The sequence below is a fragment of the Nycticebus coucang genome, chromosome Y, assembly GCF_027406575.1.
Source record: "Nycticebus coucang isolate mNycCou1 chromosome Y, mNycCou1.pri, whole genome shotgun sequence".
Classification (NCBI taxonomy): Eukaryota; Metazoa; Chordata; class Mammalia; order Primates; family Lorisidae; genus Nycticebus; species Nycticebus coucang.
Genome location: NC_069805.1, coordinates 18,511,762 through 18,583,850, shown reverse-complemented (window position 1 = coordinate 18,583,850; position 72,089 = coordinate 18,511,762).

Here is a 72,089-nt window from a genome sequence, read left to right as displayed (position 1 = left end):
ATTGTAGGAGATCAAACTTGCACTCTTCGCAGATTATATGATGGTATATCTGTAGAACACTGCAATTCAACTACAAAACTCCTATAAGTGATGAAGGAATAAAGCAATGTCTCAGATTACAAAACAAATAATCATACATATGTAGTTTTTATACATACCAACAATAGTCAAGCTGAAAAAACAGTCGAGGACTCTATTCCACTTATAGTAGTACCATAGAAAATTAGATATTTGGGAGTTTACCTAACAAAGGATGTGAAAGATCTGTATAAAGAAAACTTTGAAACTCTAAGAAAAGAGGGCTGCGCCTGTGGCTCAGTGAGTAGGGCTCTGGTCCCATATGCCGAGGGTGGCGGGTTCAAACCCAGCCCCTGGCAAACTGCAACAAAAATATAGCCGGACGTTGTGGCGGGCGACTGTAGTCCCAGCTGCTCGGGAGGCTGAGGCAAGACAATCGTGTAAGCCCAAGAGTTAGAGGTTGCTGTGAGCCATGTGACTCCACGGCACTCTACCCGAGGGCGGTACAGTGACACTCTGTCTCTACAAAAAAAAAAAAAAAAGAAATTCTAAGAAAAGAAATAGCTGAAGACATTAAGAAATGGAAAACCATTTAGTGAGTTTTGCCTGTACTCATTCATGCAGAATACAAATATCTTCATACAATAACTAAGAAAATGCCATGAAGGCTATATTAAAAATTTTGATGAAAACATTTAAGATTGTATATGAAACCAGTACATTGTACCCCTTGATTGCAGTAATGTACACAGCTATGATTTAATTAAAAAAAAAAAGATACATCACCAAATAAAAAAAAGAAGTAGGTTATCTTTGGGTAACAAAGTATTTGTCTAAATTGGACATGCATTTTTAATATCCCTGAAAGAATACTCAATAAACAAAGTAGAAACATCTGGAAGTGGAATGGAATCCTGGATGTTGGTGATAATATTTTCAGTGAATTTTTGTATTGTTTGATAAGAAAATAATGATGATTTTTATCTATTTAAACAGTAAATAAAGTTAAATGTCAAATAAAAAAGGAAAGGAAAGGAAAGGAAAGAAAGAAAGAAAGAAAGAAAGAAAGAAAGAAAGAAAGAAAGAAAGAAAGAAAGAAAGAAAGAAAGAAAGAAAGAAAGAAAGAAAGAGAGAGAGAAAGAAAGAAAGAAATTAGGGAAATTAGGCACAGTTTCCAGGAGAAAACATTCAAGGATAGTTCAGTAGGCAGATAATATAGGGGACTACATAAAGGAAAATCTTTATTGTGGCCTCTGTGGGGGAAGACAAATGAGTCAGGATAAGCAGGTTTGGGATCAGTTCCTTGGGATATTATCAATTGATGTGAAGGGTAGGGCTTGTCCAGAGATTTCTGGTCTCTGGACTTGGAATGACTGGGGTAAAGAAATATTGGCCCAGATTGAGAGAGCCCTACATTGGGCAGTGCCTGTGGCTCAAAGGATAGGGAAATGGCCCCATATGCCAGAGGAGGTGGGTTCAAACCCAGACCAGGCAAAAACTGCAAAAAAAAAAAAAAAGGATGAAGAGCCTTACAGTGGAACTGGAGGGCATACCCTGAATTTTTTAGTGTGCATATGAAAAGTCTGGTTTTAGGCAAGAATTGACTGTAGGGGCAGTTTCCAGAGGACTATAAAAATGGATCAGAGGGGTCAAAGTTACATAAAATCCAAGGCTTGATTAGTACAGGTTTTAGGAAAACATTTTCCTTATGAGGTAATAATGTCTCTAATTGACAACTGATCTAGAGGTAAAATTTCGAAACTACACCTGTGCTAAAGTAAAAATGAGGGGTAAGTCACTTAAGAACAGTTTTCTCCATTTATGTATTGAGACAGAGTCTCATTTTGTTGCCCTCAGGAGAGTGACCAGGTATCATAGCTCACAGCAATCTTCAAGTGTTGTCATCAAGTAAAACTATTCCCTCAGCTGGGACTCCAGGCACCCACACAATGTCCAGTCGTATTTTTAGCCTTCACAGGTGGGGCTTTTACTCTCTCTCAGGCTGGTTTCCAATTCAGAAGCTCAGACAATCCACCTGACTGTTCCTCCCAAGTGCCAAGATGACAGGCATGAGGCACCACCAATGACCACAAACCATACTTTTAAAATATACCAACTTCAAGGTGTGGAGTGGTGGCTCACATTTGTAATCCTAACACTCTGGGAGGCAGAGGAGGGTGTTTCAAAGTAACTGGGCACTATGGTGGAGCACCTGTCCTCCCAGGTGTTCAGGAGGCTAAGGCGATAGGATCTGTTGAGCCAAGGAATTTGAGATTGCAGTTAGCTATTATGACATCAGGGCACTCTACCTAGGGGGAAGGAGTCAGATTCTGTCTCAAAGAAAAATAAAATGACAACTTCTGTATGATGGAACAATGTGCCTTCACAAGTCAATTCATGGTAGCCTGTGTTTGAGTAGGGAGATAGAGTTGACTGTCTCTCAGGCACTGTCACTACCTGGGTACTTCTTATGCTGTGAGCCTTTTGAGAACCTCAAGTTTTGGAAAACATAGTTAAGTAGCTTCATTGAAATAAGTAGTTCAACCTTTGGAAGTGTACAATTCTGTGTTTCTTAGTTTATTCACATAATAGTACAGCTAACATCACAATATAATTATAGAACTTTTGCTTCTTCCCTACCTAAAGAAAGTAAACCCTATAGTGGTCACTTTCATATTTCTCTTCACCCTCTCCCACGTCCCCTACTCCTAGCAAACAATTAGCCTTGTTTTGATGTTTTCTTCTAAGTATAGTCACACTCTATGTGGCACTTTGTAACTGGCCTTGTTCCCTTACCATAATGTTTTTAAGATTATATCTGGGTTGTGCCTGTGGCTCAAAGGGGTAGGGCACTAGCCCAGTATACCAGAGGTGGCTGGTTCAAAACCAGGCCCTGCTAAAAAAAAAAACTGCAAAAAAAATAATAATAGTAAGATTCATTTCTATTGTAAGATCTATGAGCACGTCATTCTTTTTGATTGTTGAAAAATATGCCATCTTGTGAATATGTTATATATATATATATATATATATATATATATATATATATATATATTTTTTTTTTTTTTTTTTTGGTAGAGACAGAGTCTCACTTTCTGGCCCTCGATAGAGTGCTGTGGCCTCACACAGCTCACAGCAAACTCCAACTCCTGGGCTTAAGCGATTCTTTTGCCTCAGCCTCCCTAGTAGCTGGGATTACAGGCGCCCGCCACAACGCCTGGCTATTTTTTGGTTGCAGTTTGCCAAGCCGGGTTTTAACCCACCACCCTCGGTATATGGGGCCAGCGCCTTACCGACTGAGCCACAAGCGCTGCCCATAACACGTTATATTTATCCCATTATCTGTAGATTCCATTAATAGTACTGAAGACATTCCCTTCTCATCTAACATTTTTAAAAGATTTTATCAAAAAGATATGTTGCCTCTGTAAAAGCCTTTTCTGAGTCTGCTGAGGTGACCATGTGGTTTTTCTTATTGATTCTATTAATTTAGTGTATTCTGTTCATTTATTTTCCCATAGTGAGCTAGACTGGCATTCCTGAACAGAAAAACCATTTGGGATACATGTATGAACTTTTTTATATACTACTGGAATATTCCGCACCTATACAGTATATCTCTTATAGATTTGAGACTGCGTTTCCCTCTTTCTCCCAGAAAAGTACAGTGGCATCATCATAGCTCAAGGCAATGCAAAGTCCTGACATCCAATGATCTCCCTGACTTTATCCTTCTCAGCAGCTGAGAGTACAGGCTTATGCCAGCACTGCTTGTTACCTTTTGCACTTCTTTCATAGATAGGTGGGGTCACATTATGTTGCTCAGTCTGGGAAGAAATCTCTAACATCCAGTGATCTTTCTGTCTCGGCTCTGAAAGTGCTAGGATTATACATGTGATCTATGGTGTTCGACCATCCTAACATTTTGTTGAAGTTTTTTCTCTATTTGCATCATAGGTAATAGCCTGTACATTAAAAAATAACAACTCAATTCAGATATAATTCACACATTCCTCAATTCGCCCAGTTCAAGTATGGAGTTCATTAAGACACATTCAGGGATCACTTGTATAGTTTGTTTGTTTGTTTGTTATGAGAGAAGTTTCTTTGAAGGAATAGAAGAGAGAAAGTGAGAGAGAGTGGAAATAGAGGGATCAGGAAATTAAAAGAATAAAGAGAATGAGTAAATGAGAAAGAGAGAATTGGGAAAAGAAAGAGAAAGTGGGGGAGGGACAAATGGAAGAATGGAAGGAGGGAAAGAAAGAAAGAGAAAATGACCAGATTTTCTGGCACACGCCTATAAGCCTAGCCATCTGGCAGGCTTATATGAGTGGAGTTCTTGAAAAAGGGGGAGCTCAGAATGGACTGAGAAAGTGTCAGACCCTGTCTCTACAAAAAAGTGGAAAATTATTTAGGAATTGAGACAGCCAACTTCAGTCCTAACCACATGGGTGTCTCGGGTAAGAGGATTTCCTGAATCCTCGAATTTGAGGTTACTATGATATAGTCTGAGGCTATGAAAGACTTGCCTAGGACATATATGGAAACCGCACCTCAAAAATACACATACACACACACACATGCACATAAAAACCAATCAACCACCCCACATATATTTTCATCATCTGAAAAGACCAGAATTACCTTGATGATTCAAGCAAAGTAAACATGCTTAAGACCTGTGAAGCTTTGACCAAATTGACCAAATTTTGGGAAGGTGTCAAAACAGATCCTTGAAACAGAGTCCCATTTAAGTGACTCCATCCAGTTTTGTCAGCTGTGGTGAAGCTTGAGTCACACTGCTGTTCAAAATCCCAACTGTTCTGTCAGCCTAGTGCCATGAAACTCAACTGTCATTAGAATCAATGAGGCGCAAATGTGAGAACACTTCTCTGTCTGTGGATGTAGGGCTAAGAAGCATCTTGGTCCAAACATTTGAGGGACACCAGCTGAAGTGAGCAGAAAAGGCCAGTTAGTATCTTTGACCAGAATCCCAGGACATTACAGGATGAAGTCACTACATGTTCACCGTGGATGAGATCACAATGTGTGTTGCCCTGGGTTACCATCTCCAAACTTAACCTTATTCCCTCTAAGCATATGTAGTGACTATCCATGTTTGTTGTTGTTAATGTTGTTGTTGCTGTGTCTTAAGCTTTTACAAAAGATTGGGGTTATTTTATCTACACTTAATTCCTGCTTTCTAAAGTTTCTTTGTATCTGTGGCCAGGGGATTCAACAACTCTTCCTTTCCTTTTCAAGTCATGGATTTGTAAACGAATGGAAGAGTGTGGATTATAACTACTGCTGACCTAGGATGAATGCTGCCCTAAGTACCCAAGTCCACAGTTCAGACAGTGATTTCACAGACCTGATAGTTATGTCACAAAATTCTCAATTCTACTTTCATGGTGTTTATCATCTTTATCTAGAATGACCTTGATTTAAAAGTACGTGTCTCTCTGAACATCCTATCTTACCCTGGGGATAGGCACTGTGTCCACTTATGTACTCAAAGCTACAGTTATTTATGAAGACAATGGGAAATATCAGACTGTCTGGAAACTTGTAACGTTTCTGACCTCATTGCCAGGCGTGTCCAACCTTTTGGCTTCTCTTGGCCAAATAGGAAGTAGAAGAGTTATGTTGGGGTATACATTGAATACACCAACAATAATGAAAAGTGAAAAGCAAAAAAAATAAAAGATAAGTGCATAATTTTTTTAAATTCTTTTTCGTGTATTCATTGAGGGTACAATAAGCCAGGTTATACTGATTACATTTGTTAGGTAAAGTCCCTCTTGCAATTGTGTCTTGTCCCCAAAATGTGTGGAACACACCAAGGCCCCACCCCCTCCCTCCTTCCCTATCTCTACTCTTCTTTCCCCACACCCCCTCCTTCTTTCACTCTCTGCTCTCTTTTTCTCCAACCCCCACTGTGACCTTGTCATTAATTGTCCTCATATCAAAATTGAGGACATAGGATTCATGCTTCTCCATTCTTGTGATGCTTTAATAAGAACAATGGCTTCCACTTCCATCCAGGTTAATATGAAGGATGTAAAGTCTCCATGTTTTTTAATGGCTAAATAGATTTCCATGGTGTAATATACCACAGATTAATCCATTCCTGTGTTGGGGGGCATTTAGGCTGTTTCCACGTTTTGGTGATTACAAATTGAGCTGTAATAAAGAGTCTAGTACAAGTGTCCTTATTATAAAAAGATTTTTTTTCCTTCTGGGTAGATGCTCAGTAATGGGATTGCAGAATCAAATGAGAGGTCTAGCATGAGTACCTTGAGGTTCCTTCATACCTCCTTCCAAAAAGTTTGTACTAATTTACAGTCCAACTAGCAGTGTAAAAGTGTTCCCTTCTCTCCACATCCATGCCAGCATCTGCAGTTTTGAGATTTTGTGATGTGGGCCATTCTTGCTGGGGTTAGATGGTATCTCAGGGTGGTTTTGATTTGCATTTATCTAATTGATAGGGATGATGAGCATTTTTTCATACATTTTTAGCCATTCATCTGTCTTCTTTAGAGAAGGATATATTAATGTCTCTTGCCCATTGATATATGGGATTGTTGGCATTTTTTCATGTGTATTAATTTGAGTTCTCAACAGATCCTAGTTATCAAGCATTTGTCTGATTCAAAATATGCAAATATCCTTTCAAATTCTGTATGTTGTTTAATTGCTTTGGTTGTTGTCTCCTTAGCTGTACAGAAACTTTTCAGTTTAATGAAGATAAATTCATTTATTTGTGTTGTTGCAATGGCCATAGAGTTTTTGTCATGAAGTCTTTCCCAAGGCCAATATCTTTCTGTGTTTTTCCTATGCTTTCTTTGAGCATTTTTATTGTTTAATGCCTTAAATTTAAATCCATCCATTTTGAATCAATTTTTGTGAGTGGGAAAAGGTGCGGGTCCAGTTTCAGTCTTTTACGTGTGACTATCCATTCCTCTGAGCACCATTTATTGAATAGGGAGTCTTTCCTCCAAGGTATGTTGGTTTATCAAAGATTAGATGGTTGTAAGATGTTAGTTTCATTTTTTGGTTTTCTATTCAATTCCATGTGTCTATGTCTCTATTTCCATGCCAGTACCATGCTGTCTTGACCACTATGGCTTTATAGTACAGCCTAAAATCTGATATGCTGATGCCCCCAGCTTTATTTTTATTACTAAGCACTGCCTTATCTATACGGGTTCTTTTACTGGTTCCAGACAAAATGCAGAATCATTTTTTCCAAATCTTAGAAGTACAATGTTGGTACTTTGTACCAACCTAATCCATGTACACCAATGGCATTGAATAGTAGATTGCTTTGGGAGTATAAACATTTTAACAATGTTGATTCTGCCCAGTCATGAGCATGGTATGTTCTTCCATTTGTTAAAATCCTCTGCTATTTCCTTTCTGAGGATTTCATAATTTTCTTTATAGAGGTCCTTCACTTCCTTCGTTAGGTATATTCCTAGGGTTTCATTTTTTTGAAACAATGGTTAAATGAGTTGTGTCCTTAATTAGCTTCTCATCTTGACTGTTATTGCCATATACAAAGGCTACTGAATTGTGGACATAGATTTTATATCCTGAGACATTACTGTATTTTTTGATGACTCCCAGGAGTCTTGTGGTTGAAGTTTGGGATTCTCTAATTATAAGATCATGTTGTCAGCAAAAGAGAGAGTTTGACCTCTTCTGCTCCCGTTTGGGTTCCCTTTCTTTCCTTGTCTTGCCTAATTGTATTGGCTAGAACTTCCAGCACTATGTTGAATAGCAAAGGTGACAGAGGACAACCTTGTGTGGTTCCAATTCTAAGTGGAAAAGCTTTCAGTTTTAGCCCATTCAGTAAAATATTAGCTGTGGCTTTGTCATAGATAGCTTCAATCAGTTTTAGAAATGTGCCACCTATGCCTATACTGTCCAGTGTTCCAATTAGAAAAAGATGCTGGATTTTATCAAATGCTTTTTCTGTATTATTGTGTGACTGGAGACGCTAATGACCAGCAGCTTTGCCGTGGGTGTAAACTCGCTCCTGTAATATTAAATCAAGAAACAGACTGTACACTGTAGGATGGCATATAGCAAAATTCTTTGTTCCAAGTTGTAGCCTTATACTCTTAGAGTCATATACACACCTAATCCATTATCTATTAATTTCATCATGTTATCTTCTTTTTTACATATCTGTAATTTAACTTGAAAGGGAATATTTATCATATCCATGCAATCACTTGTGTAGTAAATCTCTTCCTCAAAACAGTGACAAGTTTAAAGCAGCTCACAAAGATGAAAGTAGCCATAAGGGAACAGAGTTGATAGAAGAATATCCTAAAGTTTTCACTCAGTTTTCTCAGTATGAAGTAATGACTGTGTCCATCCCTCAGGGCAAAGTACCTATATACCTCTGACAATATGTTGTTAACATATGTCAAACCTCTGGCCTGTATCTCTGAGGAAGGGTGGCATGCCTTTGGATCTCAGGCTTCATGGGTTGTACTGCTTCAGAGAAAAGGCCTAAGGAATTTTTACAACTCCAAAAAAGCCTAACTCTGTGAGTACACAGGGGGGTCCATATCTCTTAACCCTCTGGAAGAAAAGCAAGTCATTTTAAACTCACACTGAATTTACTTTGTGTGCTCGATGTAGGATAAGTTTATTTCTAAATATTATCCTACATTTTCCCCTTTTGTTTTTTATGAATATTATTCATATCTGTCATCATTAAAGCAAACACTTACACATAACATTCATTTTCGCTTTGAACATGCTTCATTCTTTTACAAATCAAATATAAAATGAATCTAATAATTAATAACAATGCTAATGATCCTATGGAACTTCAATTCTTGTATTTTTGGAATAGTATTCATTTGTTCAATTCCATCAGCTATGCCTTGTAAAATCTGATCTCCATCTATTTTTTGTAACTTATTTTCAAAAGTGGAATATACCTCATGTTGTAAATTTACAACATTCTTAGTCAAATTATCATGGTTTAACAAATGCTTTTTAACATTCTCCCAAGGAAATTTACTCTCATTATATTTAACAGTGATTATACAAAAAGTAGTTATATTCCAATCACATTTCGAATTCATTTGTTTCTTTAAGCTAAATAACTCATCCCCCAATATAACAAAAGCTTGTTCTAAGTCAGCAATTTCATTATATAATTCAGTGTCAATTTGTTTTTGAGTAGTCCATATTGTTCAGAGTCTTTATGGCAATCAGTAATCAAATGTCTAATAAATTTCTTTATTCTTCTCAACACTCGATCAGCCAGAAGTTGAAGAACTGTCAGGGCAGGAGATTCTTGCCATGGTTTGGTCAAATTCATTGGCATCCACACGCCTGTCATGGGTCTCAACAAATACAGCTGTTCCTTTTGAGGTTTGAAACTTAGAGAACTATTAATACAAGTAAACAGTTGACACACAGGACATAATAATTCTCCTGTTTTTTCATTACACTTTATGTTGCCCTTAAGCCACACAAAGGGTAATTGAACACAAGCTTGAATGTATCTTTCACCATGAACAGTAAATTCCATACCATAAGTATGAGGTGTTGTGGTTTGATGATAAAACAATTTACCAGTCCAATCCATCATGGGTTTTAGGGCTGCTGCTACTTTCCACAATTAATTTTGTTTAGGAAAGCCATAAATTCCAGGTGCAGGGGGTCCAAACCCAACATCTGTCCAACTCATAGGTGTTGTCATATTAATATTAATTTTATTTTTATTTATAAGTTAGGCAAACTCATCTCTTGGCAACTCAATATTAATAGGTCTCTTATTGCTGTCAAGTTAAGTTGCCTTTGGACAGTAGTCCATTATAGGACGTTTAGAAGTATTAGTTAAGAAAAAAGTTTGATTTCCTTTACATCAAGTCCAATGCACCCATTCCCTTGGCAATGTAAAACTGTGCTCCTTACAAGGAGAAGCTTCCATGTCTATAGGAGTAAAACCAGAAATAAAACGAGAGATGGAATTAGCACATTGCATAAACATCTCATGTTTGACATCATTCCCAGAGGCTGGCCCATCATAATGACTTAGCCAGTACTGCACAGTCATATTTAAACAATGATATTGTTGACCAAAGCAAATAGGGGTCAAGTGACCCCAGAAGTATAATTAACAAGCTTCATTTAAATGCTGGAGTTTCATTTTCATCATTCAAATTTAAAAAGTTTAAAGTAAATAGAGCTGAAGATAATCTGTTTTTTGGAGAGGTATACTGTTCTCCATGTTTATGTTTTAAAATTATATTTTTTAATGTTTTATTTTGTCTTATCAAATTCTGGAAATTGAGTTACATTCATTTGCCATAGTTGATTAGATTTCAATCCTTAAGGATTAACTCCCTTGGGTAAAGGAGGTGGTATTTAAGGTTGGTAAGTGGGGAAAGATCGGACTATGGCTCTGGTAGAGTGCCAAGTGATGCCATGTCTCTGTTTTAATGATCTTGCATTAGAATGATGAATATTATGTTCTTCTTGGGTAGTAAGTACTGACCCTATTAATTGTTTTACCATATAATTACTTTCTGATAAAGGTCTGGGTAATCCTGTATGGGCTCTAATATATGTAATATAAATACCTTTTACTCAGGCTCTTACTAAATTTTGTAGTTTGTGAAACAAAAAATTTAATTCTGAATTATTTTCAGTTAAAGTAACAGTCTCAATGTTTTGTACTACAATTGTACAAAAGATTGAGTCACTAATAATATTTATCTCTCGATGTCGATAATCACTTTGTAGCATTACTATAGCAAATAATTCAGCTTTCTGAACAGATTGATAAGGAGATTGTTCGATCTTTTGTATTTTGTCTCCAGAAATTAGAAGTCCAAACTGCTGGCAGTTTTCCTTTACAGCTTCAAACATCTGTTGCAAATTTTCCTTATCAGGGTGTGGTATTAAGACATCATCCATATAATGTAAGCACATACCCTCCAGGAAAAGTGTCCTTACTTTCTCTAAAGGCTGATTTACAAAAAGTTGACATAATGTGGGGCTATTCAACATGCGTGGAAGGAGGACATTCCAATGGAAGCGTCTTGCAGGTTTTTCTCAGTTCAAAGCAGGAATAGTGAAAGGAAATCTTTCGGCATCTTCAGGATGAAGGAAAATTGTAAAGAAACAGTCTTTTAAATCAATTATAATGATAGAATAAGTTTTAGGAATTAGAGATGAGTTAGGTATTCTAGATTGTGAGTTTCCCATTGGAGAAATAATTGCATTCATTCCTCTTAAATCAGTCATCATCTCCATTTTCCAGATTTCTTTTTTACTTGAAATACTGGGCTACTTCATTGATGGGTCCTGGGAATTATATGGTCTGCTTTTAACTGGTCTTGAACTATATTATGAAGGGCTTCTAATTTTTCATAAGGGAGTGGCCACTGTTCAATCCATATTGGTTTATCTGTTAACCATTTTAATGGCAGGGCGAAGCGCTGAACAGCAGCCTCTATATAAAATATTCATGAAGAGCAGGAAAGCCTAGTCCAGTTTTGTCAATTCCAATTCTTACAATTTCATGTTTTAAACTAGGAATGGGGTCAATGGGATTATAACCCATATTCATTATTATAGTCTTGGCTGGTTTGGAAATAGTTGGAATAGTAATCATAGCTCCCCATTGTTGTAAAAGATCTCTGCCTCATATAGATAATGTTATAGGAGCTACATATGGGCGCAGTTGAGCTTTCTGACCCTTAGGGCCAAAGCAGTTTAAAACATTTGTACTTTGTTCAATATCCATTAAAGTTCCCATACCAACAAAAGTAGCCTCGATTTTCTTTTTTTGGCCAGCCCTTAGGCCACATGTAGGAAGCAATTATCGAAACATCAGCTCCTGAATCTACTAGTCCAGTAATTGTTATTTTGTCAGCAAAAGTTACTGTACACTGAGGTCTGGAGTCATTAAGGAAAGTATGCCAAAAAACCTGTTTTCCTGTGCTGCCAAAGCCACCTTCCCGCTTTACGGGAGCGGCCTGTCCTTTATGATAGGGCAGTATTAAAATTTGTGTAATTCTTTGACCAGCTTTTAATTTTATATTCTGAGTAGAAGAAGCCATAAGCATAATTTCCCCCTTGAAAATCAGAATTAATCAGTCCAGGATGTATGTTTAAACCTTCCATTGTTAAACTGCTTCTACCTAAAATAAGTCCCACAGAGTCTGGTCGAATAGGGCCATACATTTCAGTCTGAAGTTTTCTCAGCTTTTGTCCACCTAAGATTTCTTCCTCATATAGTATTGGCATGTCTAATGCTGCACTTCCTTGAGTTGCATGAAAGAGATCTTGAACATGTAATTTCACAGGCTCTATTTCAATTAGTTGTTCTTATTTGCCTGTGCATGTGTTACCCCATTGTCTACTGGTAATGGACCTTGATTGCTCGAATTTATTTTCAGGCCTTGAGCGGGGCCTGATATTCCATTTTTTTGATTTCTGAGCTGGAAAAAATTCTGCTTTGGGTGGCAGGAGTTTGCCATCCCTAACAAATCTACATTCATTAGTCCAGTGTTTACCTTATCCACAGCGGCAGCATAGGCCAGGTGCTTGCAGCTTAACATCCTGAGCTAGCTCAGCTGAAGTACTCTCAATTTCTCAATTTTAGCCTTACGACATTCAGAATGCAGATGCCCTATTTTCCCACAATTAAAATATTTTGCCTTCTTTTTAGTCCCATTAAGTGCCTCCGCCAAGGCGGCAGCGTTAAGCTTTGCCTGAAATGCTCCAGAACTAATATCCCTACAAGTGCGACATATTGTTTAATGGAAACATTGTCCTGATTATTGACGGGGGTCAGGGCTAACTTACAATCTGAATTGGCATTATCAAATGCTAATTGTAATAGAAGCATCTGTCTGACCTGTTCTCAAGGAACAGACCTTTCAATTGCTGTCTGAAGTCTAGCTACAAATTCAGAATATGGTTTATTGTTTGCTTGCATGATTTTTGTAAAATATTGTTTAGCCCCATCTTTTTCCTCTAGTCTTTGTCAAGATCTAATACAAACATCTTTAACCTACATGAATAAATCTTGTGTTAATTGCAGCTGTTGGTGAATGTCAGCCACAGGGCCAGTACCCATTAGAGTTAACTGGAGTTCCCTGAGCTCTGTTTTGCAAAGTTGCCTCTTCCAGCCACTAAGCCTTTAATTGTAAAAATTGACCAGAGCTTAAGGTAGTATGAGCTAAAGTTTCCCAGTCAGCAGGAATAAAAATATTATTTGTGCAATATGAATTTAAAATGCAAATTACGAAGGGTGACGTGGGTCCATGGGCGAAAACAGCATTTTTCACTGTTCTTAAAAATTTATTTGTATAGGAGCATGCTGATCAGCTCCTGATTGACCATTCTCTTGAATTTCCCTGAAAACAGGATATGATTGTATAACAGGCCCTTTATTATTACCTAATTCTGAAATTTGAACTGAATTTTCATTACATATAGCCAATTCAGAAATATCTAAGGGAAAGTGATAGTGTGCTGTGAAGCGTGTATCTGGAGGATTAGGTCACACAGGATAGATTCCTTGTGGAATATTATGATGTAAGGGGCCTTCCCTCCAGACTATAGGACCTGCTGTTGCAGAAGGAGTTAGACGCTTGTAAGGTGGAAGCACATCTTTACAAGAACCTGCTTTAGAGCTTGCTCTCGAGGAGAGTATTGTAGCTCCCTTCTTTTCTAAGAAGGCAATTCTTTGATTCATTGTTTGAAAATTTTCAGCCATAACCTTTTTAAGGTGTTCAAATTTAGACTCTTTTTGAGCTGATTCATCAGCCATTTCCACTAATTCTGGACAGCTCTCTGCATCACTTTCAAGACTTTTTAAGTGACCCACATATTTCTTTTGAGGCTCATTAGATCGGGATTTAGAATGGGAATCTGACATGTCATATACATGTTCCTTTTCTGAGATTTTCCACAACCTGTTCTGGCTGGTCTAACTGATCCATCTCGGACAAAGTAGGCGGGGTGGCCACTCATCAGCACCAATGTCCTCAGTCTCAGAATCTTACTCAGAACATGTCTGAAACAGATGATATGTTACCCATATTATCCTAATTATAAAATTGCTTTTTTGGAGGGCACGATGCAGAGCCTGACCCACTTTCTTCCAGACTTTTAAATTAAGCTGCACTTTCTGGTCAGGTGTAAACCAGCGACAATGCTTAACAACCACATGGAAAAGTTCCCTCAGGTTACTGGTTTTTACCGGAAATTTAGTGGTAGAACTCAGAGTTTTTAAGATGGCCATATGCTGGTCCTCCAAAGAGGAAGAGATCTGAAGACTCATATTATTCCCTCCCATGTTTCTTGTTATGCTGGAGACGTCCCATGCAGTCTACATGGCAATTGCATTGTCCCAGTTACAGGGTTCTCAAGCTTACTTTAAATGACTTCAGTGAAGATAACTCTGAGGAGTCCTGGTGGATGTGGCCATCCTCCAGCCTGGCGTCCAGAAAGTCTTTCTGCTCCTTCGCAATCCCCTGATCCTGCCAACTACACCACTTACCATCACAATTGATCAGTAGCAATGTAAGAAATCAGAAACTAAAGGAAAAAACATAACTTTGACACTGATGCAAAAGATAAAATTAAGCAATAAGGGAGGTGCTTGTTTCTCAACATAGTAGGGGCATCAGTCCCATATGCTGGAATGGTGGGTTCAAACCCAGCCATGGCTAAAAACTGCAAAAAAAAAAAAAAAAAGAAAAAAAAGAAAAGAAAGAAAGAAAAAGAACTAAGCAATGAACTTTCACAAAATAAGATGAATAGAACAGTGCCACCCTTATCAATTATCTCAATAAATGTTAATGGTTTGAATTACCCACTGAAGAGACATAGATTGGCTGATTGGATTAAAAAAACATAAGCCATCCATTTGCTGTCTGCAAGAAATACACCTGGATTCAAAAGACAAATTAAAACTTCGAGTCTGGGGTTGGAAGATAATTTTTCAGGAAAATGGAATTCAGAAGAAAAGAGGAATTGCAATCTTATTTTCAGATACATGTGGATTTAAAGCAACTAAAATCAAAAAAGACAAAGATGGTCACTTTATATTTGTCAAGGGAAAAATATAAGAAGAAAATGTTTCAATTCTAAATATTTATGCACCCAATTTAAATGTTCCCATATTCTTGAAACAGACCTTACTCAGTCTGACCAATATATCTCAGAATACCATAATAACAGAAGACTTTAAATCTTCTTACAGAGCTGAACGGATCCTCCAAACAGAAATTAAACAAGGACATAAGAGACTTAAATGAGACCCTAGAACAACTGTGCTTGGTAGACACATGAACAACACTCCATCCCACCGGTAAAAATTATACATTTTTCCCATCACACCATGGAAAATTCTCCAAAATTGATCATATCCTGGGACACAAAACAAATACCAAGAGAATCCTAAAAATTGAAATTTGACCTTGTATTTTCTCAGACAATAAAGCACTAAATGTGGAATTCAACTCTAACAAAAATATTTGACCCCACACTAAGGCATGGAAATTAAACAACCTTCTGTTGAATGACAGATGGGTGCAGGAAGAAATAAAACAGGAAATCATTAACTTCCTTGAGCATAACAACAATGAAGAAACAAGTTACCAAAGCTTATGAAATATGGCAAAAGTAGGTTTGAGAGGAAAATTTATCACTTTAGATGCCTACATTCAAAAAATATAAAGAGAGCACATCAACAAACCTACAAGGCATCTTATGAAATTGGAAAAAGAAGAAAAATCTAAGCCTAAACCCAGTAGAAGAAAATAAATATCGAAAATTAAAGCAAAGATCAATGAAATTGAAAACAAAAAAATCATTCAGAAAATTGATGAAATAAGGAGTTGGTTTTTTGAAAAAATAAATAAAATAGGTAAACCACTGTCCAGAATAAGTAGAAATTGAAAAGTAAAATCTGTAGTAACCTCAATCAGAAATGATAAAGGGGAAATAACAACTGATTGCACAGAGATACAAGAGATCATCTCTGCGTACTATCAAAAACTCTATGCCCATATATTTGACAATGTGAAGGAAATGGATCAATATTTGAAATCACAGCCTCTCCCTAGACTTACCCAGGAAGGAATAGAGCTCCTGAACAGACCAATTTCAAGCACTGATACTGAAAAAACAAAAAAGCTTCCAACAAAAAAATGCCCTCATAATTTGCACTGCAGGTGTGATCCCACCTGTCTTCCTCCCTCTACCAACCTCTCCCCTCCATTCCCTCCCTTTTCCCCTTCCCCCTATTCTTAGGTTGTAACTCCGATATAGCTTTCATGTGAAAACCCTAAATTAGTTTCATATTAGGGGTGAGTACATTGGGTAATTTTTTTTTCCATTCTTGAGATACTTTACTAAGAAGAATATTTTCCAGTTCTATCCATGTAAACCTAGAAGAGGTAAAGTGTCAATCTTTCTTTAAGGCTGCATATTCCATGGTGTGGAATTATGAATATATTTCAATTATGAATATAAATGCACCCAACCAGAATGCCCCTAAATTTATAAGAGAAATTCTAACATACATGAGCAATTTGATTTCCTCAAGCTCCATAACAGTCTGAGAATTCAACACTCTATTGGCTGTGTTGGATAGATCCTCCAATAAAAAGCTGAGCAATGAAATGTTAGATTTAAAAATAACCATTCAGCATTTGGATTCAGCAGACATCTACAGAAATTTCACCCCAACAAAACTGAATACACATATTTCTCATAAGCCCATGAAACATACGCCAAAATTAATCACATCTTAGGTTACAAGTCTAACCTTAGTAAAATTGAAGAAATAGAAATTATTCCTTGCATCCTCCTGGACAACAATGGAATGAAAGTCTAACTTAGTAACAACAGGAATGTGCATACTCATACAAAAATATGGAAGTTAAATAACCTTTTGCTGAATGATAGCAGGGTCAGAGACAAGATTAAGTAGGAAATTGATAAATTTCTGGAACAAAACGACAATGAAGACATGAATTATCACAATCTGTGAGATACCACAAAGACTGTCCTAAGAAGAAAATTTATAGCACTGCAAGGCTTCCTCAAGAGGACAGAAAGAGAGGAAGTTAACAATTTAATGGGACATCTCAAGGAACTACAAAAGAAAGAACATTCCAACCCAAACCAAATAGAAGAAAAGAAATAACTAAAATTAGAGTAGAATAAAATGAAATTGAAAACAATAATTATACAACAGATCAATAAATAAAAAAATTGTTTTTTTGAAAAGGTCAAAAAAATAGATGAAACTCTGGATAACCTAACAAAAAAAAAAAAAAAAAAGAGTAAAATCTCTAACATCATCAGTAAGAAAAGAAGACAAAGATGAAATAATCGACTTCTCAGAAATTCAAAAAATTCTTAATGAATATTACAAAAAACTTTATTCTCAGATATATGAAAATTTGAAGGAAATTGACCAATACTTGGAAGCACGTCACCTTCCAAGACTTAGCCAGAATCAAGTGGAAATGTTGAACAGGCCAATATCAAGTTCTGAAATAGCATCATCCATACCAAATCTCCCTAAAAATGAAAGCACGGGACAAGATGGCTTTATGTTAGAATTCTACCAAACCTTTAAAGAGGAAGTAGTACCTATGTTACTCGACCTGTTCCACAATGCAGAAAAAGAAGGAAGACTACCACAGGTTGTCTGAAGCAAACATTACCCTGAACCCCAAACCAAGAAAAGAAGCAACAAGAAAATAAAAATATAGACCAATATAACTAATGCATATAGATGCAAAAATATTCAACAAGATCCTAACAAACAGAATCCAGCAACACATCAAACAACTTATAAAACAATTCCGTTTTATTTCAGGGTGTGAAGGCTGGGTCAATGTACACAAATCTATAAATATAATTCAGCACATTAACAAGTTAAAAAACAAAGACCATATGATTCTCTTCATTGATAATATCCATCATTTCTTCATTATCAGAACACTTAAGAAAATTGTTATAGAAGGGACATTTCTTAAACGGATAGAGGCCATCTACAGCAAACCCACACCCGATATCGTATTGAAAGGAGTTAAGTTGAAATCATTTCCACTCAGATCAGGAACCAGACAAGGCTACCCATTGTTTCCACTGATCTTCAACATTGTAAATGAAGTTTTAGCGATCACAATTAGGGAGAAAAGGCGATCGAGTGCATTAATATAGGGTCAGATGAGATCAAACTTTTGCTCTTCGTAGATGATATGATTGTATATCTGGAAAACACTAGGAATTCTACTACAAAACTTTTAGATGTGATCAAGGAATACCGCAGCATCCCATGTTACAAAATCAACATTTATCTATTGGTATTCTTTATATATATCAAGAATAATTAAGTTTTAAAATTGTTAAGAACTCTATTCAATTCACAGTAGTGACAAAGAAGATGAAATATTTCAGAGTATATCTAACCAAGGACGTGAAAGATCTCTATAAAGAGAACTATAAAACTCTAAGAAAAGAAATAGCTGAAAATGTTAACAAATTGAAAAACATACCATGCTCATGGCTGGGAAGAATCATTATTAAAATGTCCATACTACCCAAAGCAATGTACAGTTTTAGTACAATCCCTATTAAAGCTCCACTGTCATACTTTAAAGATCTGAAAAAAAAAATACATCATTTTATATAGAATCAGAAAAAAACCTCGAATAGCAAAGACATTACTCAGAAATAAAAACAAAGCAGAAGGAATCATGCTACCTCACCTCATACTATACCATAAATTTACAATAATCCAAACAGCATGATATTGGCACAAAAACAGAGAAGTAGATTTCTGTAAAAAAATAGAGGACAAAGAAATTAGTCCAGCTACTTACGGTTATTTGATCTTTTACAAGCCATTTAAAAACATTCAGTGGAGAAAATATTCTCTATTTAACAAATGGTGCTGTCTGTCCTGGCTGGCAAGCTGTAGAATACTGGAACTGGACCCACACCTTTCACTTTTAACTAAGATAGACACTCACTGGATTAAAGGTTTAAACTTAAGACATGAAACTATAAAAATACTATAAGAGAGGGCAGAAAAACCTTTGAAGAAATGGGTCTGAGCAAGTATTTATTAAGGATGACCACCCAGGCAATAGAAGCAGCTTCAAAAATACACTACTGGGACCTGATGAAAATAAAACTTCTGTACATCCAAGAACACAGTAACTAAAGCAAGCAGATAACCCTCCGAATGGAAGAATATATTTGCAGGATATGTCTTTAACAAAGGTTTAATAATCAGATCCCACAGAGAACACACACTTATAAGCAAAAAAAGAACAAGTGATCCCATCTCAGGATGGACAAAGGACTCGAAGAGAAACATCTCTGTAGAAGACAGGAGCACGTCGTACAGACTTATGAAAAATTGCTCATGATCTTTAATCATCATAGAAGTGCAAATCAAAACTACCTTGAGATACCATCTAACTTCATACGATTAGCCCAAATCACTAAATGGGAAGACCAGAGGTATTGGCGTGAATGTGGAGAAAAGGGAACACTTCTACACTTCTCATGGGAATGCAAATAAATGCATTCCTTTTGGAAAGATGTATGGAGAACACTTGGAGATCTAATAATAGATTTGCCATTCAATCCTATAATTCCTCTACTAGGTATACACCAAGAAAACCAAAAATCACATTATAACAAAAATATTTGTACCAGATTGTTTTTTGCAGCTCAATTCATAATTTCTAAGTCATGGAGAAAGCCCAAGTGTCCATCTATCCATGAATGTATTAACAAACTGGTATATGCACACCACGGAATATTATGCATCCTTAAAGAAAGATGGAGACTTTACCTCTTTCATGTTTACATGTATTGAGCTGGAGCATATTCTTCTTGGTAAAGTATCTCAAGAATGGAAGAAAATATATACCATGTACTCAGCCCTAATATGAATCTAATTTATGGCTTTCATATAAAAGGTATAATCCAGTTATAACCTAAGAATATGAGGAAAGAGGAGAGCAAGGGGAGGGAGGGGAGAGAATGGGCAGAGGAAGGGTGATTGTTGGGATTACACCTGTGTTGCATCTCACAAATGGACATGTGAAATTTAGTAAATGTAGAATATAAATGTCTTAACAAAATAGGTAAGAAAATGCCAGGACTGCTATGTTACCAGTGTGATAAAAATGTGTCAAACTGTTTATAAAACCAGTGTATAGTGCCACATGATCGCATTAATGTACACAGCTATGATTTAAAAAAAAAAAAAAAACCTTAGATGTGTACATTAATGCAATTATGAGGTACTATGTCATGGTTCCCTACACAATTTGAAATATTTACATCAATCTCATTAAAATATCCTTCACCACAGCTTCTTCATTCTTGTGATATGGTATGCATATTTTAAAATCACGTATTTAATATGTAGCCTTGTAAAATGCACAATTGGTACTGAGAAAAAAATTATTGTCCCTTCACCCATCATCATCTTCTCGCTTCCCTTTCTCCATTTCATTGAGCTTTTGCTGTTTTGTAGCGTTCATATTGAAGCGTACTGGTTCTATATAGGTTTGACAGTACAACTCAGTACATTGGATATTTTTCTTCCATTTCTGATACACACTGTTAAGAATATGCTCCACATACTTGTCGTTTTCTTTTTTTTATTTTTATTTTTTTTTATTTTTTATTTTTTATTAAATCATAACTGTATACAATGATATGATTATGGGGCATCATACACTCACTTCATAAGCCATTTGACACATTTTTATCACAGTGGTTAACATAGCCTTTCCGGCGTTATCTCAGTTACTGTGCCAAAACATTTACATTCTACATTTACCAAGTTTCGCAAATACCCCTGTAATATGCACCACAGGTGTGATCCCTCCGATTCCCCTCCCTCTACCCACCCCCCCCTTTCCCACTTCCCCCTATTGTTAAGTTGTAGCTGGGTTATAGCTTTCATGTGAGAGTCCCAAATTAGTTTCATAGTAGGGCTGTGTACATTGGGTATTTTTTCTTCCATTCTTGGGATACTTTACTAAGAAGAATATGTTCCAGCTCCATCCATGTAAACATGAAAGAGGTAAAGTCTCCATCTTTCTTTAAGGCTGCATAGTATTCCATGGTATACATATACCACAATTTATTAATCCATTCGTGGATCGATGGGCACTTGGGCTTTTTCCATGACTTAGCTATTATGAATTGGGCTGCAATAAACATTCTGGTACAAATATCTTTGTTATGTTGTGATTTTTGGTCTTCTGGGTATATGCCCAGCAGAGGGATTACAGGATTGAATGGCAGATCTATTTGTAGATCTCTGAGTGTTCTCCATATATCTTTCCAAAAGGAATGTATTAATTTGCATTCCCACCAGCAGTGCAGAAGTGTTCCCTTTTCTCCGCATCCACGCCAACATCTCTGGTCTTGAGATTTTGTGATATAGGCTAGTCTCATTTTCTTTCTCTTTCCCTTTTTCCTTTCTTTCTCTCATACCTTGAGTCTTCTTTTTTTCACTTTTCCCTTCCCTTCCCATCTCTTCCCTTTCATTGAATTACCTTTCCTTACCTTACCTTTTTTTTCATTCCTTTGCTTTCCCTTTTCCTTTATTTTCTTCCTTTCCCTTCCTTCCAAACTTCCTTTCTTTCTCATTTCTTTCTTTACTTTTTATTTTATTAAGTCTTAGATGTGTACATTAATGCAATTACGGAGTAGGATGTCATGGTTCCATACACAATTTGAAATATTTACATCAATCTCTTTAACATATCCTTCTTCTCAGTTTCTTCATTCCTGTGATTTCATATTCATATTTCACACTTCACATATTTAACATATAGCCTTGTAAAATTCACAATTGGTATGCAGCAAACAATTATCATCCCTTCACCTGTCCTCCCCTATACCCTTTCACTCCTTGTTCTTTATTAACTTGTTCTGTTTCTGAGTTGTAGCATTCCTATTGAAGTGTAGTGATTATATATAATTTTGACAATACTACTGAGTACCTTGGATATTTTTCTTCAATTATTGATACACATTGTTAAGAAGAATATGCTTTACCTCCTTGTCATTTTCTTTATTTCTGTTCCTATCTCTTATCTTCCCTTCCCTTCCCTTCCATGTCATTTTCTTTATTTCTTTCTGTTTCTTTCCTTGTGCCTTTCCCGTCCTTTCCCATGTCTTTCATTCCCTTTCATTCACTTACCTTACCTTTCGTTTTTGTTTCCTTCCTTTTCTTTACTTTTCTTTTCTTTTCTTTCTTCCTTTCCCTTCACTCCAACCTTCCATCTCTTTCTTTCTTTCTTTCTTTCTTTCTTTCTTTCTTTCTTTCTTTCTTTCTTTCTTTCTTTCTTTCTTTCTTTCTTTCTTTCTTTCTTTCTTTTTCTTTCTTTCTTTCTCCTTTTGTCTTCTTTTTTCTCTTTTTCTTTATTATTAAATCATAGTTGTGTACATTAATGCGAACATGGGTCACCATACACTTTTTTTATGCGCTATTTGACATATTTTCTTCACAATGGTTAACATAACCTTCCTGGCATTTTTTTAGTTATTGTGTTAAGACATTTATATTCTACATTTACTAAGTTTCACATTTATTCTTATAAGATGCACCAAAGGTGTAATTCCACCAATCACCCTCTCTGCACCCATCCTCCCCCTCCCTCTCACTCTTCTTCATATTCTTAAGTTATAGCTTGGTTATAGCTTTCATATGAAAGCCATAAATTAGTTTCATAGTATGGCTGAGTACATTGGATACTTTTTCTTTCATTTGTGAGATACTTTAATATGAAGAATATGTTCCTGCTCCATCCATGTAACATGAAAAAGGTCACGTTTCCATCTTTCTTTAAGGCTGCATAATATTCCATGGTGTACATATATGACAATTTATTAATCCATTAATTGATCAATGGGCACTTGGGCTTTATCCATGACTTAGCAATTATGAATTGGGCTGCAATAATCATTCTGGTACAAATAAATTGTTATAATGTGATTTTTGGTCTTCTGGGAACATACCTAAGAGGAATTATGGAATTGAATGACATATCTATTTTTAGATCTCTAAGTGTTCTCCAAACACCTTTCCAAAAGGAATGTATTAATTTGCATTCCCACCAGCAGTGTAGGAGTGTTCCCTTTGCTCACATCCACGTCAACATCTCTGGTTTTGGGATTTTGTGATATGGTTTATTGTTACTGGAGTTAGATGATATCTCAAAGTAGTTTTGATTTGCATTTCTCTGATGATTAAGAATGATGAGCATTTTTTCATATGTCTAAAGGCCATGCACCCATCTTCTTCAGAGAAGTTTTTCCTCAAGTCCCTTGCCCAGCCTGTGAAGGGATCAGTTGTTCTTTTCTTGCTTATACGTTTGATTTTTCTGTGGATTCTAGTTATTAATTTTTTGTAGGAGTAATAACCTGCGAATATCTTCTTCCATACTGAGAGCTGTCTGCTTGTTTTACTTACTGTGTTTGAGGTTTTTGATCAGGTTCCAGTACTGTATTTTTCAAGCTGCTTCAATTGCCCGGGGCAGTCCTACTCATAAAATATTCACCCAGTCCTATTACTTCAAGAGTTTTCCCTGCACTCTCTTCTAGTATATGTATAGTTTCATGTCTTAAGTTTAAATCTTAATTTATTGAGTGTCTATCTTAGTTATTGGTGAAAGGTGTGGGTCCAGTTTCAGTCTTCTAAATGTAGCCAGCCAGGTCACCCAGCACCATTTGTTAAATAGGGAATATATATACCAGTGTTTTTAATTGTGTTTTCAAAATCAAATTATGGTAAGTAGTTGGGTTCATCTCTTGTTTTTTTATTGTTCCATACATTCTTGTGTTTTTGTCTTCTTTTCCCTTCTTTTCCCATCCCTTCCTTTTTCTTATCTTGTCTTCCTTAACCTTTCATTGACTTACATTGCTTACTTTAATTTGTTTTTCTTTTCATACCTTTGCTTTACTTTTTCATTTTGTTTCTTCCTTTCCCTTCATTCCAACTTTTCTTCCTTTCTTCGTTCTGTCTTTCTTCCTCTCTTTTATTCTTTATTTCTTTCTTTACTTTTTATATTAAATCTTAGATGTGTAAATTAATGCAGTTATGGGGTACAATGTCATGGTTCCATGCACAATTTTAAATTTTTACATCAATATCATTAACATATTCTTCCCCACATTTTCTTCATTTTTGTGATATGATATTCATATTTTACAATTCACATATTTAACATGTAGCCTTGTAAAATGCACAATTGTTATGGAGCAAACAATATTGTCCCTTCAAATTCCTTCCCTATACCCTGTCCATCCTCTTTCTTCATTATCTTGGGCTGTTGCTGGGTTGTAGTGTTCATATTTAAGTGTTGTGGTTGTATATAGGTTTGATGGTAGTACTGAGTACATTAAATATTTTTCTTCAAATCCTGATACACGTTCCTTAGAATACTATGTTCTACCTTCTTGTTGTATTCTTCTTTCACTTTCTTTCTTTCTCTCTCTCTTTCTTTCTTTCCTTCCTTTTTTCTCTTTATTTCTCTTTCCTTGTGTCTTATTTCTTCCTTCCCCTTCCTTTTCCATTTCTTCCCCTTGCTTCCTTGTCTTCCCTTCTCTTTCATTGACCTACTTTGTCTTACATTACCTTTCTGTTTTCTTTTCATTCCTTTACTTTTCCTTTTATTTCTTTTCCTTCCTTCCTTGTTTCTCTTTTTTTCTTTTTTCTTTCCTTCTCTTGCCTTCTGTCTTTTTCTTTCTTTTCCAACCCTTCCCATCCTTTTGCTTTGCATCCCTAGACTTCCCTTTCTTTACATTGACTACCTTCCTTTTGTTTTCCTTTTTATTCCTTTACTTTTATTTTTTCTTTCTTTTTGTTCATTATCTTCCATCCAACCTTACATCCTTTCTTTTTTTTCTTGCATTTTTTCTTCATTTTTCTTTACTTTTTTTTTATTACATCTTAGTCATGTACACTAATGTAGTTATGGATTACAATGTCATGGTTCAATACACAATTTGTAATTTACATCAATCTCGTTAACAAGTCCTTCTCCAGTTTCTTCATTCTTGTGACATGATATTCATATTCTGCAATTCACATATTTTACATGTATCCTTGCCTGAGTATATTGGATTTCTTTTTCATTCCTGATAACAGTTGTTAATACAAATATGCTCTGCCTCTTTGTCACTTTCTATCTTTCTTTCTCTTTGATTTTTTTCTTGCATTCTGTCTTTTACCTTGTGTCTTTTTTCTTCCTTTCCCTTCTGTTCCCATCCTATTCCTTTGCTTCCCTTGTCTTCCCTTTTCTTTCATTGACTTACCTTGCCTTTCATTTTTCTTTTCATTCATTTGCTTCCCTTTTTCCTTTCTTTTCTTCTTTTCCACCTTACATGCTTTTACTTTCTTCATTCTTTCCTTCCTTCCTTCCTTGTTTTCTTTCTTTGTCTTTCTTCATGTCTTTTTTCTTCCTTCCCATCCCTTTGCTTTGCATGTCTTCCCTTCTTTCATTGAATTATCTTGCCATATTTTACCTTTCACATTTCTCTTCATTCTTTTGCTTTCTTTTCTTCCTTCTAATCTTTCATCTTATTTTTTCTTTCTGCCTGTCTTTATATCTTCATTTCTTTTTAAATTTTTTTAAATTAAATTTTATATGTGTATATTAATTCAATTATGGTGTACAATGTAATGGTTCCATACACAATTTGAAATATTTACATTAATCTCCTTAACAAGTCTTTCCCCACAGTTCTTTCATTCCTGTGATATGATATTCATATTTTAAAATTCATATATTTAACATGTAACTTAAAAGCACAATTGGTACAAAGCAAACGATTATCGTCCCTTCACCCGTCCTCCCATATACCCTCTTGCTCGTCTTTCTTCATTACTTTGGGCTGTTGCTGGGTTGTGCCATTTATATTGAAGTGTAGTAAATCTATAATACGTTTGACAGAAGTAGTGGGTACATGGATATTTTTCTTCCATTCCTGATACATGTTGCTAAGAAGAATATGTTCCACCTCCTTGTCATTTTCTTTCTTTCTTTTTTCTTTTTTTTTCTTTCCTTCCATTGTTCCTTCATTCCTTACTTCCATCATTCCTTTTTTTTAATACTTTCTCTTTCCTTTGTCTGTTTTCTTTTTTCCCTTCTCTTCCCATTTCTTCCATTTTCTTCGCTTGTCTTCCCTATCCTTTTATTGACTTAACTAGCCTAACCTTACTTTTCATTTTTCTTATCATTTCTTTAATTTTCTTTTTCCTTTCTTTTCTTTCTTTACCTTCCTTCCATCCTTTCTTCTTTCTTTCTCTTTCTTTCCTTGTCTTTTTTAATCATTTCTCTTCATATCCTGTCTACTCCATTTGCTTTCCTTGTCTTCTCTTCCCTTTCATTGACTTACATTGCCTTCTTTTACCTTTAATTTTTCAATTCATTTCTGTTCCTTTTCATTTCTTGTCTTCCTTTCCCATTTTTCCAACCTTTTCTACTTTCTTCTTTATATTTCTTTTTTCCTTCCTTCCTTCCCTCTTTCCTTCCCTCCTTCCCCTTCCTTGCTCTTTTCCATTCTTTTTTTCTTCCATTTGCTACCCTTTAAGTCCTCATCTGCAATATCCTTCCCTAAACTTTTCTTCCCTTCCCTTGCCTTCCCTTGCACTATTTAACCTTCCATTTATTCTATTCTTTCCTCTGCTTTCCTTTTTCCTTTATTTTCCTTTTCCTACCTTCTGACCTGCCATTCTTTTTTTTTTTTTTTTTAATTTGGCCGGGGCTGGGTTTGAACCCGCCACCTCTGGCATATGGGACCGGCGCCCTACCCGCTGAGCCACAGGCACCGCCCTGACCTGCCATTCTTTTTTCTTTCCTTCTTTTTTCTTTTAATTTTTTTCTTTCTTTTCTCTTTTTTTATCGTTGGGGATTCATTCAGGGTACAATAAGCCAGTTTGCACTGATTGCTATTTTTAGGTAAAGACCCTCTTGCAATCATGTCTTGCCTCCATAAACTGTCTGTGACACACACCAAGGCCCCACCCCTTCCCTCCATCCCTCTTTCTGATTTTCATCCACCCCTCATAACCTTAATTGTCATTAATTGTCCTCATATCAAAATTGAGTACATAGGATTCATGCTTCTCCATTCTTGTGATGCTTTAGTAAGAATAATGTCTTCCATTTCCATCCAGGTTAATACAAAGGATGTAAAGTCTCCATTTTTTTAATATATGAGTAGTATTTTACGGTATATATATACAATAGCTTGTAAATCCATTCCTGTATTCATGGGCATTTAGGCAGTTTCCACATTTTGGTGATTGTAAATTGAGCTGCAATAAACAGTCTATTACAAGTGTCCTTTAGAGAAAAGGATTTTTTTTTCTTTTTGGGTAGAAGCCCAGTAATGGGATTGCAGGATGAAATGGGAGGTCTAGATTGAGTGCTTTGAGGTTTCTCCATACTTCCTTCCAGAAAGGTTGTACTAGTTTGAATTCCCACCAGCAGTGTAAAATGTTGCCTTCTCGCCACATCCTTGCCAGCATCTGCAGTTTTGAGATTTTGTGATGTGGGCCATTCTCACTGGGGTTAGATGTTATCTCAGGGTTGTTTTGATTAGCAATTTCTCTAATATATAGAGATGATGAACATTTTTTCATGTGTTTGTTAGCCATTTGTCTGTCATCTTTAGAGAAAATTCTATTCATGTCTCTTGCCCATTGATATATGGGATTGTTGGCTTTTTTCATGTGGATTAATTTGAGTTCTCTATAGATCCTAGTTATCAAGCTTTTGTCTGATTGAAAATATGCAAATATCCATTCCCATTGCGTCGGTTGTCTCTTTGCTTTGGTTGTTGTCTCCTTAACTATACAGAAGCTTTTCAGTTTAATGAAGTCCCATTGTTTATTTTTGTTGTTGCAAATGCCATGGCACTCTTCTCCATGAAGTCTTTCCCCAAGGCAATATCTTTCACTGTTTTTCATATGCTTTCTTTGAGGATTTTTATTGTTTCATGCCTTAAATTTAAGTCCTTTATCCATCTTGAATCAATTTTTGTGAGTGGGGAAATGTGTAGGTCCCATTTCAGTCTTTTACATGTAGACATCCAGTTTTCCTTACAACATTTAGTGAATAGGGAGTTTTTTCCCCAAGGTATGTTCTTGTTTGGTTTATCGAAGATTAGGTGGTTGTAAGATGTTAGTTTCATTTCTTGGTTTTCAATTCAAATCCAAGTGTCTATGTCTCTATTTTTGTGTCAGTACCATACTGTCTTGACCACTATGGCTTTGTATACAGACTAAAATCTGTTATGTTGATGCCCACGGCTTTATTTTTATTACTAAGAATTGCCTTACCTATACGGGTTATTTTCCAGTTCCATACAAAATGCAGAATCATTTTCTCCAAATCTTGAAAGTACGATGTTGGTAGTTTGATAGGAATGGCTTTGAATAGTTTGATTCCTTTGGGAAGTATGGACATTTTAACAATGTTGATTCTTCCCATCCATGAGCATGGTATTTTCTTCCATTTGTTAATATCCTCTGCTATTTCCTTTCTGAAGATTTCATAATTTTGTTTATAGAGGTACTTCCCTTCATTTGTTAGGTATATTCCTAGATATTTCATTTTCTTTGAAACTATGGTGAAAGGATTTGTGTCCTTAATTAGCTTCTCATCTTTACTGTTATTGGTGTATACAAAGGCTACTGACTGTTGATATCGATTTAATATAGTGTAACATTACTGTACTTTTGATGACTTCTAGGAGTATTGTGGTTGAATCTTTGGGGTTCTCTAAGTATAAAATGATGTCATCAGCAAAGAGGGAAAGTTTGACTAAATCTGCTCCCATTTGGATTCCCTTTAGTTCCTTGTCTTGCCTAATTGTATTTGCTAGAACTTCCAGCACTATGTTGAATAATAAAAGTGACAGAGGACAACCTTTTCTGGTACGAGTTCTTATTTTTTTTTTTACAAGTGATTATGAATTTTTATTACGTTCGAAAATAGGAATTTTTTTTTTTATTTTCATTAAATCATAGCTGTGTACATTAGTATGATCAAGGGGCACCATACACTTGGTTCATAGATCATTTGACAGATTTTCATCACACAAGTTAACATAGTTTTGTAGCATTTTCTTAGTTATTTTGCTAAGAACTTTACATTCCACATTCACTAGGATTCACATATCACCTTGTAAGATGCACCACAGGTGTAATCCCATTAATCCCTCTTCCTCAACACCTTCCCCCTCCCTCCCCTCCCTTTTTCCCTTCTCCCTATTCTTAGGTTGTAACTGGGAGATAGCTTTCATGTGAAGGTCCTACATTAGTTTCTTAATAAGGGTCAGTATATTGGGAACTTTTTATTCCATTCTTGAGACACTTTACTAAGAAGAATATGTTCCAGCTCCATCCATGTAAATATGAAAGAGATAAAGTCTACATCTTTTTTTAAGGCTGCATAATATTCCATAGTTAACATATACCACTATTTTTTAATCCATTCGTTGATCGATGGGCACTTGGGATTTTTCCATGACTTAGCAATTATAAATAGGGCTGCAATAAATATTCTGATACAAATATCTTTGTTACGGTCTGATTTTTGTTCTTCTGAGTATATGCCCAGTAGAGGGATTACAGGATTGAATGGCATATCAATTTTTAGAACTCTAAGTGTTTTCCATATCTCTTTCCAAAAGGAATGTATTAATTTGCATTGCCACCAGCAATGCAAAAGTGTTCCCATTTCTCCACATCCATGCCAACATCTCTGGTCTTGGGATTTTGTAATATAGGCCAGTCTCACTGGAGTTAGATGATATCTCAAAGTAGTTTTGATTTCCATTTCTCTGATGATTAAAGATGATGAGCACTTTTTCATATGTCTGAAGGCTGCGCGCCTGTCTACTTCAGAGAAGTTTCTCTTCAAGTCCCTTGCCCAGCCTGCGATGGGATCCCTTGTTCTTTTCTTGCTAATGTGTTTGAGTTCTCTGTGGATTGTGGTTATTAAACCTTTATCAGAGACATAACCTGCAAATATATTTTCCAATTTTGAGGACTGTTTGCTTTCTTTATTTACTGTGTTCTTGGCTGTGCAGAAAGTTTTTAGTTTGATCAAGTCCCAGTAGTGTATTTTTGAAGCAGCTTCAATTGCCCGGCGAGTCCTTCTCATAAAAAACTCGCCCAAACCAATTTCTTCAAGGTTTTCTCTGCACTCTCTTCTAATATTTATATATTTTCATGTCTTAGGTTTAAATCTTTAATCCAGGAAGTCTCTATCTTGGTTAATTGTGAGAGGTGTGGGTCCAGTTTCAGTGTTCTACAGGTTGCCAGCCAGTTCACCCAGCACCATTTGTTAAATAGGTAATCTTTTCCCTATTGAATGTTTTTAATTGGCTTGTCTGTGTTATTTTTCTGCCTTGTTTTTCTTTCTTTCTTTCTTTCCCTTGACATACCTCCTCTTCCTTTTCTTTGTCATCCTTTCCCTTCACTTTCCTTTCTTAAACTTTTGTTTTTCTCCACCTTTCATTATCTGATTTTTCATTTCTTTTCTTTCTTTTCATTCATTTTTCACCTAACTTCCTTCTGTCTTTCCTTAATTTCATCTTCTTTTTTTTATTAAATTATGTCTCTGTACATTATTGCAAGTAGATGTACAATGTGCTGTTTATATATGAAATTTAAAATACTTATATCGAATTTGTTATCATATCCTTCAGTGCTGTGTCTTAATTCTTGTTGTACTATATTTATAATCTACAATTTGCATATTTAATTGTACCCTTATTCAATGCACAATTGGTGAGGTGTCACAAATTAACCATCTTCTCTCTTCCCCTCCCGCTCCTCTTTCTCTTTTACTTTGAACTCTCTGTTTTGTTATTGATTTTATTTTTAACTTTGAGTGCTTGTTTATAGGTTTGTCTGTGTACTCTGGATATTTTTCTTCTATTATTGAGATACGTTCTTGAGAAGAATATGTTCCAACTTCATGTCTTTTTTTTTTCTGTCTTCTTTCCTTCCTTTCTTCCTTCCTTCATTTCTTCTTTCCTTCTTTTCATTTCTATCTTTCTTTCTCTTCTTTCTTTTTTTTCTATATTTTTTATTCTCTCTCTTCTTCCTTCTTTCTTTCTTCCTTTCTTTCTTGCATTGTCTCTTGCTTTTTCTCTCCTTCCTTTCTTTTTTTAAAACATCATAACTGTGTACATTTATGCAATTTTGGGGTACAAAGTTCTGATTCTATATACAATTTGAAATACTTGCATCAAGTTCGTTAACATAGCCTTAACAAGTGCTTCTTATTTATTTTGTAAAGACATTTATATTCCACACTTTGCAGATTTAACATGTACCCTTGTAAAATGCACCTTTGGTGTGATTCCACCAAGTACCATTCCTCTACAAATCCACTCCACTCCCTGTCCTCTTTCCCCTTCACCTTTGTTTTTTCTTGGGTTATAGCTTTCATACTGAATTGTGGGTGTTTACATATTTTTTTTTGACAGTAGGACTGTGTAAATTGAATATTTTTCTTCCATTCCTAGCACACTTTGCCAAAGAGAATATATTCCAACTGCCTTTCCTTTCCTTTTCTTTCCTTTCTTTTCTGTTCATTTCCTTTCCTTTTTTCTCTTTCTTTCTTTTTTCTTTTCTTCTCTCTTATCTTCTTTCTTCCTTTTCTTTTCCTTCCCTTCCCTTGACTTTTTTCCCCTTCCTTTCCTTTTCTTTCCTTTTTCTACTCTCTCCTTTTCTTTCTCCTGTCATTGGTTTATTCTTTATTTTCTTTGCCTTATTTCCTTTCCTCTTTCCTTCTTTCTTCCTTTCTTTCTCTTATTCTCTCATTCCCTCTTTCTCTCTTTTGATCTTTATCACTGTCTTCTATTTTCCTTTCCCTTCTCTTCCCTTTACTTACTTTCTTTTCCTTTTTCTTACCTTTCCTTTCTTTTTTCTTCATTTTTCTTTTCTTCCTTTCATTTATTTTCTTTATTCCCCCACTTCTGTGTCTTTTTTTTTTTTTTTTCATTTTATTTTCATGGAACAGATTCTTACTCTTTTGCCCAGGATAGAATGTCATGGCCTCAGCTTACCACACAGCAACTTCCATCTGTTAGCTTGAAGCAATCCTGTTGCCTCAGCCTCTGAATTATCTAGAACTGTAGTTAAGTGGCACAACATGTTGCTACCCTGTTCAATTTAGTATAAACCAGGTAAGAGATTAGGCTTGATTGTGCCTTGTTTTTGCTCAGCCTTGTCACGAACTCCTGAGATCAGATGATCAGCCCACCTTGGTCTGTAAGAGTCTCTAAATATTCTAGTCACATGTGGCAAAAGGCATTGAGCTCTAATTAAGAAATAATCTTACCAGGAGATTTGAGTAATGTCCTATATTCAGGCCACTATGTCAAATAGCGAGTGTGTCAGGACTGTTTTGGGTATCTATGTTGGCAAATATCACCACAATTATGCACAGATTTGTTTTTTGCTTATCAGGTTTCATTATTGTTTGTGTATTGAATGTGTGGCCCAACATAATTATTCCATTACCTATGTGGCATAAGAAACCAAAAGGTTCGACACCCCTAGCCCTGTGGTCAGAAATATCGGAATATTCCAGATACTCTAATATTTCCCATGATCATAATAAATAACTGAAGGTATAGAGTACACTAATGAACATATTGCCTAAATAGATGTTGATAGAGGACCTTCACTAAGACATGTACCTTCCCAAACAAGTCTATGCTAGGAAATAAGTAAAACATCATAAATGTATAACTGAGAATTGTATGATATACCTGTCAGGTGGATGAAATCACGTTCTGATCGATTGGCTATGGTTCTTGTTCTACAACTGCTCAGTTAAGGAGTAGGTGTTAACTACACTCTTCCATGTCCTCAAGTTATCCATGACTTGAAAAGAAAACGAAGGGTTGTTAATTCCTTGGCCACATATACAAAGAAACTTATAATGAAAGAATTGAGTGTGAAGAAAATAAACCCACTCTTTTGTAACAGTTTTAACCCAACTACAAACCCAGAAAGCCACTACAGATGCCTAGAAATAAGGCTAAGCTTGAAAATGGTAACACAAGGCAACACCCATTTTGAAGTCACCCACAGTGACCATGTTGTGACTTCATCCAGTAATGTCCTGGGTTACATGCTTGTAGTCATAGATACTAAGTTGCCTTTTCTGCTCACTTCAGCTGCTATTCCTCAAGTGTTTGTACGTGGACACTTCATAGTCCTCCATCCACAGGTAGAGCAGTGTTTTCCCCTTTGCACCTTATTGACTCTATTGACAGTTGAGTTTACTGGCACTAAGTTGACATTACAGCTGAAATTTTGTACAGCAGCATGACTCAAGCTGCATCATAGCAGACAAAACAGGATGGAGTCATTTTAGTATGACCTCTTTTGCCACCTACCCCAAAACATCCATAGCAGACAAAACTGGATGGAGTCATTTTTGTGGGACCTCTTTGGCCAGCCACCCCAAAACATCCATTTGAGAGAAGCTTACAAATTTACTTTGCCTGTTATAGCCTCAATCTGTTCAAAGATTCACGGGTCTTAACATGTCTTCTTTGCTTGAACCATCAAGGCAATTCTGGTCTTTTTAGAAGATGAAGCTATTTGTTGGTTGAGTTGGTTTATCTGTTCATTTATGTGTATGGGTATTTTTGAGATACAATTGCCATATGTTGCCAAGACCAGTATTTCATTTCCTAAGCCTAGATCATAGAAATTCAAACTCCAGGATTCAGGCAATCCACCTACCTGAGACTTCCTTGGGGCTAGAACTACTAGAACTACAAGTGCCTGTATCAATGTTTAATTATTTTTTCACATTTTTGTAGTGACAGGGTCTGACCCTTGGTCAGTCCTTTCTCAGCACCCACTCATTCAAGAACTTCACTCATTGCAGCCTGCCACAGGGATAGGAAAACAGGTGTCTGCCACCAAGTTTGGTCATTTTCTGTTTCTTTGTTTCCCTTCTTCCCTTCCTTTCTTTACCCATCCTTCACTTTATTCTTCCTTCTTCCAATTTCCTATCATTTGCTTGCTGTCTTTATTATTTCCTTTCCTTCATCCCTTGCTTTCCTCTATTTCTCTCTCTTCTACACCTTCAGGGAAAATTCTCTAGTAAAATTCTCAAATAGTGAGACTTTGATTTAATTATTAATAAGATGTAATTTGTGAATAATGTGTGAAATTTGGTGCCAGTGTCTTGTTTTTTATTGTAAAGACTCCAGATTAAAAAAAGAAAACCTATCCTTACAAATAATTAGCAATTTGAATTTCAGATAGATACCTTAGAATGTTTCTATATTTTTGTGAGAGACTTTATAGAATAACTGTTACTTGGATCTGATCGTTCTCTATTTTCTCACCATCAGTTTCAATCTTATGGTAATTGGCATCTTTATATTATCCATGTTTCCTAGCAATAGGTTGGTGGATACTAGATTATGGTACATCATTACTTCCTTTTGAAATGAGTAGATGTTTTTTAATATTACACTTTACTCATTTAGTCACCAAGATCCTGTTACATGCTCTTTCTCCCACTCTTAATAGCAGACAAGTAGATTTTTGTATTTTCATATTTATATCAAACTAAACTACAAGCACAGAGAATAAAATGTGTCCCCACATACCCATGTCTACTTAAATTCTTTCATCACAGCCATGCTAGTTTCTTTTACCCATACTCATCCCCACTGACTTTGCCTCAACTCCCAATGATACTAAAGCTAACTGTAGATAACATATTTCATTTTTAATATTTCAGCGTGTGATTTTATTGAACGATATGGACATTCCTATTTTATTTCATTTTTTTTTACTTTGAAACTAATATATATTTTATTTTATTTTTTTAATTTTTTTTATTAAATCATAACTTTATACATTGATATGATCATGGGGCATCATACACTTGCCTCATAGACCATTTGACACATTTTTATCACAGTGGTTAACATAGCCTTTCTGATGTTATCTCAGTCACTGTGCCAAAAACTTTACATTCTACATCTACCAAGTTTTGCAAATACCCCTGTAAGATGCACCACAGGTGTGATCCCACCGATCCCCCTCCCTCTACCTAGCCCCCCTTTCTCACTTCCCCCATTGTTAAGTTGTAACTGGGTTATAGCTTTCATGTGAGAGTCCCAAAATAGTTTCACAGTAGGGCTGAGTATATTGGGTACTTTTTCTTCCATTCTTGAGATACTTTACTAAGAATAATATGTTCCAGCTCCATCCATGTAAACATGAAAGAGGTAAAGTCTCCATCTTTCTTTAAGGCTGCATAGTATTCCATGGTATACATATACCACAATTTATTAATCCATTCGTGGATCGATGGGCACTTGGGCTTTTTCAATGACTTAGCTATTATAAATTGGGCTGCAATAAACATTCTGGTACAAATATCTTTGTTATGTTGTGATTTTTGGTCTTCTGGGTATATGCCCAGCAGAGGAATTACAGGATAAAATGGCAGATCTATTTTTAGATCTCTGAGTGTTCTCCATTTATCTTTCCAAAAGGAATATATTAATTTACATTCCCACCAGCAGTGCAGAAGTGTTCCCTTTTCTCCGCATCCACGCCAACATCTCTGGTCTTGAGATTTTGTGATATAGGCTAGTCTCATTGGAGTTAGATGATATCTCAAAGTAGTTTTGATTTGCATTTCTCTGATGATTAAAGATGATGAGCATTTTGTCATATGTCTGAAGGCCATGCGTCTGTCTTCTTCAGAGAAGTTTCTCTTCAAAACCCTTGCCCAGCCTGCGATGGGATCCCTTGTTTTTTTTCTTGCTGATGCGTTTGAGTTCTCTGTGGATTCTGGTTATTAAACCTTTGTCAGAGATATACCCTGCAAATATATTCTACCATTCTGAGGGCTGTCTGCTTGCTTTGCTTACTGTGTTCTTAGATGTGCTGAAGCTTTTTAGTTTGATCAAGTCCCAGTAGTGTATTTTTGAAGCTGCTTCAATTGCCCGGGGGGTTCTCCTCATGAAATACTCACCCAGATCAATTTCTTCCAGGGTTTTCCCTGCATTCTCCTCTGGTATTTTTATAGTTTCATGTTTTAAGTTTAAATCTTTAATCCATGAGAGGCTATCTTAGTTAATGGTGAAAGGTGTGGGTCCAATTTCAGTCTTCTGCAGGTTGCCAGCCAGTTCACCCAGCACCATTGGTTAAATAGGGAGTCTTTTCCCCACTGAATGTTTTTAATTGGCTTGTCAAAAATCAAATAGAGGTGGTCGGCACCTGTGGCTCAGTGAGTAGGGCGCCAGTCCCATATGCCTAGGGTGGCGGGTTCAAACCCAGCCCCGGCTAAACTGCAATCATAAAATAGCCGGGCTTTATGGCAGGCGCCTGTAGTCCCAGCTGCTCGGGAGGCTGAGGCAAGAGAATCGCGTAAGCCCAAGAGTTAGAGGTTGCTGTGAGCCGTGTGACGCCACAGCACTCTACACGAGGGCGGTACAGTGAGACTCTGTCTCTACAAAAAAAAAAAAAAAAAAATCAAATAGCGGTAAGAAGCTAGATTCATCTCTTGGTTCTCTATTCTGTTCCAGATATCTACTTCTCTGTTTTTGTGCCAATACCATGCTGTTTTGATCACTACCGATTTGTAGTAAAGTCTGAGGTCTGATACTGTGATTCCTCCTGTTTTGTTTTTATTTCTGAGTAATGTCTTGGCTATTCGAGGTTTTTTCTGATTCCATATAAAACGAAGTAATGTTTTTTTCAAGATCTTTAAAATATGACAGTGGAGCTTTAATAGGGAGTGTGTTGAAATTATATATTGCTTTCGGTAGTATGGACATTTTGATAATGTTGATTCTTCCTAGCCATGAGCATGGTATGCTTTTCAATTTGTTAACATTTTCAGCTATTTCTTTTCTTAGAGTTTCATAGTTCTCTTTATAGAGATCTTTCACTTCTTTTGTTAGGTAAATTCCCAAATATTTCATCTTCTTTGGCACTACTGTGAATGGGATAGAGTCCTTAACTACTTTTTCAACATGACTGTTGTTGGTGTATATAAAGGCCACCAATTTATGAATGTTGATTTTGTAACCTGAGACGCTGCTGTATTCCTTGATCACTTCTAGGAGTTTTGTAGTAGAGTCCCTAGTGTTTTCCAGATACAAAATCATATCATCTGTGAAGAGCAAAAGTTTGATCTCTTCTGACCCTCTATAGATACCCTTGAACGCCTTTTCTTCCCTAATTGCCGTGGTTAAAATTTCCATTACAAATTTGAAAAGCAATGGAGACAATGGGCAGCCTTGTCTGGTTCCTGATCTGAGTGTAAATGATTCCAATTTAACTCCATTTTATATGATATTGGCTGTGGGTTTGCTGTAGATGGCCTCTATCAGTTTAAGAAAAGTCCCTTCAAGACCAATTTTCTTGAGTGTTCTGATCATGAAGGGATGCTGGATACTATCAAAAGCTTTTTCTGCATTAATTGAGAGAATCATATGGTCTTTGTTTTTTACTTTGTTTATGTGCTGAATTACATTTATAGATTTACGTATATTGAACCAGCCTTGACACATTGTGATAAAACCACCTTGGTCATGATGTATAATTTGTTTGATGTGTTGCTGGATTCTGTTTGTTAGGATCTTTCATGTTGAATATATTAGCATCTATATTCATTAGTGTATTTGTCTATAATTTTCTTTTCTTGTTGGGTCTTTTCCTGGTTTGGGGATCAGGGTGATGTTTGCTTCATAGAACGTGTTGGGTAGTCTTCCTTCTTTTTCTACCTTTTGGAACAGGTTGAGTAATATAGGTACTAATTCCTCTTTAAAGGTTCGGTAGAAGTCTGACTTGAAACCGTCTGGTCCCGGGCTTTTATTTATAGGGAGGTTTTGTATACTTGATGCTATTTCTGAACTTGATATGGGTCTGTTCAACATTTCCACTTGATTCTGGTTAAGTCTTGGAAGGTGGCGTGCTTCCAAGTATCCGTCAATTTCCTTCAGATTTTCATATTTCTGAGAATAAAGTTTCTTGTAATATTCATTAAGGATTTTTTTGATTTCTGATGAGTCTGTTGTTATTTTTCTTTGTTGTTTCTGATTGTTGAGATTAGAGCTTTTAGTCTTAATTTCCTTATTAGGTTTGCCAGAGGTTTATCTATTTTATTGACCTTTTCAAAAAACCAACTTTTTGATTTATTGATCTGTTGTATTATTCTTTTGTTTTCAGTTTCATTTAATTCTGCTATAATTTTGGTTATTTCTTTTCTTCTACTGGGTTTGAGGTTGGAATGTTCTTCCTTTTCCAGTTGCTTGAGATGTCCTATTAAGTTGTTAACTTCCTCTCTTTCCGTTCTCTTGAGGAAGGCTTTCAGTGCTATAAATTTCCCTCTTTGAACTGCCTTTGCGGTGTTGCAGAGGTTCTGATAGTTTGTGTCTTCATTGTCGTTTTGTTCCAAAATATTGGTTATTTCTTTCTTAACCTCTTCTCTGACCCAACTATCATTCAGCATAAGGTTATTTAACTTCCATGTTTTTGTATGGGTATGCAGATTCATGTTGTTACTCAATTCAAGTTTTATTCCATGATGGTCCGAGAAGATGCATGGAATAATTTCTATTCCTTTAAATTTACTGAGGTTAGACTTGTGACCTAAAATGTGGTCAATTTTGGAGTAAGTTCCATGGGCTGGTGAGAAGTATGTGTATTCAGTTTTGTTGGGATGAAATGTTCTGTAGATGTCTGCTAAATCTAAATATTCGATGGTTAGGTTTAAATCTAAGATTTCTTTGCTCAGCTTCTTGCTGGAGGATCGATCCAACACTACCAAAGGAGTGTTGAAATCTCCGATGATTATGGAGCTTGAGGAAATCAAGTTACTCATGTCTGTTAGAGTGTCTTTTATAAATTGAGGTGCATTCTGGTAGGGTGCATAGATATTAATAATTGAGATCTCATCATATTGAGTATTACCCTTAACAAATATGAAGTGACAATTCTTGTCCTTCATTACTTTTAATGATTTAAAGCCTACTGTATCTGCAAATAAAATTGCAACACCTGCTTTTCTCTGATTACCATTTGCTTGAAATATGGATGACCATCCTTTCACCGTGAGTCTGTATTTGTCTTTTAAGTTGAGATGTGACTCTTGTATGCAACAAATATCTGGCTTGAGTTTTTGTATCCAATCAGCTAACCTATGCCACTTTAGGTGACAGTTTAAGCCACTCACATTGATGGAGAGTATTTATAAGTCTGGGGGAATTTTGGGTAAAGAGTTTTTCAAAGGTCCAGTGGACATTTTTAATCCTTTCTCCAGTGTTGAAGTTGGAGTTTGATCCGTAGTTTCTGAGTGAGTTTACTTTTATGTATAGGATTGGGTAGGTCATTGTGGAGGATAGGTCTGAGAATATCCTGAAGAGCTTGTTTACTTATGGCAAATTTTTTCAACATATTAATGTCATTGAAGTATTTAATTTCTCCATCATAGATGAAACTCAGTTTAGCTGGATACAAGATCCTGTGTTGAAAGTTATTTTGCTTTAGGAGATTAAAAGTTGATGACCAGCCTCTTCTGGCTTGAAAAGTTTCAGCAGAGAGATCTGCAGTTATTCTAATATTCTTACCTTTGTACGTAATAGTTTTCTTTCGCCGGACTGCTTTGAGAATCTTCTCTTTCATGTTAAGTTTAGTGAAGCTAATTATGATATGTCTGGGGGATGACTTATTGGGGTTGAATCGTGCTGGGTTTCTGAAACTGTCTGCTATCTGAATTTCAGATTCTATAGGCATGTCTGGAAAATTTTCTTTCATAATTTCATGCAGAAGGGCCTCTGTGCCCTTCGAGGCCACTTCATCGTTCTCAGAAATCCCTATAATTCTTATATTGCTTTTTTTCGAATTATCTGACAGTTCTCTGAGTGAGTGATCCGTTTTTGGTCTCCATTTCTCTTCCTCTTTGAGAGATTGGGAGCGTTTGAAGACTTTATCTTCAATGTCAGAAATCCTTTCTTCTGCTTGCTCCATTCTGATGCTGAGGGATTCTTCTGTATTTTTCATATCTTTGAGGGCTGTAAATTCTTGCTTCAGTGTGTCTAAGTCTTTGGTGGTTTTGTCTTTAAATTCATTAAATTCTTGAGACAACTTTTGAATTTATCCTCGAATTCCTAATTCCATTTTATTAATCTTGTCTGCAATCCAAATTCTGAATTCGATTTCTGACATCTCAGCCAGTTGTTTATGAATGGTATCTTCAATCACATCTGCCGTATCTTTTCTTGGGGGGGTTGATCTATTCTGGTTATTCATGTTACCAGAGTTTTTCCACTCTTTCCGCCCCATGGTTATTTTACTCCCTTTGGTTTTTCCCCTGGGGCTTTATTGAAGGGCCATACATTGTTGTGGCCTGAGAAACTGGGGCCTGTCTGGTGTGGTGGAGCAAAGTGGTTCTGTCTTGTTTTCAGCTGGTTTCTGTTCGATCCTATTGCAACTTCTACTCTGGCTTGATGTCTCAGCTGTGTGGAAAAATCAGCAATTAAGTCACCCCGCCCACCCACCTCTGGCCCCAGTTGGAAAAGGAGAATCAAACCTTCCTACAACCGCACACCCAAGGCACCACCTAAAAAGTCCTCAGTCTATTAGCCCAGTTCAAAAGGTCCAAATCAACTGTCTCAATCGGCACCTGTCATGGGTGGGAGAGTTCAAGAGGTCTCTGGGAACTGGATCACAGTTGCTTGGTGACTCCTCTGACACAGCTCCCCCCAGTGCAGCGTGGAGTCAGGAGGAGCCACCCAGCAAACAGAGCAGTCTGGGAAGGTTGACGTCTCCTTCCCCACTTTGCCCCTCCATCGGACCCAGTCACTGGTATCTCTGCAGATGGCTAACCCAGTTGCCTGCAGTGAACAGACACTCCAGGGGTTTGCACCTGCCTGAATCACAAGGAAGTCTGCCAATCCCCCGCAGACTGCCGCTATCTAGCAGGAGGAGATGGGGCCTAACATCTTTGAGTGCTTGATGCAGGTGATGGGAAGGAGGTGTTCACTCAGGCTTAGCCCCATCCCTGATGGATGCTGCTAACAGAACAGAACAGAACAGAACAGACAACTTTGTGGGGTTCTGTCTCTGTTCCTGCCGAAATCCCCTACAGAAGATGGGCTGTTCTGAGTTCAAACGTCTTTGCTGTTGGAGGTTTGTGTCCTCTTTGCTACTGGAGGTTTGTGTACGATCACCTGTCTATGTCGGCCCCGCCCTGGAAGCTTCCCGGATTTGTGAGCAGTGTCAGGAAATCCCCTGCTCACCAGTGGCCTCCTCTGGTTGCCCAGGGAGACAGGAGGTGTGGCCTCAGAATATCCAGAATTGAGCGTTCTTCCGTTAAAGAAAAAACGGCTGTTGATCTACCTCCAGGGAACTGCTGCTCTGGTGTGGGCACTCAGCTGAACCTTTTCTCCTCTGTCTCGCTAACCAGAGTCAGCACTGAGCAGCCTCAGTTTATGCTGGGTCCACACCCCTCAAGAGATCCCCCAAGATTCCGAACTGTTGGGGGATAGGCCCCTAGACCCCAATTGTGATTGGAGGGAAAGCTAGAGTTTCATTCAGTTTTACGCCCACCTGGTGAGGGTTGTTGCACCGCACCACAGGGAAGTGCCGCCAAGGCTTGATTTCCCCTCAGCAGAGTGCCCTCTCCTTGCTCACGTGTCTCAGAATCAGCGCTGACCTTACGCAGCTCGGGCACTGTGCATTCCCCTCGAGAAATCACCCAAGGATCCGAACTCCTGGTGGATAGGCCTGCATACCCCGAGTGAGAGTAGGGGCTCTCAGCTCTCAGCAGGGAAGCTGGAGTTTTATTCAGTTTTGTGCACAGCCCCGTAATGTTGCCCGATGAGGGCTGCTGCACCTAATCAGCAGGGAAGTGCCGTAGAGGCGTGACTCCCCTTCAGTAGAGTGCTTTCTCCTTGCCCGCGTGTCTCAGAGTCAGCGCTGACCAGTCGCGGCTCGGGCACTGTGCGCTCCCCTCGAGAAATCACCCAAGGATCCAAACTCCTGGGGGACAGGTCCCCAGACCCCAAGTAAGAGTGGGGGCGAAGCTAGAGTTTCATTCAGTTTTATGTCTGGCTGTACTGATGCACCGGGAGGGCTGCTGCACTGCACCACAGGGAAGTGCCGACGAGGCGTGACTCCCCCTCAGCCCAGTGCCCTCTCCTCACTCGCGTTCCTCAGAGTCAATGCTGACCAGTCGCAGCTCGGGGACTGTCCACTCCCCTTGAGAAATCACTCAAGGATCCGAACTCCTGGGGACAGGCCTCCAGACTTCAGTGGGCGTGAGGGGAGTGTTGGGAATTCAGGGTTGCCAGCAAAGGATTTTTAAAGTTTTATTCAGTTTTATGCCCGGCAGGAGAACGCCATGGCACCCCATTAGGGGAGGTAGGTCCAGTTTTTAGAAGGTCTCTCCCGTGGAGTGTAGTGGGAGGGCCTTTAATTTCTGCCCACTTGTTTAATTGTGGGGCTCTTGAGCCGGTCTCATGGGGGAGGGTGACTCACATCCATTTGGTGGTGGATTTGTCCCTTTTGTTTGTGTGCTTGTGATCACAGCTTGCCTCAGCGGTGTTGATGTGCGTTCTTCAACCTTCTCTCTTGGTGAGGCTCAAGTCCACCAGGATAATTACTAAATTCCTGTCCCTTAACTCTCCTTCTGGACGGGAGCCTCTGTTGAAAGCTGGGTTCCGTCCGCCATCTTGTTTCCCTCCCGACATTCCTATTTTATATATAACTATGATACCACTGGCATTACTCCATAAGTAAAAAATAATTTCTTACTATCAGATGTATGGTCTACTCATTTGAAATCAGAATAAGAACTGTTAGCCTTATTAATTTCAAAATGATTCTGCATTTTATTAGTACCAATGTGGAATAATAAATTTTTCCTATTGCTTACTAAGTCCAGGTGTTGTCTTGAGCACATTTTCATTGAGAGTAAGTTATTTATTGCTAATATACAAAAAGAAATTCTGGTTGTTTTTCTCACTCCTTTGTTATTAAAGCTATGGAATAATTTGGGTAGCAGGCAAGAGGAAAGGAAGTAACTATTCAAGATAATAAGTTAAATTACCTTTCTGTCCCACCTACCTCTTGGCCCAAGAGTACTTATTTAGCTAAAATTTTTCCACATAGCATCAATTTGAAGATTTCATATTTATAAAGAATTATTTGAGGCTATTTTGGGGAGGGTAGTCAGGAAATATAAAGATTCCCATTCTTTTATCCCTCAGAAATTAATAAAACTTTTTTAATGGAGGTAACTGATGGTATCTCTTTTTGCTTTGTATTTTAGTTTACATACTTTTCCACTAAATTGTACAATTTGAGAGCTTGATGTGACTTTGTAGATCCTGTGAATAAGCATGAAACAGAATTCCCTGGAAGGCTTGTTTCAATATTGGTAGTAAAGCCCCAGTATCTGCAGAGTTTCTGATGGAGTAGATCTGGAGTGGAGTTTCAGAATTTACATATTTTTGAGGAGTTCCAGTGTGATGTTGTTCATCCAGTGAATACATAATGAGAATACTGATGTAGCTTAATTCATTTTTCTCTCTCTCTCCATTTTTGCAAATGAGGAAATTCAAACTAGGAGAGGTATGTGACTTCTTTGCCCTCAACTCGTTAGTGACACAGCCAAACATAACCAAATGAAAATGCCTTTTTTTTTTAAGCAGAGTCTTACTATGTCACCCCGTGTAGAGTGTGACACACACTCGTAGGTCACAGGAACCTAAAACTCTTGGGCTTATGCGATTCTCTTGCCTCAGCCTCCTTCGTAGTTGGGACTACAGGTGCCCACCATAATGACCCGCTAGGTTTTTGTTGTTTAGCGGGCCGGGACGGGTTCAAACCTGCCAGCCTCAGGTGAATGTGTCCGGCGCTGTAACCACTGTACTAGGGGGACCAAGCCGTAAATCTTAAGATACCTTATTCAAACGCAATCCGGTATTTTTTCTATTATACTTTTTTCACCAGCATTGTAGTAGTCTCCATAAGCTTTTTTACAAGTATTCTTGACATATTTGTGTTTTCTTGATAGTGATAAATCTTCAACTCCCAAGTTCAAATGTTTCTAACATGGAGTCTAGCTATCCAAATTTTTCTTTGCTGATGTGTTTTTCTGGGGAAGGTTTCATATCATTTGGCAAGATCTCAAATGCGTTACCTTCCTTTTAATAATTAATATTCTGTTTTTTTAGAACAATTTTGGCTTTTGGAAATAACCTAGTATTATTTTGAAGCTCTCTAATGGTTATTGTGAGTATGAAATGGAAACTGCTTGATTGAATAAGGTGTGCTTTCAATGTGACCTAAAAGCTGGCTTCGTATACATTTAACTAAATGATACCTTGGGCTTCTATGTGCCCTTAAAGCTGGCTTTGATGTATATTAACTAAAAGTGTTTCAGAAATATTTTGATCAATGGCATCATCATTGAACTAAGTGTATTTGGGATGATGTGGAATGCGGATGGTATTAATTTGGATGCATTAGCTCTGGCTTACTGATTTGAAATAGTCTATTGCAGTGGTTCTCAACCTTCCTAATGCCGATATATATTTTCATTGTTTTCAATTGGTTGGGATCCACAGTTTGAGAATTGCTGGTCTATTGTTGCATATTCATAACATGTACTCCAAGAAAAATATTTTACTAATGTTTTAGGAATACTAGGTTAGATTTCACCGAGTTAACATCTGAAATAACAGAACCATTTGGAAACTTGAAAGATATATGATTTATTTTAATGGTCATGGAACAAGTCTTTTTATTTTGCAGATGAGAAGCTTAAGGCCTAGAGAAATTAAGTGCTTTTTCCAGGTCCCATATGGTTGGATGATGATAAATTAAGGGCAAGAATCCAAGTCTATGGAGTTGTAGACTAGTATCACACTGCTTATGTCATGCTATTTTACCTATTTGCACACATCACATCAATAGATTGGGGTAAACGACCTTCAGATTTTCATACAGAAAAGTGTTCTCAAAATATTATCAAAAAGTGGAGACCTGCAAAAATCAGCATCATCTGGGCACTTGCAGAAGGTGCATATTCCTAGGCTAAACTCTAGACATACTGAGTAAGAAACTCTGGAGGTAGGGCCTAGCAATCTGTGTATTTTTTTTTATTTCCTTGCTTTGTTTTTTTTATTTTCTTGCTTTTATTGTTTTTCTTGAGACAGATGGCATCACAACTCTCTGCCACATCAGACTCGGGTTGTGGGCACGCTGCTGCCTCAGACTCCAGGAGCCAATGGGATTACAGTGCTATCCATGTTACTGGGCTGGGATTATTTCTCATTTTGTTTATGAGTTGGGGTCTCACTCTCATCAATCCAGTCTCAAAATCCTGAGCTCAAGAAATTCCCCTTCTTCAGCCTCCCACATCAATGCTGGAATTAGAGCAATGAGGCACTGAACCGTGTACCAATCTGTGTTATAAAAAACCTGCCAAAGGCTTCTGATGAACATCCAAGTTTGAGAACCACCGGTATACATTATTGTTTCTCTACTCTGTCTGAATATTCTAATCATCCAGAAAATACTGGTGCATAATGTTTTTTGCCCATCACCCAAACACATTAGAATCTCCCAAGTGAGGCCTGAGCATTTATTATTATGTAATAAAATAAATGTTTTATTTTAGAATAATTTTAAGTTAACATAAATTTTATAAAGTTAGTACAAAGGGTTCCTGTGTGCCTCTCACCCAGATTATTCTTTAATGCTACGGTATTGCATAACTATAGTACATTTTCCAAAATTTTGGCATTAACATTGGTACATTACTACCAACTACAGGCTTTATTCGGATTTCAAGAGTTTTTTCTCAAAATATCTGCTTTATATTCCAGAATCCAGTACAAGATCCCTGACTGAATTTAATCATTATGTTTTCTTAGTAACCTCTGGTCCTTATACTTTTTTCTTTGTAATTATCTCAAATAACTTTACTGCTATTGGTAAGAATTAAGATTGTTGTCACATAGATTTCTAAAACATAAATCTAGGAGAAATGCTGAGATAGTAAAGAGGAATTTTTGGATAAAAATAAGAAGATATAGGGCGGCGCCTGTGGCTCAGCGGGTAGGGCGCCGGTCCCATATGCCGGAGGTGGCAGGTTCAAACCCAGCCCCGGCCAAATTAAAAAAAAAAAAAATAAGAAGATATATTCATATAAGACAATATTTATAAACTGTTGTATAAGTCTCTTTAAGACCTTACTTAGTAAATTTCAACAATACATAGAATTTTATTTTATTTTATTTTTTTATTTTTAAATCATACCTGTGTACATTGACATGATCATGGGGCATCATACAGTAGATTCACAAACCGTTTGACACACTTTCATCACACTGGTTCACATAGCCTTCCTGGCATTCTCTCAGTTACTGTGTCAAGACACTTACATTCCACATTTAACAAGTTTCACATATGCCCTTGTAAGATGTAGTGCAGAGTAATCCCACCAAAACCCCTCCCTCTACAAACCTCCTCCCTCCCTGCACTCCAATTCCCCCTTCCCCCTATTCTTAGGTTATAACTGGGTTATAGCTTTCATGTGAAAGCCCTAAATTAGTTTCATAGTAGGGCTGAGTACATTGGGTACTTTTTCTTCCATTCTTGAAATACTTTACTAAGAAGAATATGTTCCGGATCCATCCATGTAAACATGAAAGAGGTAAAATCTCCATCTTTCTTTAAGGCTGTATTATATTCCATGGTGTACATATACCACAATTTATTAATCCATTCATGGATCGATGAACACTTGGGCTTTTTCCAAGACTTAGAAATTATGAATAGGACTGCAATAAACATTCTAGTACAAATATTTCTGTTCTGATGTGACCTTTTGTCTTCTGGGTATATGCCCAGTAGTAGAGTTACAGGATTAAATGGCAGTTCTGTTTTTAGATCTCTAAGTGTTTTCCATAAATCTTTCTAAAAGGAATGTATTAATTGGCATTCCCATCAGCAGTGCAAAAGTGTTCCCTTTTCTCCACATCCATGCCAACATCTCGTCTTGGGATTTTGTGATACAGTCTAGTCTCACTGGAGTTAGATGTTATCTCAAAGAAGTTTTGATTTGCATTTCTCGGATGTTTAAAGATGATGAGCATTTTTTCATATGTCTGAAGTCTTCCCGCCTGTCTTTTTCAGAGAAGTTTCTCTTCAAATTCCTTGCCCAGCCTGCGATGGGGTCCCTTGTTCTTTTCTTGCTAAAGCGTTTGAGTTCTCTGTGGATTCTGGTTATTAAAATTTTGTTGGAGACATAACCTGCAAATATCTTCTCCCATTTTGAGGGCTGTTTGCTTGCTTTACTTACTGTGTTCTTGGATTTGCTGAAGATTTTTAATTTGATCAAGTCCAAGTAGTGTTTTTTTGAAGCTGCTTCAATTGCCTCGGGGGTCCTCCTCATAAAATACTCTCCCAGACCGATTTCTTCATGGGTTTTCCCTGCACTCTCCTCTAGTATTTTTGTAGTTTCATGTCTTAAGTTTAAATCTTTAATCCAGTGAGAGTCTATCATAGTTAATGGTGAAAGGTGTGGGTGCAGTTTCAGTCTTCTGCAGGTTGCCAGTCTTCTGCAGGTGCCACCCAGCACCATTTGTTAAATAGGGAATCTTTTCTCCACTGAAAGTTTTTAATTGGTTGGTCAAAGATTAAATAACGGTAATTAGCTGGATTCATCTCTTGGTTCTCTCTTCTGTTCAAAACATCTCAGTTTTAAACTGAGTTCTCAGTTTTTCTGTCAATACCATGCTGTTTTGATCACTTTCAAATTGTAGAATATTCTGAGGTGTGGTAGTGTGATTCCTCCTGTCGGTTTTTATTTCTGTGTAATGTCTTGGCTATTCGAGGTTTTTTTCTGATTCCATATAAACAAAGTATTGTTCTTTCAAGATCTTTAAATATGACAGTGGAGCTTTAATAGGTATTACATTGAAATTATATATTGCTTTGGGTAGTATGGACATTTTAACAATGTTGATTCTTCCCAGCCATGAGCATTGTATGCTTATCCATTAGTTAACATTTTCAGCTATTTCTTTTCTTAGAGTTTCATGGTTCTATTTATATAGATCTTTCACGTCCTTTGTTAGATAAATTCCCAAATATTTCATCTTCTTTGGCAGTACTATGAACGGAATAGAGTCCTTAACTGTTTTTTCAACTTGACTATTTTTGGTATATATAAAGGCTACAAATTTATGAATGTTGATTTTGTAACCTGAGACACTTCTGTATTGTTTGATCACTTCTAAGAGTTTTGTAATAGGAAAAGAAAGAGTTTTGCAATAGAGTTCCTAGTGTTTTTCATATATAAAATCACATCATCTGCGAAGAGTGAAAGTTTGATCTCTTCTGACCTTATATGGATACCCTTGATCACCTTTTCTTCCCTAATTTTTGTGGCTAAAATTTCCATTACAATGTTATAAAGCAATGGAGACAATGGGCAGCCTTGTCTGGTTCCTGATCTGAGTGGAAATGATTTCACTTTAATTCCATTGAATATGATATTGGGTGTGATAAAACCAACTTAGTCATGATGTATAATTTCTTTGATCTGTTGGTGGATTCTGTTTGTTAGGATCTTGTTGACTATCTTTGCATCTATATTCATTAGTGGTATTGGTCTACAATTTTCCTTTCTTATTGGGTCTTTTCCTGGTTTGGTGATCAGGGTGATTTTGGCTTCATAGAACATGCTGGGTAGTCTTTCTTCTTTTTCTACCTTTTGTAACAGGTTGAGTAATATAGGTACTAATTCCTCTTTAAAGGTTTGGTAGCATTCTGATGTGAAACCATGTGGTCCTGGGCTTTTCTTTTTAGGGAGGTTTTGTATGGTTGATGCTTTGGGAAGTATAGACATTTTAACAATGCTGATTCTTCCCAGCTATGAGCATGGTATATTCTTCCATTTGTTAAAGTCCTCTGCTATTTCCTTTCTGAAGATTTACTAATTTTCTTTATAGAGCTAATTAACCTACTTTGTTAGGTATATTCCTAGTTATTTCTTCTTTTTTTTTTTTTTGAACCTATTTTGAAGGGTGTTGTGTCCTTAATTACCTTCTCATCTTGACTGCTATTGGTGTATACAAAGGCTACTGACTTCTGGTCATTGATTTGATATCCTAAGACATCACTGTGTTTTTTGATGACTTCCAGGAGCCTTGTCATAGAGTCTCTATATCTCTAAATATAAGATCATGTCAGCAGCAAAGAGGGAGAGTTTGACCTTCTCTGCTTTTATTTAGATTTCCTTTATTTCTTTGTCTTGCTTAACTGTATTGGCTAGAACTTCCAGCACTATATTGAATAGTAAAGATGACAGATGCCTTGTCTGGTTCCAGTTCTAATAGGAAAAGCTTTCAGTTTAACTTCATTCAGTAAAATATTAGCTGTGGGTTTGAAATAGCTTTAATCAGTTTAAGAAATGTGCCACCAATGCCTATACTCCTCCTTGTGCTAATTAGAAAAGGATGCTGAATTTTATTGAATGCTTTTTCTACATTTATTTAGATGATCATACAGCCTTTGGTTATCTGTTAGTATAGTGAGTAACATTTATAGACGTGGGTATCTTAAACCAGCCTTGCATCTCTGGGATGAAACCTACTTGATGTATGAATTTTTTGATGATAAGCTGTAATGTGTTGTATAAGATAGTGTTGAGAATTTTTGCATCTATATTCATGAGTGAAATTGGTCTGAAATTCTCCTTTTTAGTTTGTCTTTTCTTGTTTTTTTGTATCAGGGTGATGTTTGCTTCATAGAATGTTTTGGGGAAGATTTCTTCCTTCTCCATTTTTTGGAATAATTTCTGCAATACAGGAATAGGCTCTTCTTTCAAGGTTTGCTAGAATTCTGATGTTAAGCCATCTGAACCAGGGGTTTTTGCTTGGAAGCATTTTTATTCTTTCTTTAATCTCAGTGCTTGAAACTGATCTGTTCAGGCTTACATTGTTCTTCTTTTTTCCAACAAGATGGCTTGTGAGTTTGTTGATGTTCTTGCTCTCTGTTTTTTGTGTATGCATCTAAAGCAATAAGTTTTCCTCTAAAGTGATAGGTTTTCCTCTCACATCTGCTTTTGCAGTATCCCACAGGTTTTGATAGTTTTTGTCTTCATTGCTGTTATACTCAAGGAAGTTAATGATTTTCTGTTTTATTTCTTCCTGCAGCCATCTGTCATTCAACAAAAGGTTGTTTAATTTCCATGACTTTTTTTGGGGTTGAACATTTTTGTTAGACTTGAGTTCCACCTTTAGTGCCTTATCATCTGAGAAGATACAAGGTAAAATTTTGATTCTTTCGATTCTCTTGAGGTTTGTTTTGTTGCCTTGGATATGATCAATTTTGGAGAATATTGCATGAGGTGATTTTTTATCTTTGGTATGGAGGGTTCTATCTGCGTCTTTCAAGCACAGTTGTTCTAGGGTGTCATTTAAATATCATGTCTTTGTTTAATTTCTGTTTCGAGGATTGGTGCAGCTCTGTAAGAGGAGTGTTGAAGTTCCCTGTTATTATGGTATTATCAGATATCATATTGCTCAGACAGAACAATGTGTGTTTCAAGAATCTGGGAACATATAAATTGGGTGCTTAAATATTTAGAATTGAAATGTCTTCTTGTTGTATTTTTCCCTTGAACAATATAAAGTGACTATCTTTGTCTTTTTTTGACGTTAGTTGCTTTAAATCCACAGGTCTATGAGAATAAGATTGCAACCCCTCTATTCTTCTGAATTTCATTTGCCTGAAAAATTGTCTTCCAACCCCTGACTTGGAGTTTTCATTTCTTTTGAAGCCAGGTGTGTTTTCTGCAGACAGCAAATGGATGGCTTGTGTTTTATTAATCCAGTAAGCCAATCTATGCCTCTTCAGTGGGGAATTCAAGCCAATAACATTTATTGAGATAATTGATAAGTGTGGTAGTGTTCTATTCATCTTATTTTGTGAGAGTCCATTACTTAGTTTTCTTTTTTGCATCATTGTGGAAGTTAGTTTCTGTCCTTTAGTTTCTGAGTTCTTAATTTGTTTTGATCCATACTGAAGGTTATTCTGTAGATCAAGTTGACATATTTTCTGTAGAGCTGGTCTTGTGGAGTATTTTCTCAATGTTTTCATATCAGTAAATGATTTGATTTCTTAATCAATTCTAAAGCTTAGCAAGATATAGAATTTTGGCCTGGAAATTGTCCTGTTTAAATAGATTAAAGGTAGATGACCATTGTTTTCTTGCTTGGAAAGTTCCGTTAGAGAAGTACGCAGTCACTCTGATGGATTTGCTCCTGTAGGTGTATTGGAGCTTACTCCTGGCAGCTTGCAGAATCTTTTCTTTTGTGTTGACTTTGGACAAGTTCATCACAATGTGTCTTGAAAAATTTCAGTTAGAGTTGAGGCGACCTGGGGTCAAATATCCCTCTGAAAGCACTCTGTCAGAATCTTTGGTGCTATTTGGGAAATTTTCATTTATAACATTCTCTAGTATGGCTTCCTTTCCCCTGGGGCATTCTTCTTTCCCTTTTGGGATTCCTATAACTCATATGCTGAAACACTTCATAAAGTCTCATAATTCTGTCATTGAATGGTTTTTGTTCTCACTTTTCTTTTCCACCTTTTCATCTGAGTTATCTCAAGACTTTGTCCTCTACCTCCAAAATTCTTTCTGCATTGCCTTACCTGTCATTGACACTTTTTATTGCATCTTTAACTTTCCTAATTGACTTCTTCAGTTTCTTCAGCTCTGCTATATCCTTTCTATAATCTTCATATCATTCATCTCTTACTTGATTCCGTTTTTGGATTTCCGCTTGTTTATTTTCCACGTTATCAGCAGTTTCCTTCATTGTTTGCATCATTTCCTTCATTGTTTTTATCATGTGCATTCTAAGTTCACTTTTTGTCATTAGTAACATTTTTTTTTTTTTTATTTGGAATCCTCTGAAGTAGGTACCTCATGGTCCCTTGGAGTTGATGCTCTGGACTGGTTCTTCATGATGCCAGGAATTTTCTGCTGATTCTTACTCATGAGTGATTTTTTTTTTTTAATCAGATTCCTTGCCCTAATTTTTCTTTCACTTTCTTTTGCACTTTAACTTGCTGTCCCAGTTTTCCATTCCATTTGTCCTCCTCTTGTGGTCAAGAAGTCTCTTGCTGACTATTTCTGTCCTTAAAGAATGATTGTAGGCAGATCCCACCATCCAGAGATGCCTGGAATCTTATCTCCCTAGACTCACTGTGCCAAGTTTCAAGGAAGCTGTTACTCAGCAGCCATCTTCCTTGGATCTCGAAATCTCAATATTTTTTCAATTTACCTATCTGTTTTAGATAAGCCTGGTTCTTATTTTTTTATGATCTTGACAAATAGAATTGGTCAGGTTTTCTGGGGAATGACATCAGTCATCTTGGGTTTCTCTGATGTTTTTCTCATGCTTAGATTGGAATTTGCGAGTTTGGGAAAGATTACTACAAAGATGAAGTGTCATTTTCATCATGTCATGAAGGGTGAGAGGAAGAAAAAAGGGAGGCCAGGTGGGAAAAGAGTAATCGATTGGACCTCACCTATTGTGTACATTGAAAGTGTAATGTCGCACAGTGCCTGTGGCTCAAAAGGAGAGGGTGCCAGCCCCATTTGCAGGAGGTGGCAGGTCAAAACCCACCCCAAGCAAAAAATTGCAAGAAAAAAAAAAAAAGTAAAGAAAGAATAACATAGTGTACATGACAAATCTATTAAAAGTAGAGTATAACTGTCTTAACATGACAAGTAAGTGACGGGAAGGCTATGTTAACAAATTTGATGTAAGCATTCCAAAGTGTACATAAAATTAATACATTATACTCCATTAATGCATGACTGTGCACAGTTATTATTTAATTAAAAGAGGCTATATCATATCAAAGTGGTGCAATATTTGTCATGCTCACTTTGATCACCTGGCTTAAAAAGTGTTTGTCCACCTTTTCTGAAGTTACTGGATTTCCCTTACCATACTTTTTGCTCTATAAGCATGTCACTAAATCTAGCCCACAACCAAAGAGAGGGATGTTTAGGATGTACTTATTAGAGAGTGGTATATGTACATACATTATTTTGAGTTTTTATGCTTTGAATCTTTATCTTTCTATTAATTCACTCATTAATATCAGGATGGATTCATGGACAGTTACTTTGTACCTTGGGTTATAACACAATACTGTTATTTATTTTCTTCCTCAAACTTTTCCCATCATTCGACATTGGGAACGCCTAAACTTTGGCTCCAGCGTCCCTATTACTTATCCTCATCTTTATGCATTTTGAGCACTTTTTTACTTTCTGGTACTACATGATGCTCCAGCCCTAGAATTAGCTATTTCTCCAAGAACCTGAGCACCACTTTTTAAATGCTGCTCAGGTGATTTTCAGGTAGAATAAGTGGGAACCACTAATACTGAGGGTGGACTGTCCTTATTTGTAGATTTCCTAATTCTATGATCAGAGCAAATTCTTATATCCTCAAAGAATTTAGTCATCTTTGATTCATTCTTGCCCATCCTTTACCCTTTATGTTCATTCTTTTCACCAAGGCTATTTTCTCCTCCTCAAGGTCTAGAGCACTACTTCTTAAACTTTAATGTACATAGGCTCTGGACAAAATGCAGATTCTGGTTCAGGATGTTTGTGGTAAGACCCCAGATTCTGTATCCAGGATAGCAAGTGATGATACGCATGCTGTCTATCCATGAAACACACTTTAAGTGGCAGTTAAGGATCCGAACAAAGAGTTTCCATCATCTATCTGGCCCCATTGTATTATCCAGCTTCATCATCTGTGCATTTCTGCATTTACCTTGTACTCAAACTAACCCATCTAATCACCACTTTTGGTGTGCAGTTTCTGATGTAGCCCCAAATGATCATGGAATTTCATGCCCTTGTGTAATCCTACTCTTTTGGGAAAGGGTGGACCTAATTAAGTGCTTCTAATCAATAAAATACAGCAAAAGTTACAAGGTATCATTTTGAATTTAGATTACAGAAAACGATGACTGTTTCTTTGCTTATGTCCTCATTGGCTGCCACTGTCATCCAGCCTCTTGGTGCTCACTCAAATGAAGCAAGATTCAATGCTGGGAGATGGTCTGTAGAGAGGGCCACAGGCAAAGATTCAAAAGAGGCCTCTGGCCAAAAGCTTGGGAGGAACTGCAACCTCGGCACAATAGCCTGTGAAAACATTGACAACGACAACAAAAATAATAGCCAGGCATTGTCGTGAGTACTCTGGCTACTTGGGAGGCTGAAGCAAGAGAATCACTTGATCCCAAGAGTTTGAGGTTGCTCTGAGTTCTGATACCACAGCACTCTACCTAGGGTGACAAAGTGAGACTGCCTTAAAAAAAAAAAAAAAGTTCAAAGTTCTAGTCATTGCAAAATAAAAGGAAGCTATTTAAAGGCTGATGAAATAAGGACAATTTATGATTTTTAAATATATCACTGACATGTATTCAAATTCCATTTCTCTTAGTATTAAATTATCTAGAATGTATCTGGAATACATGGTTATTTTGTTTATTTGCGCAATTCTCATAAAATAAATATGTGCCAAAATATATGTAATTTGTAATCACTTTTGTCTATTTCCCAATAATTTTATTCTGCACTCTCATGCCTGTGCCTGCATATACCTTACAATAAACTCATTCCCTTATAAATTTAGAGCTTCTAACTGCGTTGAAAGGGAAGAATAGCCTTTAAGTAGGCCTACTGACTTGATTTGTTATTAACCATTTTACACTGTGATTCATTTATGATCACAGTACAAAAAGAACATTTTGTATCCTTAGAGGTATTAACCCCTTTTATCTCCTATGCATTCAGAAAATTGCTTTGACATCAATACGCTATGAGTATATCTAAGAAAGTTACTTGAAGAGTTACTTACACTGGAAATATGACCATTTAAAAGCCTAAGGAAATTCATATTAAATACTTTATGATATAATTTAAAACACCACCATTTGTAGCAATGGAATTCAACAATTTATTTTTCCTCAATTTCTGAGAGAATTATGTTTTAATGAAATATTTCAAATTCTCCATCTACCTTGTTAACACATTTCTCTAAATATTTAATGTTATTTACACATTTTAGTTAAATTGTCCGTCTGTTCTGATACCTGAAATTTTTGTTTTAAACGTTGTAAGTTAAGTCAATATTTGGTATATCTAAATTAGTGAAACACATAAAGGAACATTAAAAATCACAAAGGATACCTGACTCTTAGCACTTCACATTTGATGGAGAGGATGCCATTCTTCTTTATCTCTGAAGGAAAAATGAGCATAAATTTTGGTGTCCTGTTTTACATTTTTTTTTCAGAATTATACATAGCTAGTTCTGTGGAGTTTGAAAAAAATGATGTAATTTTCAAAGTCCATATTCCCTGAAATAAGTTCCTCATCAAAAAACTTAAAATAGAAACAAGATGGAGGGGGAAGTCTATCAATTAAAAGGAAGATGAGAACATTGAAAAAATTCAATATATAGGCCTTGAGTCCTGATTCAAACAATTTGTTGAAAAATCACGGAAAATGGGAGCACTAGAGATTCAATGATCTTATATAATAAACAATTATTATTTTTTCCAGTTGTGGTAATGTTACTGTGGTTATCTTTAATTTGTTAACAGTTTTTATTGTAGAGATACATGTTGTAATATTTATGGATGAAATCACATAAATTCTAGAATTTTTTTAATTCTTTAATAAATCATTACTGTGTACATTAATGCATTTCTGGGGTACAAAGTGCTGATTTGATATACAATGTGGAAATCTTACATAACGATCTACTTGCATACTTATTTTTTGTGGCAAATCATTCATACTCTATTGTTAATACTATAGAAATGTATCATTGTATTGTGCACATTAGTTTAGATCCCCCTGAATATCCTCCCTCTCCTGACCTCCTCCTTCCCCTCCCCTCTCTTTCCTCTTCCCTCCTTTGTTCTAGATTAAAGTTATGCTTTACCATTCTTAGGAATGTGTAGGTTATTATATACTCATTTCATATTAGTATTGATCCTTCAAAATAAACTCTCATAACTATTAAAATCCTGTTTCTCATAATTTGAGTCATTGAAATTGGGTTAAGATAATTACAGATTGCTAGGGGCTCTAGCCACTTGCAAGAAGGCTGTCTGAGTAATGCAACTTCATTCTAGCCCTCTAATTATTTTTGCATTGTTCATATACAGTGTTCATCCATTACTTAGAAATAACTACATACAAAAGAAAACAAAATGTGTGAACAGGATCCAGAACTAACCACTGAGTCACACGTAGCTAATAGTGTTTGGGTGTGGGCTGCAGGAAACTATTGTGAGAGAATTGCCCTTGCAAGCTTTGCCTCAGGGTCCAGAGCAAGGATTGGGTGAGAGCTAGTGACCTATTGACTGAGCAGCCTGAGGGCAGTGACTGAGCAGCCTTACGATCTTAACCCTCAAGGGGAAAGTGAGTCCAGTTTTGGCACACTGGAGCCTCATACTGTTGTCCTGGGTAGAGTGGCATGGTGTTACAGCTCATAGCAACCTCAAACCCCTGGGCTTGGTCCCGCCAAGACCTCCATAACAGCTGCACCATGACCCCCGACTTGTGACGGTTGCCTGTCGGACCTCTGCATGTCCTGACCAGGAACTGCGGGAGCTGCATAATTCTGCATCTTTTCTCCTGTACTTTCCCTGCCTACACATGGGCTGCTCATCTGGCCAGTGACTCTGGTAGCTGTGTGCCCTACCGGGCCCTCCCTGTCTGTCTCTTATCTCCTACAACCTTACAAAGGCCCCTTCAAAGTTATTGCCAGAGACGTTGGGGCCCTACTTAGTGAGATAGCGCAAGCTACCTCTGTTTTGATATCAGCCAATCTCTACCCTATCCTAAGAAACCACAGTATTAAGTTTAAATCTCAACTGTGAAGAGATACAAACAGCTGTGGTTCCCATTCCCCACCATTTAGTTCTTTCCTGTTAGAGAAATTCAAATGTCCACCTCAGATTGTAATGAGTGGAAATCCTCAGACACAGGTTCAAAATAAATTATCTTAGGCATTGGAAACCCTGCTCATCAGAGAGGGATTCAAGTGTCTCTAACACCACAAAAGGAACCAGGGATCCACACCACTGTCCACCGGACTCAGTCCCCACTGTTGTTTACTTCTCTGATGATAGGCCTAGTTGGAGCCAGAGGCCACACCCTCGCCCAGAGTCTTAGTCCACACTCAGCCAGGATCTGCTTTCCAGACCACTTGCCAGAGTCAGCCCTGCCTGCCAGTCTCAGTCCACTGCCTGAAAAGCCTCTGTTGGAGTCAGGGCACAATGCTCCACCCTCCAGTCTCAGACCATACCCACCTAGCCCCCTTTTGCCAGAGCAGTTAAATTTAGTGGACCATGCCTCTTTGTCCACTGCTTGGCAAGCCTCTATTTGCAGGCTCTGTTAGAGTCATGGAACTACACTCTGTCCACAGGTCTGTCCTTAAATTGTAATCCTCTGCTCACCAGCTGCACTGGAGATAGGCGACCACGGTCTAGCCCTCAGTTATTGGTTCACACATAATAAGCCACTGCTTGAGGATTCTGTTGAATACAAGGTTGTAGAAGATAAGAGACCACACCCTTGCTCCCAGGTCTCAGTCCATGCTTCCCAACCCTCACCCACAGGCCCAGAAAGGGCTAGGGAACAGTACACTAGGCTGAACTCAGTCCACACTCTCCTGCTGTGGGTGCTGTCAGAGCTGGCGGTTCTGCACCCCGTCCCTCTACAAACAGTCCAAATCGAGGGTCAACACCACCCCTGGCTGGGAAGAGTTATAACCAGAGGACAGATTCTCTTCCCATTGAGTGTCCCCTTCTTCGCACACCCTTTCTTCCTCATTAGTCACACATTGTGTCCTGATAGTTGGCAGTCCACACTAGGCCCAGATCTCTCAGGACAAGACCAAATACACTGTGCTTGACAGTGGGAAGAATTTGAAACTGCCATGTGATGGGAAAGTGTACTGGGAGTTTGGACTTATGGGGGTAAATACCAAATAACATTTATGCCTGGTGGGATGGTGTCTTGGTTCATAAGTGGGGCCTGCCTAGCGAAAGAGACCTGGAGTTTAGCGGCTCTCTCTAGTGAGATAAAATAAGAGGTATTTTTTCCCTGGTCATTTGCAGATAGCATACAGCAGGCCTCCTGATCCTGGGACGGGTATCCTGTACTCTAGTCAATAGGCTTTGAACCCATAATTTCTTTTCTTTTATGCTTCTCTTGGAGTTACAGTTTGCCAAACTTCTTTCTTGGCCCAGCTGCCCACCTTTGGCTTCATAGAGTGTGATTCCCTCCATTTTTTCTTAATGTGTTCAGGAGCCTCTGCTGAGGGTTAGTACCAGTTTGTCATCTTCCAAGAATTCCCCTACCTTTTCAATTTAGTAGAAGCCAGGTGGGAGATCGGGTCTGAGGGTGTCTTGCTGTTTAGTTTGGTTTCCAACATGTGACCTTAGGGTATCAGCCCACCTTGGCCTCTGAGACCATGCAAATATTGTAGTCATGCATGGCAAAAGTTATTGAGCTCTACTTAAGAAATGAAGGGGGCGAGACAGACCTCGGTGACACATAGGAATTATATCAGGACGGTTTTGCAAATCCGTGGTTGCATGTATCAGCACAGTTAGGCATGGATCTACCTTTTGCTTATGAGGTTTTATTAGTGTTTGTGTATTGAACATGTGGCCAAACATAAATGTTCTACTTCCCATGTAGCCAAGAAGCCAAAAGTTTGGACACACCTGGCACAGAAGTTTGTAATGTGGGAACTTTCCAGATAGGCTGATATATCCCATGATCATCATAAATGATTGTAGCTATGGATTACACTACTGGACACATTGTCTAACCAGATGTTAAGAGAGGACCTTCACTGGGACACAAACATTCCAAAACAAGTCTATTCTACAGAAATAAATAAAATATCACAAAGTAGAAGTGAGACTTATGTGACATACCTGTCAAGTCTGTGATATCACAATGTGATCTTTGTGGTCAGGTTCTTTGTATACAACATCCTAGGGCTGCAGGATGTATAAACCACACTCTTCCATTTGCTTACAAATCCATGAGTTGAAAAGAAGAAAATGTTGTTGAATCCCTTAGCTGCACATACAAAGAAACTTTAGGAAGTAGGAATTGAGTAGGGATAAAAGAATTCCACTCTTTTGTAAGAGTTTGACCCCAATAACAACAAACCCAGACAGCCACTACACATGCTTAGCAGGAGAAAAGCTGAGCTTGAAGACGGTAACCCAGGGTAACATCCATTGTGATGTTATCCACAGTGAACATGTAGTGACTTCATCTCTTAATATCCGGGGATCCAGGATTCTGATTAAAAATGTTAACTGGCCTTTTCTGCTCAGTTCAATTGGTGTCCCTCAAGTTTTTGTACCAGGAAACTTCTTAGCTCTCCATTCACACAGAGAGAAGTTTTCTCACAATTGTACCTTATTGATTCTATTGAAGGGTGGTTTTCCTGGCACTAGGCTGAAACAAACTTAAGATTTTGTAAAGCAGTGTGATAAAGCTGCATCACAGCTGATAAAACCCAATGGAATAACATCACTGGGGTGCTATTTCAAGGACCTCCATTAACTCCTGCCTCAAAACATCCATTTGAGAGAAGCTTACAAATTTACTATGTCTGGCTACAGCGTAAATTTAATCAAAGCTTCAAAAGTCTTAAGCAGGTCTATTTTCCTTGCAACACCAAGGTAATTGTCGTCTTTTTTGATGATTAAAATGTTTGTTGGTTTGCCTGTGCATGTGTGTTTATATAGGCTCGTATTTCATACCCTCAGACTAGATCACAGCAACCTCAAACTCCAATATTCAGGAAATCCTGATGAATGATTCCCCCATGTAGCTATAATTACAGATTCTGATCTCAATACCTAGACAATTTTTAACTTTTTAGTAGAGGCAGGGTCTTTCTCTTCTCAGCACCCTCTTGTTAAAGAACTGTACTCATCTCAGGATGCCAGATGGCTATGATTATAGGTGTGAGTTCTAAGTTTGGTAATTTTCTCTTTCATTGTTTCTCTCCCTCCCTTCTTTCTTTCCTTCCTTTATCCTTCCTTCCTCCAGTTTTTTCTCATTTGCTCATTTTCTCCATCTGGTTTTTTCTTTCATCCTTTTCTCTCTCTCTCTCTCTCTCTATATATATATATATATATATAGAGAGAGAGAGAGAGAGAGAGAGAGAATATATATATATATATATATATATATATATATATATTCTACATACTCATTGAAACTTTTCTCATAAGAAATGAAGAATAGGGTGGCACCTGTGGCTCATTGAGAAGGATGCTGGCCCTATACCAAGGGTGGCAGGTTTGAACCTGGCTCTGGCAAAAATTCAACAAAAAATGACTGGGCATTTTGGCGTGATCCAATGGTCCCAGATACTCAGGAGGCTGGGGCAAGAGAATCACCTAAGCCCAAAGGGTGGAGGTTGTTGTGAGCTGTGACGCCATGGAAGTTTACCCAGGATGAGAAAGTGAAACTCTGTCTCAAAAAACAAAAGAAGGAAAGAAAGAAAGAAAGAAGAAAGAAAGAAAGAAAGAAAGAAAGAAAGAAAGAAAGAAAGAAAGAAAGAAAGAGAAAAAAAGAAAAGAAAAGGAAAGAAAAGGAAAGGAAAGGAAAGGAAAGGAAAGGAAAGGAAAGGAAAGGAAAGGAAAGGAAAGGAAAGGAAAGGAAAGGAAAGGAAAGGAAAGGAAAGAAAAAAAATGGAACAAGGTATAGAAGTGATCCATGAACATATAGTCTCAAACTCTAGACTGGAAATGGGTGAATTGTGGAGCGTGTTTATTCCGTCTGAATAGAGTTGTTATTTTTTAATCTACCAGCTATTTTCTATTATTAAAACAGAGAAAAAGCTTCATCAAATCATAAGCATTGATGAGCACCATAGCTAACACCTAGACTCATAGCACTTTAAGAGGCTGAGACAGAAAGATTACTGGTAGCCAGGAGTTGAAGACAACACTGAGCAACATATTGAAACCCTATTTGTCATAAAAAAAAAAAAAATTAAAACCATAGCCAGCAGTGGTGACATGTGCCAGTAGGCATAGCTGCTGAGACGGTTCAAGTCAGAAGGTTCAATTGAGGTAAGTAGCTTGCATTGCTTTGAGTTATGATTGTACCACCGTATTTTTCTGGGGCAAATGGGGGACACACGGTCTCAAATCAATAAGAGATATACTCTATATGTCTTGAGAAAGTTCACTAGCATACAAAATATTTTTTAATTATATAGCAAATGGGATTTATTACCGGGCATATGAGTCTAGTTCAATATGGGAAATTAAAATAATAGAATATACTGCATTCATAGAAGAAATAAGAAAAAACATATGATTGGCATTGTCAATAGCTTAGTGGTTTCGGTGCTGGCCACATACACCAAGGCTGGTGGGTTCAAACCCAGCTTAGTCAAGCTAAACAACGACAACTGTAACAAAAAAAAATAGCTGGGTACTGTGGCAGGTGGGAGGCTGAGGCAAGAGAATTGCTTAAGCCCAAGAGTTTGATATTGTTGTTAGCTGTGAATCCATGGCACTCTACTCAGAGTGGTAAGTTGAGACTCTGTCTCAAAGGAAAAAAAAATGCATGATCTTCTCATAGACTCAGAAAAGGCAGCAACTCAGCTTAAAGATAAAAGCTTTTAGAAGTCTTAGATGAGAAGAAAATTTGTTCACCAATAAAAATTGTGTCTAACAGATGATTGGATAGATATAATGGGGTACAGTCATACGATGAAATATTTCTTTAAAAATCCAAAGAAATGAACTGAATATTTATGTTACATTAGGCGTGAACATTAAAAATTTATAAGGGAAAAAATCCAGTTACAAAAGCCCACATACAGTATGGCTGACCTTAGAAGAAAATATCAAGATAAGACCATTTGTTTGCTAGGACTAGTGGGCTGGTGGAGGCGGGTGGTGGGGAAGTTGAAAGTGACTGCTACTAAGTAGAATTTCTTTGGATAGAAAGAGAAGAAAAAGTTCTACACTTAGTTTGTGATGATAGCTGTACAATTCTGTGAATATACTAAGAAACACAAAATTGCACACTATCAAAGGACCAGCCTGAGCAAGATAGAAACCCCCATCACTAAAAAGGAGCTGGGCATTGTGGTGGGTTCTTATACTTATAGTTACTGGGTTGGTTGAGGCAGAAAATCATTTTATCACCAAGACTATCAGTTTGCTGTGAGGCAAGATAATTGCTTTGACCCCAAGAGTTAGTGGTTGCTGAGTTATGCCTCCATCTAACTCCACCAGAGTGACAAAGTGAAACTCTGTGTCAAAATAATAATAATAATAATAATCAATAATAATAATAATAACAATAATAATGCAATGTATACCTGTTAGGCAAATGTCTGAGACCCTTTCTCAAAAACCCTAATAAAACAAACAAAACAGTAAGAGAAAGAGAACAAACACAAAATCTGTGATGCCTCTGAATTACTTGGCTCTGAATTATCATCATGTCTTTCTACATCCCTTTAGACAGTGTGAAAGGTATTTCTGAAACTAACACTTAAAAAATGAGGAAATACACTCCAAATCTACAGAGAAACATTGCAAAGTCACTTTGAAAAAGATGTGAATATAGTAAGGGGATGAAGAAGTGGGACCAATGATTCCATTTACTACAAACACATCAGGATCACTTTAATTTCTAATTTAAATGAGCCTGTCTCACTGTAGGCATGACATTGTATTGCAGGTTGTGACCACTTGTAATTTATTATTTGCCTTACACTTGATTTCCCATATGCTTTCACACCTTCCACCGATGTCTGATTTTTTATTAATCAAGGAGTCTTTCTTCATTTGTAGCCTAATTCCTTATTCATTTACCATTTATCCCAAATTGTTCTGTAAATGAGCAATGTTCATGAGTCCTGTTTTTTCACACATCCATTTACTACTGTGTGCAGACTCATGATTCTGAAAAATTATTTTTACCTTCTTCCCATGCAGTTACCTAATTCTTAGCCATTTCTGTTGTTTGTTTGTTTGAGATAGTGTCTGACACTGTTGCTCTGGGTAAAGTGCCATGGCATGCTACCTTACAGAAAACTCGAACTCCTGGGTTCAAGTGATTATGAACTCACATCCTCCTGAGTAGCTAGTAGTACAGATGCCTGTCAGAATGCCTGACTAGTTTTACTATTTTTAGTACAGATGGGGTTTTGCTATTGCTCAGTCTGGTCTGGAACTCGAACTCAAGAATTTAACCTATCTCCATTTCCAAAAGTTCTAGGATTAGAGGCATGTGTCATCCATGACTTTTGAATATTTTCTTATAAGCCAAGCCTATATGTTTTTCCTGGCTCTCAATACGAAGCCAGGAACCTATTCTTACTACAATATTTGTTTTTGTTTTTTGGAGAACAAAGTAGGATTTTAAAAAAGACATTTGTCCTCAAATATCTCAAAATAGACCTTCCATTTAATCTTGCCATACCATTACTTGGTATCTACCCAGAAGAAAAACATAATTTTATCATATGGACATATACACTAGATTGTTCATCATAGCTCATTTTACACAATTAGCAAAATGTGAAAACCACCCAAGTGACCGTCAATATGTGAGTGGCTTTATATTCTGAGGTATATGTATACTATGGATACTATTCTACCATATAATAGGAGACTTTATATCTTTTGCATTAACATGGATCAAGATGAAACATATACTTTTTAGTAAAGGATTATGAGAATGGAAAAGCAAGTACTCAATATTCTCAAAACTAATATGAAGTTAGCATAGGGACTACCACACACCCATACAAGAGAAAAACTCAATTCAATTCATGTTGAGGGGAGTAAGGAGAGGGTAGGAGAGAGAAAGATTGGTGTATTCTTATGTAATGTGTATATTGTAGGGTATATGGTACCCAAATACAACAAGGACTTTACCCAACAAATATAAATGTTGTAATCTTTGTTTGTACTCTCATATAACTGTGAAATAGAAAATTTAATAAATGGAAGTGAGAGCAAGATGGCGAAGTAACAGCTACTCTGCAACTGGGCACCGTGAGTCTTGGGAGATATGATTCCAGGCATCTCTGGCTGGTGGGATCTGCCTAGAATAATTTATTGGAGGATACAGAGAGTCAGCAAGAGACTTCTGGAGTCCAGGAGGACAAAAACAGTGGGAGACCGGCAAGTGGTTACATGCGTTTAATGGGTCTAATCCCGACAGCAGCTGTAAGTACAGCATCAGTGACAATGCAAACTGGAAAGGCCTTATCTGTAATCTGTTTTGGTGTTTTTCAACGTGGCACTCAGTTGAACTGCCTTGTGGAGAGCTCTGTAGCAGGACTACAGAGAACTTTGGGCAATGTCTAGGGCCCCAGACTAAGCTGCTTAGCAGGATGGAGCTAACAGTGTTCGGCTGCAGGATGCAGAGAGCCATTGTAAGAGAATTGCCCCAGCAAACTCGTCCTCATGGTCTCAGAGGAAATATCAGGTGGGAGCTTGTAACCTAGTGACTGAGCAGCCTAAAGGCTGGGACTAAGCTGCCTTACAGCCTTAATCCTTAGGGGCAGAGTAAGACTGCTTTTTCACACTGGGTAAGTGGAGAGCCACTTCAGCAGTGATCCCAGCGACAAGCATGTTAGTGGGAAAGCTTCTGCTTAGTCACGTTTCAAAGCTTAAAGTGCCTTTTAAAAGGGCTAAAGAGAGATTTAGGGTCTCTACCCAGGGGGATTTGAGAAATTCGTGGAGGACTGAAGTTGTATAAGCATTGTGACTAACATCTCATACCCCAGAAGACCCACCTGTTGTCCAGGTAATATTTAACTATAGTTAAATATATAATACATATATATATATATATATATATATATATATATATATATATATATATATATATACTGCTTTGTTTTTGGTTGTTTGTTTTTTGTTTATTTTGTTATTACTTTTTAATTTCAACATTTTTAGTACAGATTTTTTCTTTTCTTTATCCATTTTCCTAGTTTAAGTACAAATTTTCATTGCTGTCTTTTTCAATAATGAGAACTTCATTTTTCTAGTGTTTCTACCCTACTATTTGTTTTTCACCAAAGTTTATACCATAAAGTTTTCTGTTTGCCTATTTTGGTTTCATTTATAGCATTTGTGTCTTTCCTCTATACTTGGTGGATATGGGGTACTATGTCTGATCAGGTTAGCAAAGAGCTGCTGACATAAAGTAAACCACCAAACCATGCACCCCCTGAGGTTGGTTTTTTTTTTTTAAGGTTGTGTCAAAGTACCTTACCTATATTGCTCTTTCTCCCTCTTTCTGTGTTTCTCTTCTTTTTTTCAATGTTCCCTTTTACCCACCCCCCTCTCCTTTCTCCATTTTGGCTTTCTTTCTTTCTCTTTCTTTTATCTCTTCTTGCTCTTTAACCTTCTCATCCCTCTGGTCCTGTACAAAAAGGACTCAAGAAAACCTTAGCTAACAGGCATGGGAACTTAAAGACCAAAAGGAAGTGAAAGGAAAAATTAAGGCAAGTAAACAAATAAAAGAAATCACGCATGAAGAAGTGTCAGCAGAAAACTCCTGGCAACATGAAGAACCAGTCCAGAGCAACCCCTCCAAGGCATCATGAGCTAGCTACTGCAAAGAATTTCACCTATAAAGAAATGTTAGGAACGACAGAAAGAGAATTTAGAATACACATGATGAAAACAATGAATAAAATGATGGAAACAATAAAGGAAACCGCTAATAAAGTAAAAAATAACAAAAAGAAAATCCCAAAACGGAACCAAATAAGAGATGAACCATATGAAGAATATAGAAAGGATATAGCGGAGCTGAAATAACTACAGACATCAATTAGGGAACTTAAAGATGCAATGGAAAATATCAGCAACGGGTTAGACCATGCAAAAGAATAGTTAAAGAGGCAAATAAGAAGAGATAAAGCAAAACATTCACTATCAGAATTATGGGACTTTATGAAGCATTTTAACATAAAATATATAGGAATCCCAGAATAGAAAGAAGAATTCCCCAGAGGAATGGAAGCCATACTAGAGAATGTTATAAATGAAAATTTCTCAAATAGCAACAAACATTCTAACACACTGTTTTCAAAGGGATGTCTGTCCCCAGGTCACCTCAATTCTAACCAACCTTCTCCAAGACACATTGTGATGAAACTGTCGGAAGTCAACACAAAATAAAAGATTCTGCAAGCTTCCAAGTCTAAGTGCCAGTACATCTACAGTGGCAAATACATCAGACTGACTGAGGAATTCTCTAATGAAACTTTCCAAGCAAGAAGACAGTGCTCATCTATGTTTAATCTACTTAAGAAGAATAATTTTCAGCCCAGAATTCTATATTCTGTGAAGCTAAGCTTTAAAATTGATGGAGAAATCAAATAATTTATGGATATACAAAGATTAGGAAAATTCTCCACAGCAAGACCAGCTCTACAGGAAATATTTCAACCTGTTCTACACGCTGTCCATCACAATGGATAACCAGCAAAGTAAGAACTCAGAAATTAAAGTACAGAACCAAACTTCGACACTGATGGAAAAGAGAAAACTAAGCAATGGACTGTCACAAAATAAGATGAATAGAATACTATCACACTTATTAATTATTTCAATTAATATTAATGGCTTGAATCCCTCACTGAAGAAAGATAGATTGGCTGATTGGATTAAAAAACACAAGCCATCCTTTTGCTGTCTGCAAGAAACACACCGGAGTTCAAAAGACAAATTAAAACTCTGAGTCAAGGGTTGGAAGAAAATTTTTCAGGCAAATGGAATTCAGAAGAAAAGAGGAGTTGCAATCTTATTCTCAGATACATGTGGATTTCAAGCAACAAAAATAAAAAAAGACAAAATAACTAAGAAATGCCACGAAAGTTACGTTAACTAGTGTGATGAAAATGTGTCAAACGGTCTATGAAATAAGTGTATGGTGCCCCATGATCATACTAATGTACACAGCTATGATTTAATAAATAAATAAATAAATAAATAAACAAACAACAACAAAAAAAACACAAGGAAATGAAACAAATGACTTACAACCAAATAATCTTTGATAAACCAAACAAGAACATACCTTGGGGGAAACCTTCCCTATTCAATAAATTGAGAGAACTAGATATACACATGTAAAAAACAGAGAGTGAACTCACACATTTCCCTCCTAACAAAAATTGATTCAAGATGGATAAAGCACTTAAACTTAAGGCATGAAACAATAAAAATTCACAAAGAAAACACAGGAAAAACACTGGATGATACTGCCCTGGGAAAAGACTTTATAAAGACGACTGACATGGCAATCACAACAACAATAAAAATAAACAAATGATACTTCATTAAAGTTAAAAGTTTATTTACAGCTATGGAGACAAAACCATAGCACATAGACAATCTGCACAATGGGAAAGGACATTTGCATATTTTGAATTAGACAAAAGTTTGATACCTTGGATCTGTACATAATTAATCCACATGAAAAAAGCCAACAATCCCATATATCAATGTGCAACAGACATGATTAAAACCTTCTCTAAGGAAGATAGACCAATGGTTAACAAATATATAAAAAGAGTTTATCATCTCTGTTTATTAGAGAAATGCAAATCAAAACCACCCTGAAATATCATCTAATCCGCATGAAAATTGTCCACATCACAAAATATCAAAACTCTGAATGTGGAGTGAAGGAAACACTTTTACACTGCTGGTGGGACTGCAAACTATTACAACCTTTTTGCAAGGAAGTATGGAGAAACCTCAAAGAACTCAAGCTAGACCTCCCATTGGATCCTGCAATCCCATTACTGGGCATCTTCTCAGTAGAAAAAAAATTATTTTATCATAAGGACACTTGTACTAGACTGTTTATCGCAGCTCAATTTACAATCACCAAAATGCGGAAACAACCTAAATGCCCACCAACCCAAGAATGGTTTAACAAGCTGTGGTATATGTATACAATGGAATACTATTTAGCCAATAAAAAAATGAAGATTTTACATCCTTCATATTTACCTGGATGAAAGTGGAAGACCTTATTTTTAGAAAGCATCACAAGAACGGAGAAGCATGAATCGTATGTACTCAATTTTGATATGAGGACTATTAAAGATAATTAAGGTTACCATGTTGGGGGAAGGGGAGAGCAGAGAGAGATAGGAGGAGGTAGCGGTGGGGAAAGGAAGAGCAGAGAGAGGGAAGGAGGGAGGGGGTGGGGCCTTGGTGTGTGCCAAACTTTTGGGTGCAAGACACTATTGCAAGAGGTTCTTTACCTAAAAAATGCAATCTGTGTAACGTAGCTTATTGTACCCTCAATGAATCCCCGACAATAAAAAAAAAAAGTAAATTTAAAAATGTATTGTTTCGTTTGCCAAATTTTATGGAAAATAATGATAAAGTCAACTAGAATAACAAAGTTTTTACTAGGTCAGTCTATTGTCCATATATACTGAAAAGAGTATAAAAGTATTTAGAGTGGAAAAAAAACAATGCTTTTGAGTATGGGCCTTCACCTGATTATCTGGAACCTTAATGGCCATAAGTGATATCTCTGTCTCTTTCACTTCATACCCACATATTTATTTCTGCTCTGATGTCATTTTACTACTTATTAAGTTTAGAAGGTCTAAATAACTCATTTTTGTTTTAGATTTTAATTAGAGAAATGTGGTTATTTTGATTAATGAGTATTTTCTATTAGTTGACGCTAATATGAGTTTGTTAGCATCACGACCTACAAAGGATATCTTGACTTCATTAGCACTTGACTCTGGATCTGTTTCACTTATGTTGATTGAAATATGCCAAGCAAAAATAAATGAATGTTCTATGATTTCACTTTTAGAAGACACCCAGCAAAGGCAAAGTCATGAATACACAAGTACAATAATAAATAGCAGAGTCTGAGGGGAGGAGAAGTAGAGATTTATTGTTAATGAGTACAAAGTTATGCTCAGGATGGTGAACAATTTCTGGAAATGGACTGTGGTGGTAGTTGCAAAATGCTTTAAAATACTTAATGTCATTGAATTAATGCTTCAATTTATTAAAATGAAAAACTTTCCTTTGTGTATTTTCCCACAGTGAAAAACATATTGCTTGATAACAATCAATCAAAGTATTCAGAAGATAGGCACTTCAACAATCCAATCAAAAAATAACTAGGGATTCAGGGATAGTGGCTCATGCCTATAATTCTGTGAGGCCAAGGCTGGTGAATCACTTGAGGCCAAGATTTATAGACCAGCTGGAAATGGAATGAGACCCATTCTCTACAAAACAGAAAAATCAGCCATGTAAAGTGGCATGTGCTTATACTCTCTGCTACGTGAGAGGATATACAGGGAGGACTACTTGAACCCAGGAGTTGGAGGTTGAAGTAATCTATATGATGTAACTACACTCCAGCCTGGGTGACAAAGCCAGATTTTGCCCCACAAAAAACAAACAAATGACCAAAGAGAGAGTAACAGCTTCTGTACTGCTGGGCACAGTGAGAGTGTTGAGAGAAGACTCCAGGCATCTCTGGCCAGTGGGTTTTGCCCAGAGGTTTCCTTTTGGTGACACAGGAAACTGGTGAGAACTTCTGGATCCCACAAGGAGGACAGAAGTGGGCCAAAAATCTGGCAAGTGGTGGGTGTAGTAGTTGGGTTGGAGGCTACCCAAAGCTGTACCCATAGCAACAGTGAGACTGTAAGCAGGAAAAGCCTTACTTGTGGGCTGTTTTGATATTCTTGGACATGGGCACTCAATTGAAATGACTTCGGAGATATTGGCCTGATGTGTGCAGACAATTTTGGGTGTTGTATGGGGCCCTGGTTTGAGAAGCTGAGCCGGAAGGGAGATAATATTATTCAGCTGTGGACTGCCAACACAGCTGCTGTGGGAGAGCCTCCTCTGTGTGTATCAGCAGGGAGATCAACTGAGAGACCTTGCGCCAGGAAACTAGTGACTGAGCTGCCCAAAGTAGGGTACTAAGACACTGGGGAAGTGCAGAATTCCAAGTGTGGCAGATTAACAGCCTTGACCCTCGGGGGCATAGTGGTACACTAGATAATCAGGCAGCCACACTTGAAGAGATACCAGGGTTAAGTTCTTTCCTTGGAAAGCTTCTGCTCACAGTTCTAGGATGATAGGTAAGCTATACTGCTGGGTCATTTTCCCATTCTTTATTTTCCTCCATCCCTGCCTCTCTCTCTCTTGCCTGTCCTCCTTCCTCCATTTAGCTATCTCTTTTCCTCTCCGCCTTTTATTTCTTTCTTCCCTTTCTGTCCTCTCTTCTCCTCTCTCTCTCTCTGTCTTTCTCTCTCTCTCTCTCTCTCTCTCTCACACACACACACACACACACTCAGGTAAACTTTTTTAAAAAGCAAACTAGCAAACTATACAAGTGATCCCTGAAAGTATATTCTTGACTGAATAATTTAAATGGGTGAATTGTGGAGTGTATGAATTATATATGAATACAGCTGTACTTTGTGAACCTATGGGTTACTGGCTATTATGTAAATAGAGAAAAATCCTCAACAAAATATAAGCATGAGGCCAGGTGAAATTGCTGATGCTTGTAATCCCAGCACTCTGGGAGGCTGAGTAAGGTGGATCACATGAGTTCACAAGCTGAAGATCAGCCTGAGTTATAAGGAGACCCATCTGCTAAAAATAGCTGGGAGTCACAATGGTCACCTGTAGTCACAGCTACTCAAGAGGCTGAGAACTTGCTTGAGCCAGGAGTATGAGGGTTCCGTGAGATATGACACTCAGGCACTATACCAGGGGTGACAAGGTGAAACTAGGTCTCTCTCTATCTTTCTGGATAAACATATATACATACATAGGGTTGAGAACGATAGCTCATACTTGTAATCCTAGGACTTTGGGAGGCCCATGAAGGAGGATCATTTGAGGCCAAGACTTCCAGAACACCCTGAGCAATATAGTGAGGCTCCATTTGTACTAAAAATCGCAAAATTTAGTAAGGCATGGTGGCATGTGCCTGTAGTTTCAATTACTGTGGAGCCTGAAGACAGGATGATTACTTGAGCTAAGGAGCTTGCTTTGCTGTGAGATATGATGAAATGGGAAAACTGTCTCAAATATATAAGATATACTGTATATGTGCAGAAAAAGTTGGGAGCATCCAAAATAATTTACATATATTGACCAAGTGGAATTTATTACCAATAATGCAAGTCTTGTGCGATGTGGGGAAATCAACACATAGAATACACTACCTTACCAGAATAAATAGCAAAAAACACAAATCATCTCAACAGACACAGAAAAGATATTTGATAGATGCAACACATCTTCAGGATGACAATCATTTAAAAATCTATTTTTTTTTTAAACTAAGGGAACTTCTTCAGTAGTACAAATGATTGGATAGATATAATGTACTATATTCATATGATGGAATATTTTTTAACAGTCAAAAGGAATGAAGGGCACATTTATGTTACACTATAAATGAACCCTAAAAACATTATGATAAGGGGAACAGCCAGTTGCAAAAGACCACATACATACGATTCAACTTATAAGAAAAAATAGACAGTAGGCAAATTTTTTGCTAGTTTTAGAGGGAAGGTGGGGAAGGGTCGTGGGGAAGATGAAAGTGAATGCTAGTAAGTTTTGGCTTTATCTGGGTGGAGATCTCTCTTTGTCAGGGTGGTCTTGAACTCCTGAGCTCATGCAATCCATCCATCTCAGCCTCCCTGAATGTTAGGATTACAGGTGTGAGCCACGGCTTAAAGTTGTGATATTTTAAAAACCTTCCTCTTGAGCCAGGCTTAATTTTTCATCCTTGTGATAATCCTAGCACTCTTGAAGGGGC